Source organism: Capsicum annuum, chromosome 7 (genome assembly GCF_002878395.1).
Source record: "Capsicum annuum cultivar UCD-10X-F1 chromosome 7, UCD10Xv1.1, whole genome shotgun sequence".
Classification (NCBI taxonomy): Eukaryota; Viridiplantae; Streptophyta; class Magnoliopsida; order Solanales; family Solanaceae; genus Capsicum; species Capsicum annuum.
In genome coordinates, this window is record NC_061117.1 from 171,702,569 (window position 1) to 171,774,657 (window position 72,089).

General features: G+C 37.3%; 1 protein-coding gene across 3 annotated transcripts; it reads right to left on the reverse strand.

Annotated features, from left to right (window-relative positions):
* Positions 1-19,999: 19,999 nt before the first annotated feature.
* LOC107856401 (probable plastidic glucose transporter 1) lies at positions 20,000-51,377 on the reverse strand. 3 transcript variants are annotated; one of them, XM_047415294.1, is made up of 12 exons: positions 51,060-51,377; positions 50,723-50,852; positions 42,757-42,957; positions 39,631-39,730; positions 38,795-38,907; positions 23,759-23,852; positions 22,913-23,069; positions 21,417-21,563; positions 21,241-21,314; positions 20,764-20,852; positions 20,569-20,683; positions 20,000-20,441 (listed from the first exon to the last, which is right to left on the reverse strand). In XM_047415294.1, exons 1-12 carry the CDS (start codon positions 51,259-51,261, stop codon positions 20,238-20,240), a joined length of 1,626 nt encoding a protein of 541 aa, XP_047271250.1. In that variant the 5' UTR covers positions 51,262-51,377; the 3' UTR covers positions 20,000-20,237. The 3 variants fall into 3 exon arrangements, with proteins under 3 accessions (XP_047271250.1, XP_047271252.1, XP_047271251.1); XM_047415296.1 differs by having other exon boundaries at positions 50,723-50,937; positions 51,060-51,192; XM_047415295.1 differs by lacking the exon at positions 42,757-42,957.
* Between the last annotated feature and the right edge of the window lie 20,712 nt (positions 51,378-72,089).

The following is a 72,089-nucleotide window of genomic DNA, read 5'->3' on the forward strand; positions in this document are numbered from 1 at the left end:
CTCCATGATCTCATAAACTCAATAGTTGTTAGATATCAGTAGTATTCTGTCAGTCAACGGAATCCAGTAGCTCAGTCCATGTTTATTTCAGTAAATCATGTTCAGTGTCTATTCAGATGAGAGTAGAAATTAGCACCGGGTGAACCTAAGGATGGGAATCACCTGTTATATGAGGGTGTGATTCTTAGAAACAATCCTTGCGTTCCAAAACTATGTAGCCAGCATAAGTTGAGACATCATAGCCTGCTATATGAGGGTATATGAGGTGTCTTAACCTGCTATACGAGGGTTCCCACCGTTCTCACTAGAGTTATTTGTTATATGAGGGTTACTCACATGTACCAGTGGCGCGGTATTGATACCCTTCCAATTGGAGTTACAGATTGGACCCCAACTCAGCCATAATGGTGTATTAGGGGCATGTCGGTTAGATGACTACTTCCCATAATTTTAGTATCAGTATCAGTAAAAGAACTCAGATAGTTCTTCATATTTCAGGACTATTAAATACAATCAACTCAGTTTAGTACGGAACTCAGATAGTTCCATCAAATTCAGGACTGTTAAATACAGTCAACCCAGGATTGTCAGATACAGTGACTCATGTTATCATTTATATCAGTTATCGATATGTCATGTTATTAGTACTCAGGTTCAGTTATCATGTAGTCACGGTATCAGTGTTAGTTATTATGTCTTATGCATGTACTCTCACGCTCATGATAGTTATTCAGTTATTATTATTGTTCATGAATATGAACCCCATGCATTTAGCCTACCTCACATGCCTACCAGTACATTCAGTCGTACTGACGCATTCGCACTATGGCATCCTATACCATAGGTTCAGAGACACGAGCTCTAGAACAACAGTAGATTTCAGCATCAACAGTCAGAGCTAGAAGTGAGTCCTCATATTTTGAGGACATAATTATCTTTCTATTATCTCATTAATTAATTTATTAGTTGGAGTTAGTTGCGGACATGTCCCATCAACTCCTTAATCAGATAGTTCAGTCAGTAGAGGTTTTCCAGACTATCATGTTTCAGACTCCAGTATTTTCAGTTTTGTTTTGGGTGATCTATTACCCCACACAGATGTTATATTATTCAGATTATGTTCAGTTTTGAACCTTATGGCCTTTCAGTTCATGTTTCTGCATTATTAAGTCTATTATGCAGTATACAGGTACAGATATCAGTCATGGGTTAGCTTGTGGTCCTTCAGGGTCATAAGCACCCTGTAGCATTCCGGGTACCAGATTTGGGGCGTTACAAACTTGGTATTAGAGCCTAAGGTTCAATAGAGTCCTAGGAAGTCTAGAAGCCGCATCTAGTAGAGTCTTGTACATGGGTGTGTTGCGCGCCACATTTATGTGCAGGAGGCTATAAGATATTTTAGAAATAGTTTTCCCTCTTTCAGTATTCATGTCGTGCCAGTAAGCATAATCTCAAGTTAGTCTCTCAGTCTAATCCGCTTTTTCTCTTTATTTTTGAACATGCCTCCCAAGAGAAGAACCCAACCTGTCCAAGGAGATCCCTTGACGAACATATTTCTCATGCGGAGTTTAGGACCGTATTCACAACTCTTGCTCAGTCAGTCGCTGCTCAGAATGAACGACTAGTTGTCATTTCAGCCAACCCAGTGGTCAATTTAGCTGCAGCCAGGATTCGGGACTTCACCCGAATGAATCCTCCAACCTTTCTCGGGTCTAAGAAAGATGAAGACCCTCAGGAATTCTTAGATCAGGTGCAGAAGGTGACAGATATCATGGGAGTGACTACTGTTGAAAGTGCTGAGCTAGCTACATATCAGTTGTAGGATGTTTCTCACACTTGGTTTAAGCAGTGGAAGTAATAAAGGGCAGACGATGCAAGGTCAGTTGAGTAGGAAGAGTTTGCTTCTGCGTTCCTTGATAGATTTTCCCCCCTAGAGCTTAGAGAAACTAAGTTGTTAGAATTCATCAACCTCAGGCAGGGCAATATAACAGTGAAAGAGTATTCTCTGAAGATTACTCAATTAGACAGATATGTCTCTCATGTGGTTGTAGATAGCAGGGTAAGGATGAGTAAGTCCGTTTCAGGGGTGAATGGTAGCGTGGTTAATGAGTGTAGATCCGCTATGATGAATAGTGACATGACTTTAGCTAGACTAATGACCTATGCTCAACAGATGAGGAGCAGAAAGTTAGGATGAGGGAGAGGCAGAATAAGAGAGCAAGGTCAGGAAATTTCAACTTTGCTCAGCTGAAATCAGAAGGAGAAAACCATTCTCAGTTTCTTCCTAAGTCATCAGCTCTAGCTCCTTCTATAGTCAGTGCTCTAGTTCCTAAGTTCAGAGAGAGTAACAAAGATAGAGCGCCAGACTCTAAGTCCCGGGGCAGTGTTAGTAGTGCCCGCACCTATCCTCTTTGCCAGACTTGTGGCAAGTACTATCAGGGTATTTACAGATCTGGCTATAGTATTTTTTTTTAATGTGGCAAGCTAGGACACAGAGTTAGAGACTGTCCTCAGCCAGGTCCTCAGGGTCAATAGAATCATTCCTCAGCTCAGTTCGGTCGCCCAAATCAGCAGGGTGCTACCTCTAGTGCTACTAGTGGGCAACGCCTAAATTGTCTCTATGCTCTTCAGTCCTGATAGGATCAGTAAAATTCTCCTGATGTGGTACGTTACAGATTATTCATGTGCATATTTATGCTTTTCTAGATCTAGGAGCTTCTTTTTCTTTCGTTACTCCTTATATAGCAGTTGATTTTGGAATCAGTCCCGAAATTCTAGCAAAGCCTTTTTCAGTATCTACCCCAGTGGGTAAAACTATCATAGCCCAATGGGTATACAGAAACTGTCCGGTTATGATATTTTAGAAAGTCACCTCACCAGACTTAGTCAAATTAGAGATGACTGATTTTGATGTCATTATCGACATGGATTAGCTTCATTCCTTCTATGCCATAGTCAATTGTAGAAATAAAATAGTCTAGTTTCAGTTCCCTAATGAACCTGTCGTAGAGTGGAAGGGTAATGCATCCGCTTTCAGAGGTCAGCTTGTTTCCTACCTTCGGGCAAGAAAGTTGATATCTAACGGATGTGTCTATCATCTTGTTCGAGTTAAGGATTCCAGTTCCGAGACTCCTAGTCTTGAATCAGTTCCAGTTGTGAATAAATATTCAGATGTCTTTCCCAAAGATCTTCCAGGAATTCCTCCCAAAAGGAAAATAGACTTTGGTATTGATCTCCTTCTAGATACTCAGCCTATCTCTATTTCGCCATACAGAATGGAACCAGCAGAACTCAAAGAACTGAAAGAACAGTTGAAGGATCTCTTAGATAAGGGATTTATCAGACCCAACGTTTCTCTGTGGGGCGCACTAGTCTTATTCGTGTGCAAGAAAGATGGTTCTATCAGAATATGCATAGATTATCATCAGTTCAATAAAGTTACGGTCAAGAACAAGTGCCCTCTTCCCAAAATCGATGACTTGTTTAACCAACTTCAGGGTGCCAGTTATTTCTCTAAGATAGATCTCAAATCCGGCTATCATCAGCTCAGAGTCAGGGAATGTGATATTCTGAAAATAGTTTTTTGAACTCGGTATGGTCACTTCAAATTTCTAGTCATGTCCTTTGGTCTTACCAATGCCCCAGCTGCTTTCACGGACTTGATGAATCGGGTGTTCAAGCAGTACTTGGACATGTTCGTCATAGTCTTCATAGATGATATTCTGGTCTATTCCTACAGTGAACGCGATCATACAGACCATCTCAGAACAGTACTTCAGACTCTCAGAGATTATCAGTTATTCATTAAGTTCAATAAGTACGAATTTTGGCTAAGGTCAGTAGCATTCTTTGCTCATATTATTTTTGGGTGATGGCATTAGAGTAGATCCTCAAAAGACCAAAGCAGTAAGAAACTGGCCTTGCCATGTCTCTCCATCAGACATCAGGAGTTTCTTGGGTCTGGCTAGCTATTACAGATGGTTTGTTGAAGAATTTTATTCTATTGCACCCCCTATGTCCAGATTGACTCAGAAGAAAGTCAAATTTTAGTGGTCAGATCCTTGCGAGAAGAGTTTTCAGGAGTTGAAGACTCGACTTACTTCAGCTCCAGTCTTAGCTCTTCCAGATGGTTCAGATGGGTTCGTAGTGTATTGTGATGCATCTAGAGTAGGCTTAGGTTGTGTCCTCATGCAGCATGGTAAGGTCATAGCCTACGCCTCCAGAGAGCTTAAACCTAATAAGAAGAATTATCCTACTCATGATCTCGAGTTAGCAGCCGTAGTTTTTGCCTTACAAATTTGGATACATTATCTCTACAGAGTTCATGTAGATGTCTTCACAGATCATAAGAGCCTTCAGTATGTCTTTTCTCAAAAAGATCTCAATCTTCGTCAGAGAAGTTGGTTAGAGCTCTTGAAAGATTATAATATGAGTGTCTTGTATCATCCGGGCAAGGCCAATGTAGTGGCCGACGCCCTCAATAGATTATCCATGGGTAGTGTTTCTCATGTTGAGGATAGTAAGAAGAAGTTAGCTCAGGAAGTCCATTAGCTTGCCAGACTAGGCGTTCTCTTAGTCGATTCCTCAGAGAATGGTGTATGTGTTCAGAGTAGTTCAGAATCATCTCTAGTTTCTGAGGTAAACAAAAAGCAAGATAGAGATCCCAGCCTTGTTAAGCTAAAAGAGTCAGTCCAGAATAAAAAAATAGAGGTTTTTTCCCAAGGGGGAGATGGTGTTCTGCGTTGTCAGGTCGTCTCTGTATTCCAGGTGTAGATGACTTAAGGCAGCGAATTCTTGCAGAAGCACATAGTGCACTCTACTCTATTCATCCAGGGGCCACTAAGATGTACCGCGACTTGTGGGAGATCTATTGGTGGAGTGGGATAAAGAGAGATATGGCAGAGTTTGTGGCTAAGTGCTCTATATGTCAGTAGGTTAAGATAGAGCATTACAAGCCTAGTGATCCTATGCAGGAGATCATTATTCCTACTTGAAAGTGGGAAGAAGTGAATATGGACTTCGTGATGGGTTTACCTCGAACTCGTTATCAGCATGATTTAGTCTGGGTCATTGTAGACAGAATAACCAAATCAACCCATTTCCTTCCAGTTCATACCTCTTATTCAGCCGAGGATTACACCAAACTCTACATCAGAGAGTTGGTCAGATTGCACGGTGTTCCATTATCCATTATCTGAGAAAGAGGTACCCAGTTCACCTCTTATATTTGGAAAGTATTCCAAAAGGGTCTTGGAACCCGAGTTCATCTTAGTACAACCTTTCATCCTCAGACAGATGGTCAAGCAGAAAGGACCATTCATACTTTAGAAGATATGCTAAGAGCATGTGGAATTGATTTCAAGGGCAGTTGGGATGACCACTTGCCTTTGATCGAGTTTGCATACAATAATAGCTATCATTCCATTATTCAGATGGCTCCATTCAAAGCTCTCTATGGTAGGAGATGTAGATCTCCAATCGATTGGTTTGAAGTTAGTGAGGCCTCAGTCATAGGTTATGACTTGGTATTCGATGCCTTAGAAAAAGTCTAGTTGATTAGAGAAAGACTCCGAGCTGCTCAGAGCCAACAGAAGTCTTATAAAGATATTTGTAGAAAAGATCTCGAGTTCGAGATTGGTGACTATATCTATCTACATATCTCTCCCATGAAGGAAGTGAAGCGCTTCGGCAATAAGGGAAAGCTCAGTCCTTGATATGTCGGTCCCTTCAAGATTCTCAGTCGATTCAGCAAGGTAGCTTATGAGCTCGAATTGTCTTCAAATCTAGCCTCAGTTCATCCAGTTTTCCATGTCTCTTTGCTCAAGAAATGCATAGGTGACCCAGCAGTTGTTGTCCCTATTCATAGCATCGATGTTCAGAATAGCCTCTCTTATGAAGAAATTCTAGTCGAAATCCTAGACTATCAAACTCGTAGACTGAGGAACAAAGAAGTCCCTCTAGCTAAAGTTCTTTGGCGAAATCATTCCGTCGAGGGAGCTACTTGGGAAGTAGAAGCAGACATGCGTGCCAAGTATCTTCACCTCTTCCCCGCCAACTCAGATTAAACTCAAGGTAACAGTTCTCCTTAAGCTTACTCAGTTTCATGCTCAGTGTTCATAAAAAACTTGGTATCAAGTACCATTGCATATTTAGTCAGGTATTCATGTATTAGTTCAGTTATATAACTATGCATCAGACATGCAGTCTCATCATGAGAACCTTGGTTCCTCAGAACACTCAGTTATGCATTCATGAATCAGTTACACATGCATCAGATATGCATATTCAGTATTATATGTTCAGCCTGTTAGTCATGTCAGTCATGAGATCATGTTTCAGTTATTCATATTCAGTTCATGTTCAGCTTATTATTTCCCCTCTCAGTCATTCTCATTCGAGGATGAATGTTCTCAAGGGGAAGATATTGTAATACCCGTATCTTTTTCCTAGCTTGAAATCATCTTAAGGATATTATAACTTACTTTGAAATAAGAATCCACTTTTTGATACACGTGGTATTCTTAAGATTTTCACTTTCTATCACGTGGGAAATTTAATAAGCTTTCCATCAATATAAAATTTGCCTAAATCCGATAATCGGGTAAGAAGTTATGACTATTTCAAGTTCCCATCGTAAAACAGCACCATATTGGTTAGTAGCACACCGCACCATAAGTTAAAATGGCAATTGTCCTTTTCCAGTATCTCAGCGCGATTTTCTCCACGTTGCACCAAAGTTCCAGGTCACAAAAGAAGGGGCAACGCGATGGCTACGCGTCGCGCCATCCCTCAGTTTCTCAATTGTCAAAATCTAGTGACACGGCGCGATAGCACCGCGTCGCGCCAGGGGTACAATTTGGGAAATTTTACTGAAATTAAATGACCCGTCCAAGATTAAAAGGGTCGACTTTCCACCCTATTTAAGCCCTTTAACACGTGATTCAGCCACTTTCACCCAAAATACACTAGCTTCTCTCAGAAACCTCACTAGAACAATCTAGGGCTTTTCATAAAAGATTTAATTTCAGGAAAGTTTCACCGTCAACCTTCATAAAATCATGAACTAAGGTATGAGTTGTGTTCATTCATGGATTCCTTCCATCCATGAAACTCAAGAACCTTGTTTTATCTATAAATCATGGTATTTATGTTGTGGGTTATTTGTAATCATGTTGTTGACGTTGATTGATTTCAAAGTTGGAATCTTTGTGTGTTTAGCATGATATTATGTCAACATGCAAGATAAAATCCATGAATTTAGTTGCTTATGATATGTAATTTGATGAATTCACTTATGCCCTAAGTTGTACATGCAGGGTGGTTGATAAAATGCTTGAAAAAGTAGAAATCATGCTTTATAGATCAAGACATAAGCTAAATGCGACATGCTTGTCATTCTTATATGTTTAAGTGGTTTTCATGCTATCATTGTGAAATGTGTATGTTGTCGGAATGCTTATGATATTAGAATATGAGATTATGATATGATTATCAGCATTCTCGTCCATGTTAGATAGTATAATAACTCTGTACTTCATGAAATCCACAACTTATTAAATTATGTATTGTTGATGTGGGTCTTGTACTCGATAAAGTTATGCTTCATCAGTTTCCTTCTATCGAGTCCTGGGGGTACCTGTACCTGAAACATTAGTTGTGTGCCTAGAGCTATGTCATGTTTTTACGATACTCTCAGTCAAGCTATGATCCTTAGACTTCAGACAATATTATGACTCAGGAAATCTCCATGGTCTCATGAACTCAGTCAGTTGTCAGATATCAGTAGTATTCCATCAGTCAACGAAATCCAGTAGCTCAGTCCATGTTTAGTTCAGTAAATCATATCTAGTGACTATTTAGATGGGAGTAGAAATTAGCACCGAGTGAACCCAAGGATGGGAACTCACCTGTTATATGAGGGTGTGATTCTTAGAAACAATCCTTGCGTTCCAAGACTATGTAGCTAGCATAGGTTGAGACATTATAGCCTGCTATATGAGGGTAGATGAGGTGTCTTAACCTGCTATACGAGGGTTCCCACCGTTCTCACTAGAGTTACCTGTTATATGAGGGTTACTCACATGTTGTCCTTACCAGTGGCACAGTATTGATACCCTTCCAATTGGGGTTACAGATTGGAACCCAACTCAGCCATAATAGCATATTAGGGGCATGTTGGTTAGATGACTACTTCCCACAATTTCAGTATCAGTATCAGTGAAAAAACTTAGATAGTTCTTTAGATTTTAGGACTGTCAGATACAGTCAACTCAGTTTAGTACGGAACTCAGATAGTTTCATCAGATTTAGGACTGTCAAATACAGTCAACCCAGGATTGTCAGATACAGTGACTCATGTTATCAGTTATCAATATGTCACATTATCAGTACTCAGGTTCAGTTATCATGTATTCACGGTATCAGTGTCAGTTATTATGTCTTATGCATGTACTCTCACGCTCATGATAGTTAGTCAGTTATTATTATTGTTCATGCATATGAACCCCATGCATTTAGCCTACCTCACATGCATACCAGTACATTCAGTCGTACTGACGCATTCGCGCTATGGTGTTTTATACCGTAGGTTCTGAGACACAAGCTCTAGAACAACAGTAGATTTTAGTATCAGCAGTGAGTCTTCATCTTTTGAGGACATAATTATCTTTCTAATATCTCATTAATTAGCTTATTAGTTGGAGTTAGTTGGGGACATGTCCCATCAACTTCTTAATCAGATAGTTTAGTCAGTAGAGGCTTTCCAGACTATCATGTTTCAGACTTAAGTATTTTTAATTTTGTTTTGGGTATTCTATTACCCCACATAGATGTTATATTATTCAGATTATGTTCAGTTTTGAACCTTATGGCCTTTCAGTTCATGTTTCAGCATTATTCAATTTATTATGCAGTATACAGGTACAGATATCAATCATGGATTAGCTTGTGGTCCTTCGGGGTCATAAGCACCTTGTAGCATTTTGTGTACCAGATTCGGAAAATTTGATCTTGGTTCTTCTTTCTCATATGTGTCTGACAATTTTGTTGTGGGTTTAGACATGGTGTGTGATTTACTTAACTTTCCAATTCACATATCTGCTTCTGTGGGTGATTCTATTATTGTTGATAGGGTTTACCGTTCCTTTTCTGTAATGTTTATGTGGTATCAAACTTGGGAAGATTTAGTGATTCTTAACATGGTAGATATTGATATAATTTTAGGTATGACTTGGTTGTCTCCGTATCATGATATATAAGACTGTCATGCCAAGACAGTGATTACGGCTATGTCGGGAATGAATAGACTTGAGTGGGAGGGTGATTATAGTCCTACTCCAATGAAACTTATTTCCTTTATGTGTGCATGGAGGTTAATTGGGAGAGGTTGTTTGGCTTTCCTAGCACATCTTTAGGACACTTCTATAGAGGTCCCATCTATGAAGTCAGTTTCTATGGTGTGTGAGTTCCAAGAGGTTTTTCCCGAGGGTTTACCTGGTATGCCACCAAGTTATGACATTGATTTCTGTTTTGATCTAGATCCAGATACTCGTCCTATTTCTATTCTTTCCTATAGAATGACTCCGCTGAGTTAAGAAAGCTAAAAGCTTAGTTGTAGGATTTTCTGAGTAAAGGTTTTATCCATCTGACTGCCTCTCCATGGGGTGCTCCTATCTTGTTTGTGAAGAAGAAGGACGGTAGTCTTCGTATATGTATAGACTATGGGCAGTTGAACAAGTTACATTCCGTAATAAGTATTCTTTTTTTTTTGTATTGATGATTTATTCAACCAGTTGTAGGGTGCATCCGTATTTTCTAAGATTAATTTGAGCTCTGGTATCATCACCTTAAGATTCAGCCTGACGATATTCCTAAGACTGCTTTTCGAACCCGGTATTGGCACTATGAGTTTCCAGTAATCTTGTTTGGTCTGACTAATGCCCCAACTGATTCTTTCGTGATTGTCTTTATTGATGATATTCTGGTTCTAAGAGTAAAAAAAAAGAACATGAGAATCATTTAAGGATTGTTCTGGGTTTGTTAGAAGAGAAAAAACATGATGCAAAATTTTCTAAGTGTGGTTTCTAGTAGGCTTCGATCTACTTTTCTTCATAGATGATGTGTGGTATATGTTGCGTGTAGGTATGGATGTTAGGATTGGTGATGAGTAGGACGACTTGGCCTCGATTGTTGATGTTTGGAGTTTAGATGCGGGCTATAAACCCGTAAAATGGCATGTTTATACCCCTTTCTGAATCCTATTGCATTCCCTCTCTAGTCTAGAGTAGTTGTAGCATGGTTATAATGTAAACCTATGTTTGGGATATGGTTTTAGCATTTGAATCATGATTTGTATATTTTGCCTTTTTAGGCTAGGGCAGTAGCCTTGAAACTGTAAGTTGGGTAGAGTTGACTTGAGTACCCTTGTTTCTAGTCGAAGTTGCTATCTTAGGCTTAAGTAAGGCTTACTTGACATCTAGAAGACAAACTAGATACCTTATCCTAGTTTAGGGCATAGTGTGCCTATTTATGAAAATTGAGGATTAGAAGTGGGATAGTCTGGCCCACTTAGGCCTAAACCTGTATTAAGTCCTGTAACTTAGTTGCCGATGTTAGACATAGATGAGGCTAGTAAACCTTAGAATAAGGTTACTTCAAAACTTGGTAACTTGTATTGATGTTCCCGAATTGTGGCTTTTGAGTTATAGTTATGATACTTCTTGTTGAAGTAATATTGGGCATTTAGAGATGATATTCCTCTTAGATACGTTATGTGACCTATAGAGATGCTATTTCTTATTAGACTTGATGATTGGCCTATAGAGATGATATTTCCTCTTAGATATGTAAATTGGCCTAGAGAGGTGATATTCCTCGTAGTCATGATGTATGACCTATCGATATAAGATATCCTATAAACGATTACATGTCTATCTATATTATGCCTCCTATATGTGAGATGATTAAAGATATGCTAAGGCTTATAAATATGATTATCGATATGAGTTTCGTGTTGGGTTCAAAATCGAGAGGGCATCATGCGGAAGCTTAAAGTTTACAAACTAATATGGTGATAATTCAAATGACACAAAATATATACTAAAAACATATTATTGAATATGGTTTGGCCAATTGGCCTACATATTAAAAAAACTAATATTATTGAAAAACATGAAAACAATGGGGAAGTCTCCCCTAAACAAGACTCTTTTAAGGACTACATTGTGGATGCTATTGTATTATGGTATGAGAAAGGGGTTTTCTATTTATAAATGTCCAAAACCTTTCCTCCAAGAAAGAGGTTATCCAAATATGAAAAAGAATTATATTTTTTTCTTTCAGGAAAAGTAAAAGTAATTATGGTAACTTTTATTTTCCTTCTAAGAAAAAATAAAACTTAAATATAGTAAGAAAATCAGGGCAAAAACCCTAACATTTTGGATATGTATATGGGCCTAAGGCCGTGATTATGATGTTATGACTATTCTGGATAAATTAATGGACCAAGGGTTGTGTTATCATAATGATTGAATATCCGAAGAGTGTTTATCAGTATAAAGGATACTATTATAGTTTATGAATACATATATGTTTGTATACACATCTCTCCGGTATAGGACAGAGGAAGATGCGGTATGTTGCTTACGACTTTATTGATTGGATACTGGTAATGGCTAGCAATCTAATGTATTAGTTAATGAATGTTGCTTAGTTGAAACATGGTAGCTGGCGATGGTTAATATGTGACCTATGGTGAGGTCAGGTCTAGCATAGGTGAAGATTAGTTGGTGTTGATGACTAAGTTCGTGATGTCGATTAGTCGATAAATGAGGAATTGAGTATTAATAAGGTTAGATAATAAGAGATATTGGTAATAAAAAGTGACTAGTTAATAAATTTGAATAGTTGCTAAATGGTTAACTAATGAATAGTTAAGCAAGGATTAGTTGGTAAACGATGGTTATATAATGAATGGTTTCAATTAATAAAAGATGATTAGGTGACAAGTAGTAATGTGTTGTCTAGTAATGATTAACGGATAGAGAATGATTAGTTGATAATAATGAATGGTGGATAAATGGCGGTTTTGGTCTAGTGATGAACTTTGACTAGATACATATTCTATGGTGATATGACTATTTGTTTATGAGTATTTTAGTGTATGTTATTCGGTAATGACTATTATGATGATATGTTTATACCCGACAAGACCGGAGGACACTATTATGATTCCCGTAAGACCAGAGGATACTATTGTGATGATATTAATACCCGGCAAGGCCGGAGGATACTATTGATTATGTGTTGATATCCGACAAGGCCGGAGGTTGATTACGATAATGATGGTCCTGATGAGGACAGTAATAATGAGTTGCGATATAGATTGTGTACTTTGCATTCATTCCTGCATGCGCATCGCCTATCACCAGCTGCACCTAGATTTATCAGTCGGTATAGGATGGTTGCATATATATGGGTGAAGAATATGCCTTGTGTTGTTATATACTGATTGAACCTTCTGAGTCTGGGGTGCTGGGGGTACGCATAGGCTCGACTAGGTATTTGGTTGTCCGTAAGTTGAGGACTAAGTAGATTGCGTCTGTGAAAGTCCATTAGAAGAATAGGAGGCCACTTGGGAGACCAAAGAAGGCATGTGTAACAAGTATCCACATCTTTTTGATGATTTAGGTAATTCATTGTTGTCCCTTCTTGTCTTTTCTTTGTCGTTCGGGGATGAATGGTTGTTTAATTGGTATCTGATGTAATGACCCTCCCGGTCGTTTATGAAATTTTCTCATCTTTCTTATTTTAGCGCTCTCCGTAATTTGTATACATGATTTATGACTTACAGTGGTCAGTAGTATCGATATTCTTGGGTATTCAAAAGTAATTTAAGTCATTAACGGAGTTATAGAGTTTGAAAAAGTTAAACCCGATAATAGTCAACCTTTGATCGAGACGGCCTCGAATTTGTGTTGTAGTATTTTCAATGGGCCCGAAATGTACTTTCTAGTCAATTTACATATTTAGTTTATTTTTATGGGGTTCCAAATAAATTTTGAGGATATATTAAAAGTTTTGAGTATTTTAAATAATTAACTTAATTAGTAACTTAATGGGTCAAACCACAATTTACTTAATTATATGACCAATATAAGAATGATTTTAAGTGGGGAGAGTTTATAATATACACTAACAATAAAAACATAAAGTCAAGAGAAGAGGGGCATCTTGAGGTTTCCCATTGCTTCCACGTAGTATAGTTCAGGTAATGTTAAATTTTGTACAGCAGTATGTATGTGTTGGATTTACATATAGAAAAATGTTATGGATGGAACCTTAGATTCCATTGATAGGTAGTACGGGAAATTGTGCATCTAAGAGTAAATTTTTATGAAAAAAAAGGGAGAAGGACGAGTGGTGGCGCAGTGAAATTAATGGGTTAGTTGTTGTTATTATTTATATTTAAAGCCACTGACAGTGACCAGTGAAGAGGCACTAAACAATGCATGCAAGTTGTCTATTTTTCATTTACTTGGTGGGCAAAAAAAATGATTTAGACTATGATAAGCCTATGTATTAACATTAACCATAGGTGTTTGCTTTATGTTATTTTAAAGACGACGGATACAGTTTAGCATTGCATAATTATTTGTAATTCTTTTTTTTTTTTATAATTCCTTCATATTTGAAAATTAAGAAATTGAGGCTTGGGTCTAGAATTTTCAGAGTAAGATTTTATTAATGGGTTTCATTGAATTCATAATCTTATGGAGATTATATACTTGAACAGATTTGAAATATTCGAAAACTTTATAAAAGGCAAGGTCCTTGCAAATTAGCTTGCATGGATTTGGATTCTTCGGTTGAGGTAGGGTACGGTTTAATTGGAGTTTAGATTCGACTTAATTGTATGCATGCTCCTAAATTAGATACTTGTTGATTGGTATTCGGATATGCTTGTTGATGTTTGGATTGTTGATGCGTGTATAAATGATTATTGAAAATTTACTTGATGGAATTGTCTTAGGACTTTAAGTGTACTTGTAAACTTGGTACATTGTGTTGTATGTTGTGAAGTTGTGTAAATTTGATATTGATAATACTTGTATATGTTGGATCGGGTACCACGCCGGTATGAATATATTTGTCAGATCGGGTACCATGCCGGTACAGATATATTTATGTTGGATCGGGTACCACACCGGTACGGATATATTTATGTTCTTGGATCGGGTACTACGATGGTACGAATATATTTATGTTGGATCAGGTACCACGCCGGTACGGATATGTATATGCTGGATCGGGTACCACGCCGGTACGGATGTGTATATGTTAGATCAGGTACCACGCCGGTACGGATATGTATATGTTGGATTGGGTACCACGTCGGTACGGTACATGAACATAGATTATTTCCTGCAGGACATGACTAGTTGGGTAAAAATAAGTCCCATAACATGTATGTACATATTTGTGTTGATTCTATGGATGTTTATAGTATGGTGATACTCTTGATGGTTATATGGCTTGTTGTGAGCACTGTTTGACCTGTTATTGTTGTATTGTTGATTCATTGAGTATTTGTTATGTGATGATGTCTGTCTACTTGTTATTTGATTTATGTTGTGTACATGTTATTAAGCTGAGTTGACCTATGATACCTACCAGTACATAGTGTTTTGTACTGATACTACCATGTAATCTTTTTTTGTTGAGTGCAGAAATTTTTTCAGAGGCTCAGACACGGGCTCACCTTTAGATGTTGATAGCAGATCTTGATTCAAGGGTGAGCACTCCGTCTCCAGTCTGCCATGGGCCATCTTATTAGCTCTTGTCCATCTTTCGAACAATGAAACATTCTTTTTTTACTTTATTTTTGGATATCTCTTTAGACATGATCTTTGTTAGTAGTTCTTGTACGATAACTTTCAGGTCTTGGAGATTTTAGTAAGTAATTGTTTTACTTCCGCATTAATAATGATTAGTTCTGAATTATTGTTATTATGTTGATTTTATAATAATATCATCTTAATATTAACTAAGTGAATAGGTAATGGTTCGATTTAGATGGTTCTCCCATAGGAAGATTAGTATGGGTACCACTCATGGTCATTTGGGTCGTGACATGTCTTCAACCTCGTTTTACCAAACCATTGGATCTTTGAACCGTAGGATCTGATACCACTTGTTGGGTTCGAAATCGAGAGGGCGTCATGCGAAAGTTATTAGTTGCAACTATCGTTGTGATAATTCATACGGCAAAGAAAAAGATACTAAAAAATATATTATTGATAGAATTTGGTCAAGCGACCTACATATTGAAAACTAATATTGAAAAAACATAAAATCTATGTGTTATGTGTTATGGTACGAGAAGAGAAGATATTCGTTCCAAAACTTTTCTTCTAAGAAATAGGTTAGCCAAATATGGAAAAGTTTTATATTTTTCTTTCAGGAAAAGTAAAAATATTTATGGTTACTTTTATTTTTCTTACAAGAAGAAGTAAACACTTAATTTTGGTAAGAAAATTATGACAAAAACCTAACAATTTTGTTGTCTTATTCTGAATTAGTTGTTATCCCCCATAGAGTTTAATATAAAAATGATTTCATTGATGAGATAAAATAATTTTTGAAATTAAATATATGTGAAATAAAATAATCATGTATTTATCTAAATTCTTTATAATCTCTTATCGTCATAATCAAACCACCCTAATTTAAAATAGAAAAATACAGGATTATGGACCACAGGATTAGCAAATAATTAAAATATTAACCCCAAGAATAAAGAATTTGGAATAACTTGTCTAACCTTTCCACCTTCCATACACCATCAACCAAGACATCGCTTTTTCAAGGTAAATTACAAATAGTATCTGAGTGGAGTTCAACACTTTTGAGTTATGACTAATCCTACTTATAATCTTTCAATATTTTTTAAACCATGTATCAATCATTTAACTCTTCCTTCTCCTTAGATTATTTAATCTTTGATACTGGACCTTTTATAGAGTTACATATTGAGTGAAGTCTTTTCTATTCTCTTTACCTTTTTCAAGGTAAAAAATATAAGTTTGTAATATTCAACTAAAAAATCTAAATTTTCTTTCAGATTTACGGTTCAAATAGTGCTAACATATATTCGCACGTTTCATCCTTCAGCTCTTCATTTCTATGTTGGTAATCAAGTTAAATTAATTAAGTAATTCCTCTTTTGCTTTGGTTCTTTCATTGATCAAGAGCTCTAATGAGATAATAAGAATGATCCAAGGGCGTGACCATTCATCCAGGAAGGACTTTATGCTATAATGATTGATAAAAACCATAAAATATCTCTCATTCAAGCCTTGTAAATGAAATTTTTTTACAATAAAGAATATTTTATTCTTTAGCGAATCTACCGACGAGAATTCAAATTAGTTAATTAAGCAAATTTGGTGGCTCTCCACTATCTTAAAACTCATCCTAGACTAGATAAAATCTAACAAAATCGAGTGATTCACAAGTTCTACACCATGTGTACGTTGTACCTCTCAAACACAAAAGAGTAAGCTTTCACAGGAAAAAATAAAAAAGTACTCCATAATTGTTAGTAATTGGTTCAACATCACTATCAATTTGCTAGGAAGGGGACAATTATATGTACGAGATTTGTATGGAGGAATTATTCTGCTGGACAAATAAATTTGGTAGAAACTGTGACCTTTTACATCATTTAGATTTTAGACGTAATAGTTTACAAAGAGAAAAAAAGGACTTTTAAGATAAAAGAATGGATAGTGTGAAAACTGAGAAGGAAGATAGAAAAAGGGGAAGAAAAAGAAACAAATGTGGATTCGCACTTTTAAATATTCTGGAAGGATAAGCAGATAAGTTTTATATTTGAGCCATGCATGAAGATTTTATCGGAAAAAAACGAGAAAACTGAGGTCAAAAAACTCAATTTTTATTGATTTGATATAACGTATAAATTTTAAAAATCTAGAAAAATTAATTAGATAATTAAAAATTTTGAACTAACCCGACCTATATATGCCCCCTTTAATCCCTATTTGTGAGCACGGAATAAAGCCCAGTTGTCACATTCTCTCAGAGTCACTAGTTGTGACATAATTTTGTACTTTTTCCTTCTCCTCTTCCCCAGTTACGTTGTCGCAATTCATTTGTTGATGAATCTACTGCCAACATGCTACTACCAAATAACACGTCCATTTCATTTTCTCCAAATAGAATTATTCCAATAATCACTTGATCCTCCCATATATAATTTATCCTCTACTTATATTGATTCCAAAACTCAACTTAATTTATGCTCAACGAAATTGAGGGAGGGCCGAGATTCTCACAGGCCGTTACACAAATGAAGATATAGAGAGATTTTCAATTCACATTGTCCATAAACCTCACTTATAAATTCAATTGTACCGTAAAGTTTTAGGAGTAAACAGAAACAAGATATCATATAAACCGAAATACAGCAGAAAAGAGAGAGATTCAAGTTTTTACTAAGCGAGGTATAGCTCATGTAACATCCTAATTCTACTTGGTCGGACTCTTCCCCAACTAACGATGACATCTTGGCTGAATTATTGTCATATATAAATATTGAGGACTCTGTAATTTCAATGTGTTGTAACATAAATGAAAAATATTGCACACCTTCAAAAAGGACTTGCCAAGTATATGACATAAAATTCTTTGTCAGGTAATACATGATACGTATTGACCTTTATAAAGCTCCACCTTCGAATTAAATTCAACAGAATCAATGACGGAGTCGGAAGTTTTACGAAAGGTGTTCGAACTTGGGTGCACTACACTTTGCCTTTACAGTGGCGTGGAACCAGACTTTTTGGTTTAGGGTGTTCATATTTTTCCTTGGACAAAGAACTGTTTAAAAAACTCCGCCACGACTTTTGGTTAAGGGTGTTTATATTTTTCCTTGGGCAAAGAACTGTTTAAAAAATAAAACAATAAAGCACTGCTACACCTGCCAAGATTCGAACCTAGTTTGTTGATGTGGAAATGCACACTCTTAACCACTGGCCTATGCTTCTCTAGCTTGTCAAGGGTGTGCAACAACATGTATATAACTATAAATATCTATATTTAACCTATATACTCAAAAAAAATTTCCGACGAAAGTTGTTCATCTGACCACCCTTTCGGTGGCTGTAGCTCCACCCCGTGCCTTTATCTGAACATCTAAAGTCGAAGAGCTACAGTCCTATTTGTTTCAAGGGCGTTCAAAGCATAATATTTAGTCATATAAAGGCCTTGTTTGGCCATGAAAATTATAATTTTTTGAAGATAGAGTTGAAATTGAAGTTGGAGTTGTGTTTGGCCATATGAATAGAAATTAAAGTTGTTTTTAAAATTTTGTGAGAGAAATATGAGTGAAAAAAATGAAAACAAGTAAAACTTATTTTCACTTTTTGAAACACAATTTCGAAATTGTTGCTGGAATTTTCATGGCCAAACGCATCTTGTTTTTATCTTTTTTACTAAAATAAAATAATTTTTCAAAAAAAAAATAATTTTCATGATCAAACGGCTGCAAAGTATCATTTTACTTATACACATGATGTAATTTTTCGGCGAAGGAGGTTCACCTGACAACCCTCACCACACCGTAAGTTGTAGCTTTGCCCCTGAATAGAATATGGAGGTGCAATGTCTTTATTACATATTCATTTTTGGATTTTCTTTGGGTGGAATATATTGGATGAGATAGTTTAGTTAAGTACTACCAAGTTTCTGTAAAGACGTACTACCAAGTATAGTCATAAGAAACAAGAAGGTACAAATTCTGTATTCAACTAAATAGTAAGACTATCAAGGAGAAGACAAAAAAAAAGTTAAACAAGGACGATAAATGAAGTAACAAACTCTGAAATCAAATCATCTTATTGAGGGAGATATTATTGACCCCACCACCTAAAAGAAATTTCACTGCAAATTCCTTTTTTTTTTAAAAAAAAAAACTTCAATTTTAGTGGTCTTGACATAAGGGGGAAAAATAGTGTACAACTTTTAGACATAATTTGTAATAATAGGGAAAAGGATCAAAGTTAACCTTCAAATTTCATTTAGTGGCTAACTTTATCATTCATTATAGAGAAAATATCCGATTACCCCATGAACTATACCCCAAAAGGCTATGACACACCTCAACTTAAAGGGGTCTTATTACCCCTTGAACAAATTAAAAGTATAATTTTGACACCCTTAATGCCTACGTGGCACATGCATGACACACACGTGTGCCTACATGGACATTTTAGTGTGTTGTGCCATGTATGTGCCACATAGATATTAAGGGTGTCAAAATTACACTTTTAATTAGTTCAGGGATAATAAAACCCCCTTTAAATTGAGGTGTATCATAACCTTTTTGGGTATAATTCAAAAGGATAATTGGGTATTATCTCTTCATCATACTATCTGATCATATTTAACTCAATTGTCAACAGACTTGTCACGTACACCCCACATTTATGAAAGTTTGTTGATAAAATTTTAAATACTAGAACAGCTAAGTCTCAACTTTCAATTCCATCATGAAAATATCTTTAATTTTTTCCTTTTTTCTTCTCTAAACATTGTTAGTCGAGGAAGACATATTTTGCTTGTGAGTGAAAGTTTCCAGTAGTGCATTACTCCAACTTAGAAATAAATGGAAAAGATCGCACCATTTCATCCACTAAAGCTATTTTCCTTTCCCATTCTTACATAAATTATCCCTTCAAGAAATGCTCATTTAGTTCAAATTCACGGTGCTCCTTTTTCTAATCATAAAGCGTAGCTAAGTGATCCAACTAACTTTGGGCCTAGTGCCCTATGGTTTGGCAAATATGGGCCAAAACAATATTAAATGGTGACGTAGGCAGGGCTTCTGGGGCAAATATAATCTCTTTCTTTGAAGCTGAAAATGGTGCACTCAATTTATGGGGAAGCTAACAATAGTGGAAGTGACACTAGACCAGGCACATCAATAATCCCCTAACGGGTGAAGGTTCAATAACAAAGACCCTTTCAGTTTGCAGAACAAACATAATATAAGAATGATATTATAATATCATTTACGATGTTACTTTGACTATTAGTATAAAACGAGATAACATCGCTCACAGAATAGTGTGTAATACACAAAGTTGCTCGGCTTCTTTGTTCCACAAGCCGCTGCAGTTTCTCCAAAATCTCCAATCTTTCTTCAGCATGAGATCAGATTATTCTGAACTACGTTTGCCCTGAAATTTGGGATTGAGGGACATTTCAATCTCTTCAAGAGACCGGCCTTTAGTTTCAACGATAAAGAAGTAAGCAAAGGCTGCTGCCAACAACGAAACAGCACCAAAGCTTCCATAAACTGGAGCAACACCAAATTTCTCAACAAGTTCCAGAAAAAACAGACCCACCAAGAAGTTGAAAACCTGTTCATTTACCATCAACAAGTCCAGATCAATAGAAAAGTATTTCGTTCACACGATCAAAATACTTATACATTGAAGCTAATTGGTTTCAAGCATTAAAATGACAATACATGATCTTGATACATACCCAATGAACGCAGAAACTAAAGCCCATTATCTTCCCCCGAGTTCTGCTGCTGCTGAGCTCTGGTATTATCAGACCAGTTACTGGCCCAGCTCCAACAGCAAAGGTGAATATATACCTAGATCAGAGTGAAACATTAAAGAGAGAACAGGGAAATTCAAGTAGTATCTTTTGAGCATTTTTTGTATGGACGCATACAAGATTGTCCCCAGTATTGATAAGTTGTTGCTTATTTCCCCGTCCATTGGAAAGATGATAGCATATACAATCAGAAACATTGACAAAGCCTGCAAACGACAGATCAATGGAAATGAGTGGACTATTTAAAAAATAACCTCCAAACGTTCTATTTTCTTCTTCCCTTTTCTATGTTATTGCACCAGATGGGGTGACAGGAAGAAATTGGGAACCAAGAAAGATTCCCCTTCAGGGAGATTTATCTTTCAGTCACCTAGCTATTTCACCATGCATAACAAGATTCTTAATCCTTAACATGATACACACTCGATCATACCGAGTGTCTCAAAACATGAGGACAAGCAAGATAAATTCCAAGTCCCTTAAATACTTCTCCTAAAAGAACTTGATGCATATAGATCTAAGAGATATAACAATTGCAATGAACAATTTATGTTAAACTTCTACTTTAGGAGAGAGAAACACTTTTTAACTCACCATCCCAGCGTAGCTTCCAATTAGAAGCCTCTGCCTTCCCTGCTTATCCATCAAGTATAAAGCACATAGTGCACCTGCAACAAGCACATAACAACAACTAAACATCATCTTGGAACGAGGTGCAATTAAGCAGGTGATGCAAAGTGCATCTCAAGTCCTTTGACCCATATACATACCTGCAAAGTTGGTTAGTCCCACATATAAGCTTGCTAAAGCGCTGCTTGAGATTCCAACATCCTTGAAAGTCAAGGATGAAAAGTAGAGAACTCCATTTATACCAGCAAACTGTTGAAGTACAAACAAGGCACCTCCAATGGTAGCAACTGCAGAAAAAGAACAAGTTGAAGCCTAATTGAACGATTGACATTTTTATGTGCATGCTCGTACAACATCCGCACTCAGCAAATTATGGCACATTTTACACCAAGAAGTGTGAGTATCTAGCATGCCATAAAGGAAAAAGCTTTTAAGACAACAGCAGAAAATATTAATCGTGGGCCAGCCAAACATGTAACAACAGCAGCAGCATACCCAACATATTCCCACCAAGTGGGGTATGGGGAGGGTAAGTGTACACAGTCCATACCACTACCACAGAGGTGAGATAGAGAGGTTGCTGCTGATAGGACCCCAGCTCAAGATAGAACAGTCTAGAAAAGAAATATTAATGGAACAAGAAACAATAGGAATTACCACATGCAAAAATAACATAAACAAGACTCACCAAATAACTCGACAAACGATAACACACTCTGAAACAATACTAGTATAATAGCTACTAGCACGGATAACAAAACAAAGTCCTCTCTACTACCAATGACACACTCCTTCCTACTATGCTTCTACCCTAATTCGCGTCCTTCACACCTTCCTATCTAGGGTCATGTCCTCAGTAAGTTGAAGTTGCTCCATGTCATGTCTAATCACCCCCCTCTAATATTTCTTCGGTCTACCTCTACTTCGCCTGAGTCCATCCCTAGCCAACCTCTCACACCTTTGCACTGAGGCATTTGTGCACCTCCTCGTCACATGTCTGAACCATCTCAACCTCGTTTCCCGCATCTTGGCTTCCACCGAACTCACTCCCACCCGATCTCGAATAACCTCATTTCTAATCCTATCTTTCTTAGTACACTCGCACATCCATCGTAGTCGTAATAGAGTAACCAAAGATTTGTAATGGCTTGTCTTGGGAAACAAGCAAAGAACATTACAACTTTCATAAGTTGGGCAAATGATAATCCAATTAAATGCCAAAAGTCATCTTTAAAAATATTCGAAGTGTTCAGCTCTACAAAGTGGAGGCAGCTGTTAAACGTTGGCAGCTAACTCACATTAAGAGCAATCCCACAGAGCTCCAGATATACACTACAGCAGAAGACTCATAACACTATCCCAGAAATGTGCAGTTTTAAATTTACGCATATTTTTCATGATATTCCCCTCAAACGCCCAGCATACAAAACGTAAGAAGCTAAGTGACAATCATCAAAGTCAAATCCATCTACGTTGAATCAAACAAAGAAAGAAATTGAATTGTAATGTATGGGGATTTTAAGCACTTGAATGGATCAAAATAAGCACATGAAATAACTTAATATATGAAATCTAAACAACCACTTTAAACCTAATAAAGGATCATGTATTAACAAACAGACCACCTTCATACAACCTCTAGAGTGTGGTTCCTCTAGGAGTTCCAGCCAACTGCTGTCCAAGTCACCCCCATCATTCTTTATGACAGACGCAAATTCTTTGATAGCTTTATCTACTTCTGATGAACCCCATAAGTTTTCTATGACATTTTTTGCCTCATCGAGTCTCCCAGCCTATGCAGCAGTAGATAGCAACAGGAGTTAGTGTCTATTTGGGATTGCACTTTTTTTTTTAAAAACACTTTTTTTTGAAAAGATGGTGTTTGGTAAACATGCAAAAGTGCTTTTGAAAAAGAAGCAGAAGTAGTTTTTTTGCTTTTGGGAAGAAGCATAATATTTCTGCTTTTCTCAAAAAGCAGAAGCAGAAAATTATTTTTTTCATGACAAAAATATCCCTATCACACACACATCCCTTATTAATTAATTGGCATATCTTTTGATTAAAGTTTGATAATAAGATTTTATACTTCATTATTTAATATTTTTAATGTATGTATGTACATAAATATTGATTAAAATTTATAGCAAGTACATTTTGATTAAATAAAAATAAATTTTTAAAACTATTATAATAGATATTTACAATAAATTTCTCTGTAAAATGATTTTAATAGTAAAAGTCTATTGATACATGTCCTTTTTTGTTATTTGCCTCTCAAAAAAACTTCTTGAAAAAGATTATGCAAACACAATCTGTTTATCAAAAACACTTTACAAATGAACTTACAGAACACAAATTGCTTTTTTTCGGAAGCATTTTTCAGGAAAACTATTTTATAAAGGTGCTTCTAAAATAAGTAGTTTTCTAACAACAATTCCGAACGGACTCTTAATACAAAGATGCCATGAATAAAAATGGTTACCTTGCATAGCCAGCGAGGGCTCTCAACGCAAAATTGCATACCAAGAGCAAGAATAAATCCTGGAACACTAGCAATATAAAGCATTGTCCTCCACCTGCCAATGTTTGGATCAAAGCATCCAACACGTGAAACATGAATTTCTTTTTTTGGGGAGAATGGTAACAGGTACATTAATATAAATGAGAAACAGCACTAAGGCAGTGCAGGCCATATTACAAGAAAACAACATCCCAAATATGTCCATCTAAGTTTACAATGAACCTAGCATGTCTACTAAAGATTCTGCCTCCTCTAAATAGCATGTGAAGCATGAATTTCTATGCTTGTTGCATTATATCTTGCATATCACTGGTAAAAAACCATTAGAAGGACAAGAATCTAAGGGGTTAATTGGTCCAGTCTGATTATGCTTGGTTTGTAACGTAAGGCTTGTATACAGTGAACAAATTTTCATGAGGTGAATAACAATATGTGAACTTTTATGAAACAAGTAATAATTACATGGACTGTTGTAGGGATTCCCTAGTTAAGGACATTTTTGTCTTTAGATACTATAGTCGGCATATTGCTAAATTGATGATACATGTATTCTTTACTCCACATGCAATTCTGTATAAAATAAGAGGTTGAATAGCTTAATAAAGACTCATACTTGCATTGATTTGACATCCTGGCCCTTCTATTCTATGGGGTTTCATTCAAACACCTCAACTTGATTGAAACAAGTCTTTTAACTGTATCTTACTATATCCCAAAATAATCCTAACTGTAAAATAGAAACAGAAAAGAAGAAGAAAAAAATTGAACCCGCTGATATCACAGTGTGTTCTTCAGGAACTTTATCTCCTCACAGTCCCTGAGGTTTAGGATTATTTCCTCTCAGGATAGAACAGATTTATCTTCATTGCTGTAGCAGCACTTCAAACATCAGTGATCAGAGACAACAAATAATAGTTAATACTTACTTCTATTTGAAAGTAATGCCGAAGAAGGAGAGCATTCAGAAATTTTCGTAAGGAAAATTTGACGAAATGGCCAAGTATTTATAGCCAACAGTTTGAGTCAAACGAAGAGGTGCAACTCAAAAGTTGCAACCTTTCTGGTAGTTGTTTGCGAAAAACAACTTAGCGGCTGTTAGTGAAAAACTAACGGGAAAAATAAAATGACCAATAGAAAAACGGGTAGGAAACTATTAATATAAAATATTGAACTATTTGTTGGTCCAAAAAATAATCCATCGATCAGATCATTTCACGGAAGCTGGGCGAGCGATAATGTGAGAGCGTGCCATCTTCCCAACTCGTTAAGCTAAAGTGGAAGTTCTTTGTATTTAAACCCAACAAATGCTTGTTCCTCTTCCAATATGAGACAAAGTTCCTTCACAGGAATCTTTTCAAATATTTCCTTTTCCTCCATTTCCAATTCACACCATACATACAATCCCCCACATGAACGGGAATGACTATACAATGAAAACATGCATGAAAAACTATGTGATTCGCAATTAGCCTTACAATATTCTCCTTGAAGCGGCTAACATTCACACTTACATAGGTGATTCCTAAATGTGCAATCTCATAGATATATTATTTGATACTCCCATATCAAACTTCGAAACCATTACAAAGCCTTAGCGCCTTATCCACATAATGAAACATTGTCTCACTGAGAATGGACCAAAATTTTATTTGACAAAGTTGAACTGTCATGTATAACTTTGAATTTGAATCTTGGGATCTCTAGTCTCCTAGGTAGAGTTACTGTTATGATGACTTGTCCTCGGCCAGAGTCTCATTCCCCTTGATAATCTTATTGCGATTTTTGTGTGTGTGCTGTGAATGGTAATTGGAGGAAAACAAAAATATTTGAAATGATTCCTTATTCAAAGGAATTATCTCATATATTGGAAGAAAAACAACCATTTGTTAAGTTCAAAGACAAAAAACTTACACTCTAGCTTAAAGGGTTAGGAAGATGGCATGCCCTTGCACCATTGCTTGGTTTAGGCATCGATCAAATGCTCTGATTGATTAAACAAATAGTTTAATATTAATATTATTTTGCCCATTTTTGTAGCAATCATTTAGTTTTTCTTCTATTTTATTTTTCGCGAAGATCTATCAAAAACAACCTTTTTACATTCACAAATTAAGGTAAGGTTATGCACACACCACCCTTCTTAGACTCCACATTTGAGATTACACTGGTATGTTACAACAACAACAACAGCATTTTATTTTTCCCGTTAGTTTTTTTGTAAACAACTACTAAAGCCATTTTTTGTAAACACCCACCAGAAAGGTTGCAACTTTTGAGCTTTCCTCTTTATTTAACTCAACTTGTTGGCTTTATATACTTGGCTATTTCCTCAGATATTCCTTACGAGAATTTTTGAATTCTTTCCTTCTTCTTTTGCATCACCAGTCATCACTATTACCATCGGAAACCACCAGCCGCCACCACTACCAACCACTACTATCAATCGGTACCGTTCTTACCACCTCCATCATTAAAACTATATCTACTGTTACCACCACCACCTCAACCACCACTATCGGTCACTACTACCACTGCAATCAATCTCTACTACCGCTACCACCTCAACCACCACTATCGATCACTACTATGTAATACCCTGTGCTTTCAAGGTCACTGTGGAACCTACGACTCATTCCTCAAGTCGTGAAGACTCATCACGAGTCGTATAGTCCAGTCGTGACCAGCTCAGTGGAAAGGCCTAAAGTTTCTGGTCACACGACGACTCGACCCTAGGAGTCGTCACTTAATGTTACGAGTCGTATAAGGAGAGTCGTAAGACCAGCAGGGTAGTTCCTCTAAGTTTCTATCCAGGTTACGAGAGGTTGCTACAAGTCGTAGTGACATGTTACAAGTCGTAGGGTAAGACTCGTATCTAGACCAGTGCATACTATCTTTGTTTCTGCCAAGGTTGTGAGCCACTAGGTCAACTCGTAACCAGATGTTACGAGTCGTGAGATGACTCGTGATGACCGATGTTCAAGTTTCTATAAGTTCAGTTAAAGGGCCTTTTGGTCTTTTCCCCTCTTAAAACTTCCAATCCACGACTTATAACCTAAGAAAAGGCGTTATTTTCCCCTACTTTCAATCGATTAACAACTCTTTCTCCTCCCATCCTCAAGAACATCAAGACTAGGGTTTTCACCCAAAAAGACATCTCTCAAGTCTCCAAGTTCAGGTTCTCTTCATAAGTCAAGTAAATCCCAGTACGTGGGGTTTTGAACAAGGATACTCTTTCATCCTTGTGTTTGAAAAACTTGATCTTTAAAGTTGAATTTACATGTTTTAGTTGGGGTTCATACCCAAGTTCTCATATTTTGAAGCATAACATTATCATGTGGTTGGAGGATTTAAGTGCATATGAGTTTTTGTCTATTCATGCTTTAACTTGCAAGATTTCTATTGTGACTTGAATTTCATTAGTTGACTTGAAATTTTGATAAAAGATTTACAATGTAAGTATTGTGTCTCATACTTTGTCATAAGCTTAATGAAAGATAAGTATGATTTTTCAAGGCTTAAGCATAAGCACTGAGTTTACAAGAAACCTAAGTTTTAAGCTTCAGTTACATGTAATATAGTATGTTTAAAGTTTAGTTTGATCTTTTGATATAATATAAGACATGAAATCCACAAGTATTCCTTCTGATTATGATTAAAGTAAAGAGAAGCATGATTGGTTTTTCAGTCTATAAGCCCTTATGTTATTTTAAGGTGGATTTCTTAAGTATGAGCCTATACATGTAATTTTGGGAGTAGTATTTAGCACCGAGAAAGGAATGTGGATGAGCATATCCTAAATTCCTGGAAACTATGAGCTAAGTTTATGAGACCTCGTCAGCAAGTGTTTACTTTTCCCAATATGGATGAAGTATAGTGATCACTTAAGTTAAGGTTCTATTCCGATGGCAAGGGTAGGACAGCTCTCCCCAACATGGGTAAGACGTTGGACTCCATGATAGCTCATATGGTTTATGTCGGTTAGAAGAATCTCCCACAAGAAAGACTAAAAGTAAAGATAAAGATTAAAAGTAAAGATTTCATAAACTAAGTGTAATGACTCACTAAGCTTATTCAGTATGTTTTGTTATTCATGTTCTATGATCATATAGTTTTCAGTTTTATTCATGCCCAAGGTGAGTCCTTTACACTTATCATGCATGATATGCGAATACATTCAGTTCTTGTTTTACTTATGCATTCGCCCCCATATACTCAGTATATTCCAAAGTACTGACCCACACATATATGTCTATGTGCTACATTGTATTATAATGTAGGTTCTGGTGCTCGTTTCGAGTAGCACGATTGATCACGGGCATCACTTCCTGCATCCCGATATTTGGTGAGTCCTCATAGTCCAAGGACACAACTTATCAGACTCTTAATCACTTATGAACATTACTTTACTTATTTGATTTCAGTTTATATTCAGGTCAGCTAGGGTCTGTCCCAGTGGCACTTTAGTTAGTAGTAGAGGCTTGTCAGACTACGTATCTTTCAGTTTAAAGAGTTTATTTGAGATTTCAAATTTCAAGTTGAGAATAAGATTTTAAGTTGTTTCTTCCCGTATTTATATGTATGAGTTAGTCCACCTTCCATAAGAGTTCCACACCATACAGATATCAAGGGTTCGCTTGGGGCTATTCGTAGCCCTAGGCACTGTGTGACATCCCGGGGCGTTATATACTACCACTGCAATCAATCTTTTCTACCAACCACCTACACAACATCAATCAATACACATTCTTTTACTACCACCATCAACACTGGCAACTACTAACATCAAGCAACTTCACCATCATAACAACCACTACCAACCGTCATCATCACACCAGTAACTATAATACAAACCACCTCCACCATCACCACGAACATTACTAGCCACTAACACCAACCATTACCACCACCATCGCTATAAACCATTTCCATCATCGCTAACTAACATAAATGTTTTAGTTTTTTATTAAATAATGATTTTACTTTATTAAATTTATACATTTTAATATTTTTAGTTAAATTGAATATTTTTATGTTACACAAATAAATATTATGCACATTCAGACGTTGAAAAACAGTCTTAAGCATTCAGATTCAGACGTCTTAATCTTAATGAAAACAAATGAGCAAAAGTTCAGTTAGGAGGATGTTTTGGTTCTACCAGCAGAAACTCCAGAAAATGAACGCTTTGTGTTAATTGAGGTATGGAAGCACTCTAACTTTTTAGCATGATCAAAATTTTAAGATTTGTAGGTACAGATATAGGGATTCGGGAAAAAAAATTCAAAGTTCTAAGAGTAAAGCTATAAGAATATGCCTAGATTATAGAATAAGTCAACTTAAATGAAGAAAAATTTGAAAACATATAAGTTTAAGACATCAACAGAGAGACATTCTAAAAGACTTATACATAAGACAAAGTCAAGTTCAAAAAGACTTGTACACACTTCAAGTCATGTTAAAAAAGACGTATCAAGTCATATCCAAGTTAGTTTTATTCTTCAATACCTTCAACTTCCTCCAAATCCTCAATGTTTTCTTCAAAAACCAACAAGTCTAATTGAGGTTCAACTCAAGTAAACCATTAGAAGTCTCATCAATATCAAAATAATCTCTACCTAGACAATGTGAAATTGAATAGAAATATTAGAACGTTTCAAAGGGAAAAAACTTATTATACAATATATTATACACATACTCAAATTCCAATACTTGTTCGGACCACTAGTATATTTTTCTTTCTTGTGAAAGAGCAATGGTATATTATAACGTACAAGTACCAAATCTTCGTCTCTTGAAGTTGCGAATTTGTTTATGATATTGTGAATCATAAAATAAATGTTCCGATTTCTTTCACAACAAGAGAAAGAAACCTGTTGAAAAGCAATTTGGAGCCCAAATTTTGCATGTGGAGCCGAAACGCCATGAATTGCCCACCAAGAAAGAGGTCTCTTAAACATCATAGCCTCACCCAAATAATTCTTCCACTACAAAATGCTCCATATTTCAAAGGAACTTGTTTCATGTCATTTGGATTTTTAAAATATCTTTGGAAGCATTTTTACTTTATTATTTAGAGAAATCTCACCGTCTTCAAATTCTCGTTTCTCCTTTGAGCCACGTTTTATGATAGTAATTTGGAACTAAAGAATGTGCCATAGAGTGCAACGAGATATTACTTTTGTTCCACCAAGCCACAAGAATTCCTTGAATTGTATCAAAGAAATCTAATGGACCACTAAGGAGATCCTTCCCCTCATGCTCAAAATAATTTTCGTTTTCTCAATCATTATCCCACGTGCCATAAATAAGGTGTAATTTTGGACAATCAAAATCAACCCTTCTAAGTAGGGATACAATTAGTTGCGTAAACTTTAAAAGATGTCAACTTTATCCCACCATTCATCTTCCATTATAAGAGATTAAATTTCACATATTATGGATTCAATTCCCTTCACTCCCTTGTGTTTTAAACTATTATATGTTATGACGACTACTTGTGTTCATAAAGTGAAATCGGTTTTAGAGAAAATGGTGACAGACAATGAATAGAAGCACTATACGAAAGACAAGGGAATTGAAGCCAAAACACATAAAATCAAATCTCTTATAACGGATAATGAATGGTGGGATAATATGGACTTCTTTTAAGTATATGGAACCAATTATATCCATGCTTAGAAGTGCCAATTTTGATTGTCTAAAGTTTAACCTTATTTGCCCCACTTTGTGAGAGTATGCCGGGTATGTTGTTGTATGACATGTGAATATAATGATCAAGAAAGTGAAGAAATTTTTTTTTAAGCATGAGGGAAGGATCTCCTTACCAATTAACTGGATTTGTTTGATACAATTCAAGAAATTCTTGTAGCTAGGTGAAACAAAAGTAATACTCCATTGCATAGTATGACACATTCTTTGGTTCCAAAATACTATCATGAAACATGGCTTAAAGGGTGAAAATGGAATTCAAAGGCAAGCCGAATGAAGATAGTGAGATCTCTCTGAATAAGGTAAAATGCTTCCAAAGATATTTTAAAAATTCAAATGAAATGAAACAAGTTCTTTTGGAATAATGGAGCACTTTGTAGTGGAAGTAATTATTTTGGTGAAGTTATGATGTACGAGGAACCTCTTTCGTGGTGGGCGAATCATGGTGTTTCGGCTCCACCTTTGTAAAATTTGGCTCCCAAATTGCTTACACAACAGGCTTCTTCTTTGTTGTTGTGAAAGAAATTGGAGCACTTATTCTATGATTCACAATATCATAAGCAAATTAGCAACTTCAAGAGCCAAAGACTTGGTATTTGTACATTATAATATACGTTTGCTCTCTCGGAAGAAAATAATTTACAAGTGGCCTGAGCAATTATCGGGATTTGGGTATGTGTACAATTTATTGAATGATAAGTTTTTTTTCCTTTGAAATATCCTAATATTTCTATTCGTTTTCATGTCGTTCTTGATGGAGATTATTTCTTTGATATTGATAAGACTTCTGGTGGTTTACTTGATCTATCGATAGATGAAGATCGCAAGACTTCTAATGGTTTACTTGAGCTATCAATAGATGAACCTCAATTAGAAGCAATGGTCTTTGGAGAAGAATTTGAAGATTTGGAGGAAGTTGAAGATATTGAAGAAGAAAGCTAATTTTAGTATGACCAAACTCTCTATTATGTCCTTTTGAACATGACTTAAAGTGTGTATAAATCTTTTTTTGAACGTGACTTAATTCTATGTTAAGTCTTTTGAACACGTCTAACATGACTTGGAGTGTGTATAAGTCTTTTTGAACACGTCTTTTTGTTGATGTCTTAAACTTGTAAGATTTCAAAATTTACTTTATTTAAGTTGGCTTGTTTTACTCTGCCTCTCTACTTCTGCGGAGGTAGTGGTATGGACTGCGTACATCTTACCCTCCCCAAACCTCACTGTGGAAATACACTGGGACTGTTGTTGTTGCTGTTGCTTGTTTTACTCTCATTTACTTTATAAAGTTAAATTTTGTATCTTGATTACTGAAGAGGCAAAGATGTAGAGAGTTGTGCAACTCTTGAATAAAAGATAAGTTTTTGTATGCTTTATGTCAAATTCTTTTTATTATCTTTGCCATACTTCAATAGGTTTCTAATATTTAATTACTTACTTAAATGTGTAAATTTGGATTGACTTATTTTTAAGTGTTTTTGGCTTTTAAGCATTTTGTTTAGTTTTGGTGGTGTTTGAGAAAGTAAAAAATGCTTTTTCAAGCACTCACTTTTAGGCCAAAAAGTGTAAAAATAAGCCAAAAGTCAAAAGTTGGGCATTCCCAACTCATGATTTTTTAGCTTTTAGCTTATAAGCTACTTTTTAAAAGCCAATCCAAACACCATCAAAATATTGTTCATCTTGAAGAAAGCAGTCTAGCACTCTAATTGCTTGAATGAAAGATCAAATCACATCCAATCTACAAAATACATGCAAATACTTCCACATTATATCTCTCATAAGCTAGGCATATTTTTTTTTTTTGAAACTGATAACTTGTATATTACACTTTAAGATTCACAAATACACAGTAATTTGAGGGCATCCCCTATTTACATCGAAAAAAAACTCACATAACCTGCAGCTATTCTACACCACTAAATGGAGTCTAGTACATCCAGAATTTCTACGGTTTCTATTGAGTAGGATAGTCTACACCAAAAACAAAAAAGCAGAATACAATTCATTTTTATCTGCTGAACTGTACTGCTCCCTATTCTGAAAGCACCTAGAGTTCCTTTCTTTCCAAATTGACCACCATATGCATGCTGGCATAATGCTCCATCTTTTTTTGCCTCTAGTCTCCTCCACTGCTTCTTCCCAGCTTGCCAAGGTTGTTGCAATGTTTCCTGGCATTGTCCAGGTGATCCCTTTGAGCGCCAAAAAAATCCTCCATACTTGACTTGTCACTTTGCAATGGAGAAACCAATGTTTAACTTCTCAGATATTTCTCCACATAGACAACATCTAGGGCACATTATTATTCCTCTTTTCATCAAATTTTCTTGAGTAAGGACAGCTTCTCTAGTCAAAAGCCATACAAAACAAGAAACCTTTAAAGGGGTCTTTGGCTTCCAAATATGTTTCCAAGGCCAATCTTCAATCTGGTGGCTGCTAGTATTCAGATCTTCGTAGGCTATGTTCACCTTGTAGTTCCCGCTGCTATGACTATTCCACCATAGTTTGTTAACTCCTTCTTGTAAGTCTTTTCAAGTCTCCAGGAAGGTGATAAAAAAGGTCACCCTACTCACTTCCCAATCATTTGGCATTCTTCTAAAAGTGATATCCCAACCCTCATTTGACCGTTGGTCTGCCACTGTTCTATGTTGGTAAAGCGCTATGTTGTAGATATGTGGAAACTTCTCTTTTAGGCTCTCAATACCTAGCCAAACATCCGCCCAAAAGTTAGTTTTGTTCCCATCTGCAATTTTTAAGAAGCACTTGGTTTTCAGCAAAAGCCATAGTGTTCTGATCCATAGACTTACTCCATACGGAGTGTTTGTCTCCTTAATCATCCACCTGTCCTCCCCATATTTACCATTGATGGCTCTTCTCTATAGCATTTGGTATTCCTTTGTGTATCTCCAAAGCCATTTAAGTTTTAAAGCCTTGCTTTGCATTTTCAGGTCCCTGATTCCCAGACCTTCCTTCTTTCGGCTTGCTGTTGTAGCCTTCCATTTGACTAGATGAAAACCATTCTTTTCTTTGCTCCCTTGCCACAAAGAAGATTTCCTGATGCTGTCAAGTCTTTTGATAACACTAACTGGTATAGGGAAGAGGGTCATCATGTAGGAAGGTAGGGCATCTTAACACTAAGTTGATGAGTGTGACTCTTCCTCCTAGTGACAAGTATTGAGACTTCCATCTAGATAGTTTCTTCTCACACCTTTCTATAACATCATTCCAAATTTCCTTGGACTTTGATTTTGCCCCTAAAGGCATGCCTAAATACACAGTAGGCAAAACTCCAACTTCACCTCCCAGAATTAATGTTAGGAACTCCATATCAGTAACATTATTTATAGGGTATATAGAACTCTTTCTCCAATTAATGTGAAGCCCCGACACACTTTCAAAAAGTACTAAAATCACCCTCAGATACTTTAATTGGTCAGCATTGGCATCACAAAAAATCAATGTGTCATCCGCATACTGTAGGTGCGTTATTTCCATGCTATTGTTTGCCCTTCTATCCATTTCAAAGCCACTGATCCAACCTAACTGCTTAGCATTTTTCACTATATTGTTCAAACCCTCCATTACCAAAATAAATAGAAAAGGGGATAAGGGATCACCTTGTCTCAATCCTCTTTGAGCTTTAAAAAAACCTATTGGGGATCCATTAATAAGGACCGAAAAACACACTGTTGAAATACACTGCCTAATCCAGTTTATAGATTTACTTCCAAAACCCATCCTCTGAAGGACATCCAGAAGGAAACCCCAATTGACATGATCATACGCCTTTTCTATGTATAGCTTACACAAAATGCCAGATTTATTCTGTTTGATTCTAGAGTCCACCGCTTCATTTGCCACCAAAACTGCATCCATTATTTGTCTCCCCTTGATGAATGTCATTTGTTGAGAGTCTACCAGCTTATCTATCACCTTCTTTGAAAATAGTTTGTAGACACTTTCTATCAGACTGATGGGTCTGAAGTCTCTCAGTTCTTTGACTCCTTTCTTCTTTGGGATAAGAGCTATGAAGGTGACATTATAACTCTTCTCAAAAATCTCACGATCGTGGAAATTCTTGAAGGCTTCCATTATGTCATGCTTCATTATATCCCAGCAATTTAAAATGAAATCCATGGTGAAACCATCAGGCCCAGGGGCCTTGTCTTTTGCGCACCACTTCAAGCATTGTAGGACCTCTTGTTCTTCAAAATTTGATTGCAGATACAATTTGTCTTGCTCTGAGATGGTAGGGCAGTTCGCAAAATTATAGACTGGTCTCCAGCTCTCTGATTCTGTGTATAAGTTTTGATAGAAGCTGATTATTTCCCAGCTGATTTTTGTCTGATCTTCAGTAACTTCCCCTTGGATCATCAATTGATCTGTGTTGTTATATCTCTTGTGGGCATTAGCTATTTTGTGAAAATACTTGGTATTTTTATCTCCTTCTTTTAGCCATTGTGTTCTTGATCTTTGCCTCCAGGATATCTCTTTGTTCTTTACCAGCTCCTCGTACTCCATAAACAAATCAGCTTTCTTTACTTTTTCCTCATCACTCAGAGGTCTGTTTACCAGAATGTTTTCCCATTCCAATAGTTGCGCCAGCGGACTTCTTTTCTGAGCACTAAGGTTCCCTTGATAGCTTTTACTCCACTCTTTCAACTTTGATTTACGAGCTTTGAATTTGCAAGCCAGCCTATAGTCAGGTTTTCCTGAAGTCTGAAAAGAGTTCCACCAACTTCTTATTCTGTCACGGAAACCTTCTGTCCTTAGCCACCACTTCTCCACTTTGAAGTAGGACTTGTTATGTGTCCAAACTCCACACTGCAAAGCTATTGGATTGTGATCTGAAACCATTCTTTGTAGTACAATCTGTTTGATATTGCTGAATTTGCCATCCCATTCCTCTGAAATAAGGATTCTATCAATCCTAGAAGCTGCCAGATGATTATCCCCTTTGAACCATGTGAAACTACCCCCTTCCAGATTAAGATCAATCAATTTCAATTCCTCTATAAGGTCTGAGAATTCCGTAATGAATCTGGACATTCTTTTGCAATTTCTTTTTTTCTGTGGGGTACCTACATGTGTTAAAATCTCCACAAACAGCCCATGCTCCCTCTGTTAGACCCCTAATAGCACTGATTTCATCCCATACTAGCCTTCTTTCAAAACCACAATTTGGGGCATACACCTCTGTTATGTGACATGAGAACTCTTGTAAAATTGCTTCAAACTTACATGTGATAGTGTAAGCACCAACTTCTAGCACGTCTCCTTTCCACGTTCTGCTATCCCATATAAAAACAATTCCGCCCCTAGTACCGCTGGCTTCAAGTTGAGCATGTCTCACCCATATACCTCCCCATACCTGACTTATCATCTCCTTTATCTCTCCCTCGAGTTTGGTTTCTCGGAGACAGATTATATCTGCCCTCCACTCCAAAGCCAAACTCTTCACCAATATTCTTTTATCCCTCCCATTGAGACCCCTAACATTCCATGAGACTAGTTTGAAATTCATGAGTTACCTAGTGACAAACTCTTTCACCTGCTCCTTTTGCTATTATCTTTGAATTTCACATCAAAAGACACTAGGCTTTTAAGTTCCTATGTGCCTTTAAAGCTAGTCCTTTTGTAGTTCAATCACCTGCTCCTTTCTTGCTTGTCTACTACTGTCAATTTGCTTTAACAATTCCATAGCCTCCTCTTTATGCCCCTGGAAGTCCACCCCGATCAATTTACTCAACTTGAGTAGGTTTTGTTGAACCCAAGTAGTCACCTCTCTTTCTTTATCAGGAATCATACCTTGCATTTGCATGCATAGTGGTTCTGCATCTTCTACCACCCAACTAATTTCCTCCGAGATTGCAATTGCATGGTTCCTTGGTTCCTCAACTCGCGCCAGTTTGACTTCCCCCTTATTTCTGCCTTGCATATCTACCAACAGAGAGATTTCTGTGTCGTCTGTTGACTCCATGGCGCCACGATTCCCAACAGCTGCTGCGTACGAGCCTTCCTTCGAAGTTTTTCGGTGGTCAGCATGAGACTCTACCTGGAATTGGTGATCGCAGCTGTCCAGATCCTCTGTTGTTAGAGCAGTAATTCTTTCCTCCATCTTTGAACCGTGGATATTATTAAAAACGAGATGGGCTGCTGGGTCAGGCCCAAGTTTACTTTTTCCTGAAAAGAGGCCTACTAACCTTTCTTTAGTCTTGGCCCTTTGATTCATTAAACCTCCCCCGTGCTTCTCACGTGTGCAAGTATTAAATTGCTCACCAGCTGTCGCTGTGCCCACGTGCCCTAGAGATATTGAAAGTGAAAAATCCGATAGGATTGTACTAGGTTTCTCGGATCTTGAGACGGTCCCCCTTTTAACCAGTGGTTCTACGAACTACGATGTTTTCTTCTCCAGTCTTCTCTTTCCTTCTCACCGTTGCCGGAACTTCACACAAGATCGGGATTTTGAAGATGAAACCATCGCTTTCTATCTCTACTTCCCTAGGCACCTCAGAACCGTCTCCTTTCACTTTAACCCTAGCCCACCTTAGGTGGTTTTTTAGGGTAGTTTCCTCTGTTTCGATCCAGCCCCCCCACATATCTCCGATCGGCTCGAAGGTATTCTGCGACCACAACTTCAGCGGGAGAGCATAAATGCAAATCCATACCCAACTTCTTTTTATATCTGCTGGCCGGCATCCCACAGTAGGCGACCACCATTCAAGTGATAGTTTGGATTTTTTCCAACTCCAGTCCCCATTGATTATGTGCTCTGCTTCCTTTCTTGATGGGAGTTCAAAAAGGAACTGATAATCATTCATGGATAGACATTAAGCCCATGTGAAGTACTACAAACACTGCTCACCCATCTCCTTAGATCGTTCAGACTTGGAGTATCTTGGCTTGTATCCATAAACTTTCCCACTATACATCTGTCTAGAACATCACCTTCTGATATTGATGTTGTTCCAGGTTGAAAAAGTCTCTATTTGCTGGTCTGAGGGGCCAAGATTTTTGACGACTGAGTCGACCATTTGCTGCTTCTTAAGGCTTCCACAAACTACACTTTTTCCTGCAGCTTCCTTGTTGCTGCTGTTTTCTCTTCCTTCTTTGGGACCCCTATAAACCTTGTGATTTTTTCTGCTATAGCTGTCCATCCGGCATTTAATGTTATTTCATGAGTTATTATGACTGATCTGTTTTCCCCCTGAACTGCGATGAAACTGATGTATCTACCATATTCAGTACTTTTAAGGGTACAAAAGAACTCTGTTTTCCATCTCCTGACAGCCATTCTGTGTTCCTTTGATGCTTCATTAAAGACGAAAACTACCCATTTCATGACTTTAAGGCTGAAAGATACCTTTCTCATTAAATTTTTGCTGCACTCGGTCCATTCATACACTTGGAGATGTCAAAAGATTTATAGCCAGCATTGAAGTAAATCTTTTCTTCGCCCATAGTTATTGACTGGAACTACTGATCTGAGGAGAAAAGAAAGGGAGAGACTTAATGCGAGACAAGAAAGAAAGGAAAGGAGAGGGAGGCTACCACAGAAGGTGGTAGCCTGGACTGGGAGAAGGAGAAAGGAGTTTTACCTTTAAACAAATTAAGCTAGGCATATTTTTGTAGCTATACTCTTGGAATTTTGAATTACTTTTTGTAAAATTCCCACATCCGTTATCTGAATTCGTATCCTTGAATCTTAAAATTTAGATCATGTTGATCCAACCTCTAGATCCATGCCCACATCCGAGTCCAAGCAACATAGGTTTACAGGAAATCAGATGCTATAGAGCTCTATAGCAAGATTAGTTTTTCTTGCTCCTCAAACCAAATGACCCTAAAAGCATTAGAAAATAAAATGAAAGAGGGAGGAGTATCAACTAGTTCATTTCTAGACAACAGCAAAGGTTCTGCTCATCCACATAACAAAATCTAGGATGATTAGAAGTTGAAATGTGAAGGTAATATATAGACTTCAAAAACTGAGAAGCACCAAATGCATCAATGAAGAATAGCCAGATCAATCAACATTTATCTATTTCGATGCAACAAGAAGATCTGACCCCCAAGAGTTTAAATTATTTTAGGAAGTCTTAAATTCAACATAAATGATGGATCTAGTTTCCATTAAAGATATAAAGTGCCATCACACTTGCAATTTAGGAGCTCTTGCAACAATGCAACATAGTTGATTCAAATTTCTTCCAACAAAGTTCTGTACACTGCCTGCAGCATGGGTATGTAATGGAAGGTAGTGAGGTAGAAAAGATAATTATGAGTACTCACCAGTGGGGATCATTTTCTGAGGGAATTGCCAGACAAAGTGATGCAATAATACCAATGCATGTACCAATTTGGCATAACGTCCCCAAGGAGCCCCTATATTTCGTTGGAGCAACCTACAACACAAACATTTATGATTATCTGAGAAATAAAATGTCTCTTCAATGTATCTCTGACTGCCTACAGATATCTGAGTGAGCAATAGATATGTCTTATCAAGCAAAAGAATATCCCACAAACACTTCCCAAATCAAAGGGTCATCCTCAAATAGCTTTTCCTCCTTATCAAGCAAAAGAATATCCCACAAACACTTCCCAAATCAAAGGGTCATCCTCAAATAGCTTTTCCTCCTTAGTAAAGGATAGCACATGACAAAAAGAAGTTGAAAACCCACCACTCCACAAAAAGATTTAGGGAAAGTGACCATAAAACTTGCAAACGAAAACTATCATCTGTCTGCTGCAGCGACCTTCCAAGATTTTTTCATGTCTCTAATGGAAGATGTCTAAAGTTCCAATTTTTACCTTAAGAAATTTTGCTCTTTTCTTCTTTCCCAAAAAAAGACTTAAGGTACGACTCATATATAAGCAAATCTCATCCTAGATTAACACAAGCACAAGTTTCCAATCTGGAAAGACAAAAGTAGCCCAAACCACATATTGAGTAGTTTATTCTGATTTTCCCCAAGTCACAACAAGCAGACTCACCTCCCCATGCACCCCGGAAATGAACAGAAAAACCAGATGTTCGCATGGATGCTAAAGTGCTAAAGCAGAACTTTTTATTAAAGTTCCAGAATGAGGCCATGGATACAGAAATTATAAAATAGAGGCATTACCTCAGAAATATAAACTGGAACTAGTACTGTATTAACACCAATTCCAAGGCCAACAAGGAATCTTCCCAAGAGCATTTCTTCAATGGACTGAGCTTGTGCACTGTCAATTGAAGGACGGGCAAAATAAATGACAATTATTAAAATACAAGCAAATTATTCTTCTCCTCTTTCCAGTTGTTAAGCATAGACAACAAGGTTTAAAAATTGAATGAGGATATAACTCTATTTGCAACTTTGAAACATCTTATGTATTAAATAATGAAAAATCTTACCACCTATCAGTTCCATTTCACATGAGAATGAGATAATTATTATTTCGAGACCCAACCTAATTATCTTTTAAAATGCTTTCTATAAATACTCATTGTCAAATTGTCTGATGACCTAACCATTACAATATAAGATGAGGTCTCATGATGATGCGATTTGCATTGAGCTAATTGATCAAACTAGAGAAGCTGTCCACCAAAAGCTTGAATTATGGAAAATCATTCTAGATTGTAAGGGATATTTGTTTTGCAAAACAAGTTACACCGGGGATTACAATATGAAAATTAAATAATAACGGGATTATTTAGAGGATTATATATATATATATGTCTAGTTTATTGGCTTAACAATGGGATAAACTAGGTTTAATATTGAACATGTTTTGGACATAAATTTGGAAAAACGATGATTTTTTATTTTAAGCTTAGCCTTCTTAAGCACTTTGGAAGAAGAGCGTTGAAGAAGAGAACTTTTGACATTTGGTTGTTTCATCCCAGGAGTAGCTATCCTGGGATTGTTATCCCATGTTGAATACAACAACAACAACAAACCCAGTGTATTCCCACATAGTGAGGTCTGAGGAGGGTAAGATGTACGCAGTCCATACCTCTACCTTTAAAGAAGTAGAAAGGCTGTTTTCGATAGACCCCCGGCTCGAGACACGGAATACTAAACAAATTCATAGTAAAGCATGGAACAAGATGGCATAACATAAATACGACACCCACAAGTAATAGTAAACAAAGAAAAGTAAACAGATTCGTAATAAAGCATGAAACAAGGTATCATAACAAGAATAATACCCCCACCAAGTGATGCCCTACACTAGCGACCCAAACTGACCCTAGCCTTCTGCCCTAATTCGCGTCCTCCAGATCTTCCTATCTAGGGTCACGTCCTCAGTGAGCTGTAACTGCTCCATGTCCCGCCAAATCACCTCTCCCCAGTACTTCTTCGACCTATCCCTACCCCGCCTAAAATCATCCAAAGCTAGCCTCTCACACCTACGAACCGGGGCATTCATGCCCCTCCTTATCACGTGTCCGAACCATCTCAATCGGACTTCCCGCATCTTATTCTCCACTGGAGTCACACCAACCTTCTCCCTGATAGTCTCATTCCGAACTCTATCCCCCCTAGTCAGCCCACACATCCAACGCAACATCCGCATTTCTGCCACCGTCATTTCACCAAAACTGTGGTCTAACTAATCCCGAAATTACTTATATCAGAAACAAACCCGAAATTACTTATATCAGAAACAAACCCGAAATTAAATGATCCTACATCTTATCCGGAGATTATTATCCCTTATCTCAAGAACCACACAAACCCAAGGGATTTTAAGAGAAGTGGAAGTAAGACAAAATATATATACTGCAAGTTTAGTCTGCATAAAAAGAGTGAAGTTGAGGTGATCTTAAATGAGGTTATGTAGCCAAAACGCAAATAATTCAGATGTCTAGGCCAGTTGTTCCAGAAGATAGATGAAAATGATACACATTGAATCGAAATCGACTGGTTGAACTAAAGAAGAGGTAAGAGTTGTCAGGGTGTTATGTATGGAAGGGTTCCTACCAAAGTGAAAGATTTTATATTATAGTTATAAAACCAATAATATTATATGGAAGTGAGCGTTGGGCAGGTAAAGTCCAACAACTCCACAAATGAGCATCACAAAAGATGTGCTTGTTGAGATGGATGTGTGTTCAGCTATAAGATTAAAAATGATCACATTCACAATAGATGCAAGTAACGCAAATTGAGGATAAAATGAGAGAAAATCCTTGAGATGGTTTGTACATGTAGTTCGTCAACCAGATGTACCAGTATATAGGTGTGATACGATGGTGAATGAAGGTATTAAAAGGGGATGAGGTTTATGATCTCTTGGAAAAAACCATACAGACTTGAGGAATAGGAAACATAGAAAATAAGATCTATAGAGGCGATACCAATTAGTTGGGGATATGTTTTAGTTGCTCATACCAAAAACATCATACCCAGTGTATTCCCACACAATAGGGTCTTGGGAGGGTAGAGTGTACTCAGTCCACACCACTACCTCAGAAGTGAGGTAGAGAGGATGTTTCCGCTAGACCCTCTGTTTAAGACAAAATACAATCCAGAAAACAATGTAATAGAGTACAAAAGACAATAAGGAGTAACACAATAACAGATAGTAACAGAACAATACTACCACAAAATAGTATTAGAAGCGATTTACCCGAAACAATATATTTCAACAAGAATACAGGAACAAGAAACTACAAGCATCACACTATGACTACTACTAAGAACAACACTCCTACCTACTAGCAAGGCACACTACAACCTCCTATCCTTCTACCCTAATACGCGTTTGGTACACATTCATATCTAAGGTCATGTACTTGGTAAGCTGCACCATACCATATCTTGTCTAATCACCTCTCCCCAATATTTTTCAGTCTACCTCTCCTGAATCCATCCACAGCCAACCTCTCACCCCTACACACTTGGACATCCGTGCATCTCCTCATCACATATCCAAACCATTCAAGATAACTTTTTTATAAAAGATAAGTTACTTTCTCTCAATTCTAAGACCAATTTTAATTAAACTACAATGAAATTTTTAACTCATCACAATTGCTATAGCAGTTGAAGAGAAAATATAGATTGACCACTAATAACCATTAATATTTTTCCTTAAATGGAATATGAATCAATATCCAAAATAAGCCTAAACATTAGCAAGGTTGATCATACTTGGAACTACATATTTCTTTTGGGGTAAAAGGAGCATTTTACATTTTTCAATTGATACAATAAAGATAGATAATAAAGCCAAGATGCATGGTATAAAGGAATTACCTTACAATTGCCCCAAGAATAAGTGGTATTGTGTCAATTTGAATAGTGCGACGACAACCAAGTTTATCAACAACGGAACCACAAGCTATGCTTCCTATGAAAGCACCACCAATAAATATGCTCACCACAAGTCCTTCAAGAAATGAATTTCCCTCAAACCCAAGTTCTTTGGCTATCGACACAATAGGACCATTCATTACTCTACAATATACAACAAAAACTGAAAATTAGTAGCAACAACATACCCAGTGTATTCCCACAAAATGAGGTCTGGGAGGGGGGGAGGAGTAAAGTTTACGCAATCCATATCACTACCTCGGATGAAGTAAAGAGGTTGTTTCCAATAGACCCCCGGCTCAGGACAGATAACAATATAACCAACAAAAAACATAAAAACAAACAATAAAAGGGATATCACACCGCTAGATAGTAAAGGAAACAAGACACCTACAAGGTAATACTATAAAACAGTTATTTGAAATCATAGACATCGCCAAAACACCACGAACAAGAGGCTACAAGAAACTACAGGCACAGATACAAACAAAGCACTCTTCCCTACTATTACGGACCTACTCCTACCTACTAATCCTCTATCCTAATTCGCGTCCTCCACACCTTCCTATCAAGGGTCATGTCCTCTATAAGTTGTAACTATTCTATGTCATGCCTAATCACCTCCCTCCAATATTTCTTCGACCTACCTCTACCCCCAAACCATCCATAGTCAGCCCTCTCATACCTTTATATTGGAGCATCCATGCCCCTCCTCATCACATGCCCGAACCATCGCAACCTCACTTCCCACATCTTGTCCTCCGTCGAAGCCATTTTCACCTTCTCCCAAATATTCTCATTTCTAACCCTATACCTCCTGATAAGTCCACACATCTATCGCAATATCCTAATCTCTGCCACCTTCAACTTTTGAATGTGAGAGTTCTTAACTGGCCAATACTCTGTTCCATACAACATAGACGGTCGGACTGCCACTCTGTAGAACTTACCTTTAAGCTTAAGAGGCACCTTCTTATCACACAAGACTCCTGAAACAAGCCTCCATATCAACCACCCTGCACCAATACGGTGCGTGACATCCTCATCAATCTTACCATTCCCCTGAATCATAGACCCAATATACTCGAAACTCTCTCTCTTCTGAATGACCTGAGAATCCAGTTTCACTACCACGTCAGCCTCAACGACAAACCACTAAACTTACATTTCAAGTATTCCGTCTTGGTCCTGCTTAACCTAAATTCTTTAGACTCAAGGGTCTGTCTCCAAACCTCTAACTTATCATTAATTCCTCCTCGAGTCTCGTCAATCAGTAATCATCGGCAAATAACATACACCAAGGCACCTCTCCTCGAATATGCCCCGTCAAAACATCCATCATCAAGGCAAATAAAAACAAGCTAAGAGTTGAACCTTGATGCAACCCTGTGAAAGCAAGAAAGTGCTCTGAATCTCCTCCTACCGACCTCACACGAGTCTTTGTGTCATCATACATGTCCTGAATCGACCTAATGTACGCCATGAGCACCCCTCTAGCCTCCAAGCACCTCCACAGAATCTCCCTGAAGACTTTGTCATACGTCTTCTCAAGATTAATGAACACCATATGCAAATTCTTCTTTCTCTTACTAAGCTACTCTATTAATCTCCTCACGAGGTGAACGACCTCAGTAGTCGAGATAAACATTTCTCATGTTACTTCAACGACATCTGGCATGAAACTGAACTGATTCTCCAAAATAGTCACGATCCTCCTTAGCCTCAACTCTACCACATTTTCCCAAACCTTCATAGTATGACTCAACAACTTTATACCCCTATAGTTGTTGCAACATACAAATTACTTCAGAAGATTGCGGACTACCATGGAAACAAAATGCTTAAGATTTTAAGATTTAACTCACTATAAGTTGGAATTATCAACAGTCAAAGTTTGATTAGCTAAAATAGAACATTTAAGAGCCCACACCAGATGTTTTCTTGGTGATATTTTAGTGTATGCAAATGTAAACATCATTTTTGAACTTCCTTTCTCCATAAGCAATTCATTCAAATTAGTTCAAGACTAAGCAATAATTTTAAGTGCAAAAGTTTTCTTTTAGTACTTCTCCAATAAGACATAAGAAGAAAAATATTCCCTACCTTTCAATTTATTTGCCCTGCATTTCTTTTTAGTCCGTTTCAAAAAGAATGACATGTAAACATAAACTTAATGCACATCAGGATCTTGAACACAATAATCTCATATTGAGATGTCAGAAAACATACTTGATGCGGAAGACATTATCGCATAGAACAGAAAAGGAAACATTAGTTGCAAAGTTGGTTTCTTCTTCCTTGCCCTAACCTTGCTTTACCACAACCATCAATAATGGAAAAAGGTAGGGAGCATGTGGTAACCCTAATAGGTGGAGTAGGACCAATTTATGGAGCTTAATTTAAATAAGAATTCATCCAATACATTCATCCTAAGTTGCTCGGACTCGAGTGCAGGTGTCCGATACGGGTACGGATCTAGAGGTCGGATCCTTCACGGTTTCAATTTAAAAATTCGGAGATATGGATCTAAAAATAGATACGGGTGCGGGAATTCCGCAAAAAACAATTTAAATATCTAAAAATAGAATTATAAAACATAAATTATGAGATATTACATGGAAAATTTAAGGAGAAAATATTGTTCAAGAAAAAAATCTTGAAAGGAGATAAAAGGTAAAGCAATAACATAGAAATTTCTATATAGAAGGTGTTGGAGTCCCACATCGGTGGGTTAAAGGGTCCTTGGTCTCCTTATATGGTCTTGGGCAATCCTCCCCTCATGAGTTAGCTTTTAAGGTTGAGTTAGGCCCAAGGTCCATTTCTTTATCATACCAGCCCTAGGCGTGCGAGGGGGTGTTGGAGTCCCACATCGGTGGGTTAAAGGGTCCTTGGTCTCTTTATATGGTCTTGGGCAATCCTCTCCTCATGAGCTAGCTTTTGAGGTTGAGTTAGGCCCAAGGTCCATTTCTTTATCATGGTAAAGAATTAAAGAGTTTCCGCTGCCGGCGGGTGGCTATAATCCATATATGCCGCCTGTCTGGCCAATGATTATGTTAGCAAAAGTTGGGTCACTGACTCACTGTGTATCTTTCTAGAGACTATTTTCTCACATCTTTGCATAGCATCATGTATCTGTCCGGTGACTACTTTTTTATATCTATTTTTCTTAGCACCGTACTTCTTTTCGGTGACTATTTTCTCATATCTGATTTGCGTAGCACCGTGCATCTTTCCGGACTACTGTCTCATATCTGAGTAGCATAGTACCATGCATCTTTCTGGTGACTCCTCAGATTTAATTTACATAGTTCCGTACGTCTTTTCGGTGACTCCTCAGATCCCTTTTCAGTAGGGTCGTGCCATCATTCCGACCCTGCCCATATAATTTCTCTTTTCCAGTAGGATCGTGTCGTCATTCCGACCCTACTCATATAATTTCTATTTCTTAATAGGGTCGTGCCATCATTGTTTCCAATGTTGGGCCCCCCGTCTTATATTGTCCACGCTCCAGATGTCCAGCCCTGGGCATGCAGGGGGGGGTGTTGGAGTCCCACATCGGTGGGCTAAATGGTCCTTGGTCTCCTTATATGGTCTTGGGCAATCCTCCCCTCATGAGCTAGCTTTTGAGGTTGAGTTAGGCCCAAGGTCTATTTCTTTATCAGAAGGTATTCCATTTTCTTCGATTTCACCTTAGCTTTTGTTTTGACTAAAGAATTTCTTAAATCTGTTCGGACTTTCCTAGTCGATTTTGGTCAAAATACCCAAAATTGGTTGACCAGATCGGGTACGAATCCCACACACACCCATGTCGTGTCGACAAGGGTGCGGCACCGAAAGTGAAGAGTCTGAGTAACTTAGCATTCATCAAATAACCGATGTACGGACGAGATTTATTCTTTATTAAATAACAGTTTCGGGCTTCCTTAATTGGGCCACAGATAAAATAATAAGTCTTACATTCTCCCACTTGAAGGGGAGCCTTGGAGTAACTGATAAAGTAGCTACCATGTGACCAGGAGGTCACGGGTTCAAGCCTTGGAAACAGCCTCTGGCAGAAATACAAGGTAAAGCTGCGTACGATACACCATTGTGGTGGGGCCCTTCCCCGGACACCGCGCATAGCGGTAGCTTTAGTGCACCGGACTGCCCTTTTTTTATTCTCCCACTTGACCCAATGATCACAGAACATTTATATATAATGACATAAACATTAGTTAGGCATAAAATAAATTTCTTCTATAATTTCCATCATACATACCACAATATGACAAACCACTGATGCGAGTTCTAGCAGTTATACAGAATTTTGTGTCACATACTCTCTTCCATATACGACTACACTAGCAACTTTTCATACTAGGTTCATAAGCTATAAAACATTTAACATTATGGTCTGCAATAATGTCACATTGAGACTTATCATGTAATATCTCAAGACATTTATGTGTACACCGTTATGATTAACCTGAAATTCAATAATTTTTATCATAAACGCATAACTGAGCTCCGAGTGTCAAAACAACATAAACATCAATCATAAGTCCAACCAAAACCCATTCTTCGAACGTGTTCTTTAAATGTCTTTGGTTATAAGCCCTTCGTTAACGGATCTGCAATTGTAAGATTAATTCTAATATTCTTAAGTGATACTCTTTGTTTTTTAACTTCTTCTTTGACAATAAAGTACTTTAATTCCATATGTTTGGCACTTTAGAGTACTTATTGTTCTTGGAGAAGAATACTACTGCAGTATTCTCACAATAAATTTTCAGCGGCCTGGTAATGGTGTCGACAACCCTAAGTTCTAAAATAAAGTTCAACAACCATTGTGCATGAATTATGGCTTCAAAACGTGCCACAAATTCTACTTCCATTGTGGATGTAGCAATGACAGATTGTTTAACACTTTTCCATGATATTGCTCCTTCACTTTTCTATCTAATTGTCTTTCAATCTCATTAACGAACACTTTGAGAGCGTCCGTTGCTTGAGATTTTCTTACAACAAATAGATAACTTCATAACGTGAAAAATAATCGATAAAAATGAAAATATTTTTCTCCACCAAAATGGAACATCAAAGGATCTGCAAATATCAGTATGTATTATTTCAAGAAGTTGGGTGTTTCTTGTGGCACCTTTCTTACTATGCTTGGTTTGCCTTCCCCTAATGCAATTCAAACATATATCAAAAATAGTAAAATTCAGATTCTTGAGTATCTCATTATTTAATAATCTTTTTAATCTTTCCTTGGATAAATGACCTAAATATATGTGCTATAGCCTACAAGTAATCAGAACTTTCATTCAGTGAACTATGTTTGATTCCAACATTTTGATGAATAGCAAGGAATTCAAAAAATTCAGTGAACTACGTTTGATTCCAACATTTTGGTGAATAGCAAGAATGGATTCAAATAAACATTATCGAGTTTCAATTATATAAACCATACACCATAACCATAAAAATAGCATTCTTATATAAATTGAACCATACATGTCCAAACTTAAATCAAATCCAGAAACATCAAGTCTTGACAGAGAAATAAAATTCCTAGAAACTGAAGGAATATAAAGAGTTTGTAATAGATCAAGGTGATGTCTAGTCTCCAAGATCAAACTATAAGTCTCTATGCCTTCAATTGGAGCCTTCATATGGTTTCTCATTAACAAGAAATCCTTAGTTAGATTTGGAGTTCGAATTATAATGAATTCCTACAACATAGTAGATACATGAGTACTTGCACCACCAAGCCCCCAAGCATGATTAGGAACTTTTACTAAATTTGACTAAAAACATACAAAAGTACAAAATGTACCTTTCTTTTCGAACCAAGATTTACATTTATTCTCACATCTGCCTGGAGTTCCTTATGATGATCCTGTGAAACTTTAGCAGGTGTTTTCTTATTCTTGAACTTGTCAGCCTTCACTTAAGTCCTTTACCAGCTCCTTGACCCATGAGGTGAATAAAATGACCACCTTGTTTCTTAAGTCTTGATTCCTCTTGAATAAGCATACTGGACAATTTACTAACATCTCACTTATCTTCAATAGTTTTATCGTTAATTTGAATGACCCACACTCTGGAGGCAATGAATTTAGAATAAACTAAACCAAGAGGTGTCATCCACTTTCATTCAGAAGGCCTGGAGTCTTGCTGCAATATTAGTCATCTCGATGATATAATTTTTCATCTTACGTGACCCATCAAACTTCATACTCGAGTTCAGCCACTAATGTACCAGCGAGAGACTTATCAGAAGAACGAGAATTTTCTTCCAAAAACTTCAAGTATTCGCTAACACTTTTTGCTTGTGGAACACTAATCTTACGCCTCATTGTTTGCACTTAATGGAGGTCTAAATTTGAATGGTTCAAACTTGTCATTAAGTGCATTTGTTTTCATTAATATTTAAGCACTTAATTGATCTAAATGGGTCTTAACCATTAAGATCTAGAACAAAGTCTAAATATCACTAAGCGGTATACTTTTATATGGATAATATTCACCACCACTCTATCTACAACCACGTCACCACCACTTACCACCTCTAGGCTCTACCATTACCACCACCACCACCATTATCAACCACCACTATCATCATGAACCAACAACCACCACCACCATTGCCGCCAACCATTACTATTAGTCACTACCACATCACTTCCATCATTATAATTATATTTGTCACCACCACCATTCGACCTCCATCACCACTATTAACTACTACCACCACTGCAGCCAATTTCTGCTACTAACCAGCTCCACCATCACGACTAGCATAGGTGCCAACTACCACCAACACACCGTTAATCACCACACATTCTTCAGCCACCACCATCACTGTTGTCATCATCATCAGCACCACCACCACCACCACTGTCATCATCAGCGCCACCACTACCAGTACGATGAATCCCTACTACCAACCACCTCCACCATCGCAACTAGAACCGTCGGCAACTACCACACATTCTTGAGTCACCACCGTCAACAATGCCAATTACAAACATTAAACCAATTTCAATATCACAACCACCACAATCATGACAATCACTATAGTACCAACCTCATGTACCATCACAGCTACCACTGCCAACATTACTAGCCACTAACACCAACCATTACCACCGTCACCACTATTACAAACCATCTCCACCATCACAGTAAACATAAATGTTTTTTTTTAAATCAAATAATAATTTAATTTTATTAATTAAACATTTTTCTAATATATAATAAATTTTTATTCGAATTGCATTTTTATATTTACAAATAAATAAATTAAGCACATTCACATGTTGAAAAACAAGCAGTTTTAATCATTCAATGTTCAGATCTTGAGACAACATTTTAACCACTCAGATGCAGACGTCTTAATCTTAATAAAAACAAATGAGGCGTAAGTCATTCGCATAAATATAAAGTTCAACGCATTAGAGCGCTCCCATGCTTTTTGGAAAGACTTTTCATTATCACGACCCAAAAATTGGAGTCATGATGGCACCTACGCTAAACCTCCCTAGCAGGTAAGCCAACCTTCTTCACATATACGAAAACATAAGGTAAATGCATAAGTAATTTATAGGACACACTAGCCGTAAGCGATGGAAAAAGAGTAGAGAGTACGTGGTAATCCTGACGTATGGAGGGAGGATCCAATAACCATTGTATGAAAGAGATCCATTCATTATTAAATATCAGTTATGGGCTTTACTTAATTGAGCCACAAATAAAATAATGTCTTACATGACAACACTTTACTTCCAACTTTCCACGCTTCATAATTAAAACCACAAAATTAAAGTTCATTTTAACACATTTGATATGTCTTCCTTACTTTCTTAAACTCTATATGTCAAATAAAACCAGACAAAAAAATAAAATGGGAGAGTATTATATTTACCCAATGTGATAACCAAATAGAAAATTGGACATTGAAGCCGTCAAAACGTGAGGAAAGGCAGGTAACCACCCCAAATCCACTCCATCATCAACAGCAAAATCTTTTTCTTGTAACAACTCATCTTCATCATCTGGAAAAAACACCAACTTTTTATCAATTCAATAATAAGGCTGTGATGTGACTAGGAGGTGGAAACAGCATCTTGCATAATAAGTCTGCATACAATAAAACGTTGTGGTTCGAGCTTTAGTGCACGGGCTGGCCTTTCTTTTGGTACAATTCAATCTTAAAGAAAGAAACCAAATAGAATATAAGACAGAAGAGTGCATAAGAGTACCTCCAATCTCAGAGTTTACATCTTGGGGTTGCTGTTTGTTGCTATCAGAAACTTTCAGTAACTCTCTGGAAAGTGAAAAAGAAGTTGAAAGGGTAAGAGGGTATTGTTTATTTCTTGGTAAAGAGTGAAAATAGTGATGTTTTGGACTGAATTGGGGTGTGGAGAAGCATTGAGGTGGATGAGTTGCTAGTGCCCGCTGCATTGGATGAAGCTGCTTCTTCTCCAATTGATCGTTTGAAAATGGAAAAAATATCTAGCGGGTTTAGCAAGTGCGCTGGGACCGGGCCTTTGAACAACAAAGATTAGAATCTGTGAACCTGTAATTATTTTAGATTTTGTAGTTGAAAAATGAAAATTTTAATTTTTTATAAATAAGATTTTTGGATATTATTTATCTATCAAATTTGAAATTTCAGGATTGTGATTTAATCTTTTTTATTAAAAAAGAGTAGGACCGGTAATTTAAAACTTCTCATATTAATATGCTTTAGTCGATCATAACAATTAACAAGTTCACTAACATAAGTTGGGGTACAGTGGATGGGGTTGCTCTCCACTCTTAACCAGAGGTCAAATCCTGCAACGCGTGATCCAAATTAATCGGGTTTCAATGCGGACACCGGACACCAATTGAAAAAACGATAAAATAAATAAATTAACAAGTTCTTGAACTATTATTTTTAAAAAATTATTAATCAATACACATTTTATTTAGAGGTACTTGTAATAAGTTTTCAAGTATTATTGTTGTGTACTTTTATGTACTATTGTATACATATTACTTCAAGGAAATTTGACATTGTGTGGTAAGTTGGTCTACTTAATAACATAAAAAAGTGATTCCTACTAAATTCGGTCTGATTTATATTAAATTAAATAACCTACCTTTTTGCAAAATCTGACCCGCTTCAATCAAATACGCCTAATCCATTGGAAACCCGTCATTTCTTTCCTAAAAAAATTATAATCGCGAATTCAAAGTATTTGTACTCTTAACACTGAAATCGTTAAGAAATTTTTCGCTTGAATCAAGTATTTGTGTCCAAACACTGAAATTTTGGAGGTATTTTTTTCATTTACATAGTCTAGGGTTTTAACCTATTCGTTTTTCAAAGGAGTTAGGGTTTTTCAGTTTTTAATTTTTTATTTTTGCTAATGCTTGTTTTATTTTTTTACTCTTTTGTAGTTTGACAATGAATTTTGTGTACATTACGTTAAAGTTTCACCATGAAAAAATTTACAACAAAAACCTCGAATTAAATACACCGAAGGTATTGTTACAAATTGTTTTGATGTAGATGTTGATAAATTCTCTTACTTTGAGTTTGTAGGATACGTTAAAGAAATTGAGTATAATTGTTAAAATTACATGTGATAGGAATATTTTGAGTATTGTACCCCAACGAAAAAATAGAGTTATTATTGAATTATTTGTGTCATATTTAATTGAAGGGGTTGTTATGGTCCACCCCTATCCTTGAATATGTAACCCATGTGGGTGGAGAGTCTAGTGCTTTCTTTGATAAAGAGTCTGCTCAAATATGTGAAGATCGTCAGAATTTAGGATTTGAAGAGGTTGCACAAACTCAAAAATCTATTATTAGTGTTGATGAAAAGTTGGGTGGTGGGGCTTCTACTGATGTTGAAGAGAAGGTTGATGCAGCTTCTACAGATATTGGAGGGGAGGTGGGTGGGATTTCTGTTGGTATTGGAGAAGGTGTGGGTGGGCTTCTACTACTACTACATCAAATGTTTCAATTATTGAATCTGATTGGAAGAGTGCAAGTGAAAATAGTAAAGATTCAGGTTATGGAGATTTGTTTGATGAAATTGATAATGAATATGGCAGTAATGTTCATGGGGAGGTTAGGACTTTGAGGGAAGGTAAGAGGGCTGCCAAACTAAAAAAGAAAGAAAAAGATCCTAGAGCTAAAGGGGTTAATTAGACAAAAAAGGAGTTGATATTGAATATGATGAGTATTTATCCAGGGAAAATAATACTTTAGAGGATAAAATAGGTGGTGATGAGCCATATTTTGATTTAGATAAAGAGGCTAGCTTTAAATTAGACACTGATGTAGATGCTGAAGTTGAAGATGAGGTCCAACAACCTATAAGAAGTGGAAAAAAAAAGAGCAAAAAGACCTAAAAAGGAATTATATTTGATCCTACTTGTAAGTTAGTTATTTAGGAAACTGATTTATGTTTTGGAAATGTTAAGCAATTCAGAGAAGCTGTTACTAGGTATGTAGTTCAAGAACACAGAGAATTGGACAAGTTTGTTAATGAACCAACTAAGGTGAGGATAAAATGTGTAGATGGTTGTCCATGGTTATTGTTTGATATTCATGATTCAAGGACAAGAATTTTTGTTGTTAAAAATTATATTCCAGTGCATAAATGTACTACTACAATAAAAAATAAATTGATCAATTCAAAATATTTAACAGAGCGGTACAAGGACAGAATTATTTATTTCTAAGCCAGGAATTAGAATTTTTCAATTGCAAAAGTTGGTGAAAAAAGACCTGGAAGTATATGTTGGTAGAACTGTAGTAAGAAAAGACAGAAATATTGTCTTGCAAGAAATTATGGGTGATCATGTGGAGGAATTTAAAAGAATATTGAATTATAGTGACGAGCTTTTGAAGACTAATCCAGGAAGCACATGTGTGGCAAGGCTCAGTGAAGAAACTTTTGAAGGTGGAAGAAAAGATTTCAATCATTCAATATTTGTTTTGATGCTTTGAAGAAAGCATTTAAAGCTGGATGTAAAAGATGTATTGGGTTTGATGATTGCTTCTTGAAAGGTATACAAAGGATAATTACTTGTAGCAGTTTGTAAAGATGGGAACAACCAGATACTACCACTGGCCTGAGCAGTGGTTGAAGTTGAAAATAACTTCACTTGGAGATGATTTATTAAGCTTGTAAAGGACGATCTTGAGCGAGGAAGAATTAACAATTATTTTTGATATGTAGAAAGTTATTTTTTTTTCTCTCTTATCTTATTCATTATCTGATTTTGCTTAATTTATTATTTTGTCACCTAATTTTTTAATATTTTTTTGAAGAATCTTAACACTGTTATTCATGAGTTGCTGCCGAATGCAGAATAGAGAATGTGTGCAAGACACATTCTTGCTAACTAGTCCAAAAAACTGGAAAGAAATTGAAAGAAGAAATTATTTTTGGAGATGCACCAAGTCTACATATAAGCAAGAGGTAAAAAAAAATATAGATTATATGGAGTTGTTAGGTGACAAGATAGTAGATGATCACTGTGGTACAACATTGAAAGATGATCTAAGGTCTACTTCAAAACTTTTAGTTGTTGTGATAGTGTTAACAACAACATGGCTGAAAGTTTTAATTCATAGATATTGAGTCCAAGACACAAGACTATTATTACAATGCTTGACAAAATAAGGATCAAATTATGAGAAGAATTAGACAATTGAGGGAGTTCTCTGGTACTTGGATCGATATTTCACCAATGGGTTCAAAAGTATTCAAAGAGAACACGTCAAAATCAATGAAGTGTACATTTGAATGAAATGGTGAATATAGTTTTGAGGTTAAGGACAGTTGACATAATACCTTTATGGTGAATTTGAGTAACAAAATTTGTACTTGTAGATATTGGATGCTAAAGGGTATACCTTATTGTTATGCTATAGATGCACTATATTTTAGAAGATTAAGCTTATTCACTATGTTGCACATTAGTATAGCAAGCAAACTTACCTCAAGACCTATAACTACTTCATTTAATCTGTCACTAGAATGAAAATGTGTCCACAATCAACCAACTTGCCTGTTATACTATCTAGAATTAGAAAACTACCAGGCAGACCTAATAGGGGTAGAAGGAAAGAGTAGTCTGAAAGAAAGATAGGTAAGTTGTCTCAAAAAAGTGTTGAGATAACCTGCAACACTTTTCATGCCAAGATCTATAATAAGAGGGGTTGTCCTTTGAGTGCAAAAGCTACTACTGGTAGAGGAAAAGAGACAAATTCAATAATGTTAAGTGTTGGTTCTTTTACAGCAGCAAGTCACTCTCAACCAAGCACAAGTAGAGAAAGTAAAATACCTAAAGGCTCTACAAAACAGGTAATCATTTACCTTCTTTATTTATTATTGATTCTTATTAAATATTTTTTATTGTATTATAGGTTGTTGTTGCTCCTACTCTAAATATGGTTGGTGTGAACGGAAGATGAAGAGGGTCTGTTGGTGTTATTAGAAGGGGTAGAGGGTCTGTTGGTGTTGCTGGAAGGGGTGGAGGTTCTGTTGTTGCTGCTACATCTAATATTGGTGGTGGTGCCGGTAGGGTAGAGGTATTCATATTGCTAGTGCATCTAATGTTGGTAGTGTTGCTGGTAGGAGTAGTGGGATAATTTTTAAAAGGCCAAGGTTGGTTGGTATGAGAGTGCTACATACACAGAGTGATTTTACAATCCATAATGTAAGTTGAATGATTTCATAGTTTTTCAGTTTTCAAGCAAATGATCAGATGCCTAAGAAAATTTATTCTTATGTTATTGCGGCCTTGAATGCCTTTGAAATCCTCTATAGTGACTGAAAATCTTGGGTATCACAAATCAAGATCAGGTATGAAATGAAAAGGAAAAAAATATTGTGATCCAACAAGGACTTCAAGAAATAAGAGCACAAAAAAGGATGAACATAAGGTCCAAAGCTATATAAATGAATCATATGAGCCAAACATGCTCATCAACTGTCTAGTAGAAGATACAATAGTGATTGGTATGCAGCTGTGGCTGCATTATTTTTATGAATGTTTTGTTCAATTATGAATGAAGTTGTCTTTTTGAAAAATAATTATGCAACTGTGACTGCAATGTAATGTTGTTCTATATTAATTATGCAGTTATGAATGCATTAGCTTAATTTTTTTTCTAAACAATTATGCAGTTGTGACTGCAATGTATTCACAATCTTTGGTATATATGTAGCTGTGACTGCACTATTTTGATATGTAATTTTGACTATACTGTTTTCTTCATATCATTATGCAGCTGTGTCTGCACTTTGGTGAATAAAATATCTACCAATTTCATGCAACTAAGTTTGAATTATTGAATCATGTTTGGCAGTCCAATAAGAACAACAACATCCCATTGTAATCCCAAAGAAAACGCTACACTAAGATATTATCCCACAAGATTTACCCAATTTCAAATACAATGCAAAGACAAAAAAATTACATTACACTAAAAATAAGTCAAGAATAATTACAAAAGATCAAATTCATTTCAAAATAAAGGATGATACACACCATTATACCAACTAACAACATCAAATCTTAAGATAACTTTATTGAGTCTTTCTTTACGTAGATCATTCCAAACCAATAGCTAATAGCTATAACAACAACACAACAACAAAACACAATGAAAAAGAGTGCATTATCCTTAGTCCATCCTTTAGCCATGTTACCTCTCCACTTCTTCTCTCTTTCTTTCATTTTCTCAATTTGTTCTTCCAACTTTTTCAACTTTATATCTACACAATTATTATCTTCTTGGATACTCTAGACTTATCAACTTATTCAAAAATTTCCGCAATCAATTTTCCAACTTTATTGAATGATTTAGACATTACATTGACACGATTCCACTAAATTCTCAAGCTCGCCTAATTTTTTAATTAATTTAGGAATTATAAATTTAGATCTCGAATCGATATTTTTTTTATCTCTCCAACACCAAAATCACAAGATCTTGTACCCTTTAATTATTATTAAGGAAGAAATCAGGATTCAATTGAATCAGTTGGGATAGTAAAATCAGGAAATGAGAGAAAATATGATCTTTACCCTATAGTAATTACATGGCCCATATCTTCTACCCGGATTCCTCGAAGTTCAAGATATATTCAAAGGCAACACAAATCCATGATTGCATCGAACCTGTTGGTTCAAATCAAAATCGTCCTACTACATACAAAGCTTACTCAAGTTAATTGATCTCATGATATGCTATAAAGAATTCATTCCAAAAAAATCATAAAATAAAAAAAACTTGGCAAGAAATTGTAATTTTTTTAAGAGAAGATATGAATTATACCTTATAATGAAGTAGAGGTCTTGATTTTTTTTTTATGCAATTTCAAGTCTTGAGTTGATTGAAGATGAGGGTTTTGTTGATCTAACGGCTCTCTCTCTTTCTCCCTACCCTCTCTCTCTCTAACAGCTCTCTCTCTTTCTCCCTACCCTCTCTCTCTCGCTTACCCCGGTCCCCGGCCCCCATCGCCGTCGTCGACCGTCGGCGCCGACCCGACCCGACCTCCGGTCCCGACATCCGTTCCCCAGCGCCGACCGCCGGCGCTGCTCTAACGGCTCTCTCTCTCTCTAACGGATCTCTCTCTCTCTCTCTCTTTCTTCCTTACCCCTCTCCCTCTCTCTCGCTCGGTCCCCGGTCTCCGTCGCCGTCGCCGACTTTCGGCGCCGACCCGACCCGACCGCCGGCCCCGACCTCCGGTCCCCGGTGCCGACCCCCGTTGCCGCTCCCCGCCACCCCGACCTCCGGTCCCCGGCTCCGGTTCCAAGCCGTTCCCCCTCCCCCGCTGTTCATACCCCCACCCTTTGCTGTCCATACCCCCCCCTCCAGCGGGGTACACCAGCCCTCCCCCCACCTCGGCCTCCAGCCAGCCGCCGCCCGGTCTCCAGCCCCCAACTCGGTCTCCAACAGCCGAAGCTTGGTCTTCAGCCGCAGCTCTATCTCAGCACCGGAATCCCCCGAAAGCCGGTCAACACTGGGATTGGTTTCCGGCTTGGTCTACAAGCGTAATCCGGTGACTTCTAACCTTTGTTATTTCGTTATTTCATATTTTATTTTATTTCATTATTTCATATTTCATTCTTCGTATTATGCTAGTAGTAGCCCCTGTACCTTGACTTGCGTGGGATTTGTGGATATTGTCTGTTATCTGTTGTTGCTATTGTTGTGGTCGTTTCTTACACTGCTTTGGACTGGGTTATCGGCTGGGAATCTGTATTTGGGGCTGTGGGTGTTGAGTCCAGTGGTGTTTGCCCCCTAATTGAGTATAGTTTTGTTTCGAGAGTATTTCTTTGAATTTGTGTGAGCCTTGTATTTCTTGCTGCTGTCTTGATACTACTATCGTGTATATCTTTATATTTTCTTATAATTTCGTGTAGTTGTGGATGTGGGCGGTAATGGATGGATAGGGTGGTCATGTTCGAGGGGGTTGGGGCGTGGGGCCGTGGTGGGGGCGGGGGATGAAGAGAGGGCGGGAGGGGGAGGGAGGCCAAGGTTTGGTCGCGGGGGAGGGGGTAATGGGGGGGTAGTGAGGGGTAGAGAAGGGCGTATGGATAGTGACGGTAGGCTGAGGGTTGGGTCTTGGAATATAGAGACCCTTCAGGGTAAGTCCATAGAGCTTGTGAAGATTCTTAGGAAGAGGGGAATCAACATTGCGTGTGTCCAAGAGACCAAGTGGGTAGGGTCTAAGGCTAGGGATGTGGATGGTTACAAGCTGTGGTACTCTGAGAGTGAGAGGCGTAGGAATGGAGTTGGCATCTTAGTAGATGAAGAGCTTAGAGGTCAGGTAGTAGAGGTGAAGAGGATCAACGATAGGTTGATGACTATTAAGTTGGTCATGCGGGGGTTTACCCTGAACGTGTGTAGTGCGTATGCGCCGCAAGTGGGATCGGAGGGGGAGGAGAAGATGTGGTTTTGGGAGGCTTTGGAGGAGGTGGTGAGAGGCATGCCTAGTTCGGAGAAGATTGTTTAGCAGGGGATTTCAACGGGCACATCGGGGTGTTACCGGGAGGCTTTGGTGATGTGCACGGTGGTTTTGGTTTTGGGGACAGAAATGAAGAGGGGGATACCCTATTGGAGTTTGCGAGGTCCTTTGGGCTGGTGGTGGTGAACTCGGGATCCCGAAGAAGGACGAGCACCTGATCACCTTTCGAAGCGCGATAGCCAGGACCCAGATTGACTTTTTGTTGCTTAGGAAAGGGGATAGGGCGTTGTGTAAGGACTGTAAAGTCATCCCGAGTGAGAATCTTTCAACCCAGCATAGGCTCTTGGTTATGGATTTGGGTATAAAGAAGAATAGAAAGAGGAGGAGTAAGGAGTGTAGACCTAGAATTAAGTGGGGCGGCCTGACGCTAGTGAATGTGTGGGAGATAGGGGAGAGGTTGGCAGGAATGGGGGTGTGGGAGTGTAGGGGGGACGTGGATAGTATATGGGACAGGGCGGCAAAGTGCATCAGGGAGAATGCAAGTGAGGTGTTGGGTGTTTCTAGGGGCCGGGCCGGGCACCATCGGGGGGATTGGTGGTGGAATGAAGAGGTGGAGAAGTAAGTGGGGACCAAGAAAGGGGCGTATGCTAAGTTGGTGGAGAGTAAGGACGAAGAGAAGAAGCGGGTAAACAGGAAAGAGTACAAGCTAGCGACGAAAGAGGCTAAGTCAGCAGTCACGGCAGCTAAGACAGCCGCTTTTGAGAGCTTGTATGCAGGGTTACAGGGGAAAGGAGGGGAGAAAAAGTTGTTTAGACTCGCTAAGGCTAGGGAGAGGAAGGGTCGTGACCTCGATCAGGTGAGGTGCATTAAGGGGGAGGACGGTAGAGTGTTGGTGGAGGACGGCCATATTAAGAATAGATGGCAGTCGTACTTTCATAGGCTCTTGAATGACGAAGGGGATAGAGCTATTGTGTTAGGGGAACTGGAACACTCAGAGGAGTGTCGGGATTTTAGCTATTGTAGACGTTTTAAGGTAGAAGAGGTTAGACAGGCTGTTCGCAGGATGCGAAAGGGTAGGGCGACGGGGCCGGATGAGATACCGGTGGAGTTTTGGAAGTTCGTTGGAGAGGCTGGTGTAAGGTGGTTGACTGGATTGTTTAATGAAATCTTCAGGACGGCAAAAATGCCCGAGGCTTGGAGGTGGAGTACCATGATCCCTCTCTATAAGAATAAGGGGGACATTCAGAGTTGTAATAACTATAGGGGGATTAAGTTATTGAGTCACTCTATGAAGATCTGGGAGAGAGTGGTCGAGGTGAGGCTGAGACGGATAGTGTCTATTTCGGGAAACCAGTTTGGATTTATGCCCGGCCGCTCGACGACGGAGGCAATCCACCTGGTACGGAGGTTGGTGGAGCAGTATAGGGAAAGGAAGAAGGATCTGCACATGGTGTTTATCGACCTGGAGAAGGCTTACGACAAAGTCCCCAGGGAGGTGCTTTGGAGATGCTTGGAGGTGAGTGGAGTACCGCTGGCATATATCAGAGCAATTAAGGATATGTATGATGGGGCGAAAACCCAGGTGAGGACGGGAGGAGACTCAGAGCATTTCACTGTCCTGACAGGATTGCATCAGGGATCTACTCTTAGTCCCTTTTTGTTTGCGTTAGTGATGGATGTGTTGACGCGACGTATTCAAGGAGAGGTGCCGTGGTGTATGCTTTTTGCAGATGATGTAGTTCTGATAGATGAGACTCGAGGGGGTGTGAATGACAAATTAGAGGTGTGGAGGCAACCTCTTGAGTTTAAAGGGTTCAGGGTGAGCAGAAGCAAGACAGAGTATGTGGAATGCAAGTTTAATGACGTGAGGCGGGAGAATGAGGTAGTAGTGAAGCTGGAAGCACAGGAGGTATGTAAGAGGGATAATTTTAAGTATCTTGGGTTCGTGATCCAGAGTAACGGTGAGATTGACGAGGATGTCTCGCACCGTATTAGGGCGGGATGGATGAAGTGGAAGCTCGCGTCGGGGGTGCTGTGTGATAAGAAGGTGCCGCCCAAGCTTAAAGGCAAATTCTACAGGGTGGTAGTCCATCCGGCCTTGTTGTATGGAGCGGAGTGTTGGCCAGTTAAGAACTCCCACATCCAAAAAATGAAAGTGGCAGAAATGCGGATGTTGCGCTGGATGTGTGGGCTGACTAGAGGGGATAGAGTTCGGAATGAGACTATCCGGGAGAAGGTTGGTGTGACTTTAGTGGAGTGCAAGATGCGGGAAGCCCGATTGAGATGGTTCGGACACGTGAAGAGAAGGGGCATGGATGCCCCGGTCCGTAGGTGTGAGAGGCTAGCGTTGGATAGTTTTGGGCGGGGTAGGGGTAGGTCGAAGAAGTACTGGGGTGAGGTGATTAGGCGGGACATGGAGCAGTTACAGCTCACCGAGGACATGACCCTAGATAGGAAGGTCTGGAGGACGCGAATTAGGGCAGAGGACTAGGGCCAGTTTGGGTCACTAGTGTAGGGAATTACTTGGTGGGGGTTTTATTCCTGTTATGATTCCGTGTTCCGTGTTCCATGTTTTATTACGAATCTGTGTGTTTTCCTCTGCTTTCCTCTATTTTATATTACTTATGGGTGCCGTATTTATGTTATGTTATGTAATCTGCTTCTGTGCTTTACTATGTGTTTGTGTGGTATCTCGTGCCTTGAGCCGGGGGTCTATCGGAAACAGCCTTTCTACTTCTTTAGAGGTAGAGGTATGGACTGCGTACATCTTACCCCCCAGACCCCACTAGGTGGGAATACACTGGGTTTGTTGTTGTTGTTGAGTTGATTGAAGATGAGAAAAAAATTAGGGTTCTTAAAGGATTTGGGGCTTTATAATATAATATGATCGTTGCCTTTGATTTTCTTCATTTCTCTATAATTTTGTGTTAAATTTAGACGTCAACGCGCTTTGATTTAATGGGGCAACACGCGCAATGGTTGGATGCACAAGGGGGTGAAAATAATTCACTTTAAAGTTTTTAAGGGAGAATATAAATGCCCGTTTAGTTTAAGTGCTAAAGTAAGTTGTCGTGACAAGTTTAGGGGGATTTTAATCCATTTTCTCTTATTTTACCATCCACTTTAAATTAATTTATGGTATGTAATGTATAGATATTGTATTGACTTAATTCATCGACAAATCTCTAAACTTATTTGGAGATTTCACTTGAGTACATCAACTCACGCTTGTACCTATTGAACACTTATACTATTCAAAATATGTATCTATTAAATACTTTTTGCTGACATGACTATTTTACATCCTTGAATGGCCCCATTCGAGAACAATTGCTGCTGACAAAATTATCAACGACTGATACTCCTTATTTCTATTCAACAACATATGAATAGTTCCTTGAGGTTGATTAAGAGATTGTTGAATTTTTGCCTTGAAATAGGAATAAATGAAAGAAAAGGGGTTGAATTTGGTACAATCTGATCCATTATCAGAAAGCAATTCTGATTTCGACGGATCATTCCTTTTTTTTGATATACGAAATAAGGGATTTCACTAAGTTAATTCTTAGAAAATGTCGAATCAAACCATTTGTGCTTATTTCAACAAAAGAAGCACGGACTTCTTCGCCAGAGGAACTTTTTTTTGTTTTGGTTTTAATTGAATACTAAACAAGTCCGAACTAATTGAATACTTGTGTCAGAAATTCTTCGAATCGATTTGCCATTACCATAAAAGATATAATTGACAATTTGAAGTTGTACATTATCCCTTTCCTGCAATGGATCCGATGGAAAAAGGATTGCTAAAAATTTATATCGTCCGTTATTTCATATGTGACGACAAATCGAACTAAAACAAAAACATTTTCTTACTAGGTGTAATCCATTGGACATAGACCCAATTTTCACTTTTTTGGATTCCTTGAAATTTCTTTTTCCTGCTCCTGATTGTATCAAAACGCTGGTATGTCTGAATATCTTATCTGTCTCTTCGAAAAAATGGATATCTCCAAAAAAAATGTGTTTTATATATTTTAGAAGCACGTAAGCTAAAAGATTTATTCAGAGTGCCAATGAAAAAGTGATATGTCAACAAAATAAAAAGCCAAACATGAAAATATATTTATTAAAAAATAAAGATCCCCTTTACTATCTTCACCAACTCCTACCACTATGAAAAATAAAAATTTCACGTCGTTACCTTTGCCAAAAAACTACCAAAAAAACAAAGTTCACCAATCAAAGCAGAAAAAATTATAAACATTGACTGACAATTTCCATTATGGTTATCGAAGAGTTCATTAAATAGAGAGAACAAATTGGGTCAAAATAAGTTTCGGTGAAACACCATTTTTTTCGACACAATTAATTTGAATCTGAAGTTATTCTTGATGGATGAATTAACGCGTGAGGTTGCAACGGTTCTGGAAATTTTCTACCACCATATCTTTCTCTCCCTTCTCCATCTTTCTACCAAATCAAATCGAGTATAAATCAAATTCTAATTTAAAAACAAAAGAAAAGAAAAAGTAGAAAAAATGAGAAGAAATTTAAAATGGAGAAAAAGATGAGGTAAGAGAGGAGAAGAAGGTAAAGAAGGCTAGACGGAGAGGGGTTGGGGGTGAGGGTCGATTTTTTTTCTTTCAATTTTTTTGATTAGTAAGTAGTAGTTATAAAATGGTTGAGGTGAAGAAGACAATGAGGGTGAAGACGACCATGGACTAACATTTTTTTAAATTTTAAAATAACTTTTTTATGTTACTACATAAAACTTTTTAAAATAATTTTTTAGACTCACATGACACGTGTCATTATTTAATTCATCAAATTGTCATGTCATCGCGAGTGTATGACACATGCTTAATACTCTTAGTTGATTGTCCAAAAAATATTTAAGTGATTTAAATTAAGAGGGGTAGAGGTGTTCAATAGGTACATGCGTGAGTTGAGATGATTAAGTGAAATCTCTGAACACGTTTAGGAAACTATCGATGACTTAAGCCTATTGTATTAATAGTCATGTAATGTATACTTAATGTATATGTAATGTATCGATATTGTATAAATGTATATGTAATGTATCCAGATAGTGTAATGATTTATACGCATGTATCGATATTGTATAAATGATAGATAAATGTGGATCGATACTGTTTAAATATGTATAAATATTATATAAATAGTGATGTAATGTATATACAATGCATTGATATTACATAAATAATGTATAAACAACTAACAAATACACTTATAAATTGTATAGATCACCATGCAATAAAATAAAATAAAAAAACACTTCATTTGTCACCATGATTTTCCATCCATCTAGAAAGAAAGGAGATGTTGGATCTTCACAATAATCTATTAGTATGTGTATGATATATTTAACTTTATCTACACGGTCAAAGGATCTTGCTTCTAAATATGGTGGCACAACTTGAAAAACAAAATAATACACACATGGTTTCTACATAATTATTTTATCACATTTGAGGATTTTACAGATAATAAAATTTATCTCCAACATTTTCTTTCAAACCTGTCATCAGGAATAGCTTAAAAAGCAACATATACACGTATGTATGACTATTAAGAAAGTTGATTTGGAAGTTCTTTCACTCCTGACCAACTCAAAATTTTCTCTAAACAGTCTTAAATTTTAGACATGAGTTTTTCTCGATGTTTCGATTTTTTTGATATATAATTCACTTAAAACAATTTATATTTGTGGTACGTCAAATTTTACTTCTTGAAGAAGCTTTAATGATTGATGATGATGATGATGATAATGAGAAGAATGGCTATATGACTTGTAATTAATTTTGCCGAAAGGCTATTTTAAGCAATAACCTTGACCAAAAGGATATTTTAGGTAAAAATAGATAAGTGAACTATTTTTTGTGTAGTAAATTTACCTCAAGACTTTTTGCATAACTATCCCTAAAAAGACTATACAAGAAATTGAGCTCAATAGTTTATATATAGCCACATTCTAGGCTTAGAAATTTTGTATCTCAGGATTGAAAAAAACTTCCGCTAATACAAACCCACGAGTCGTGGTTTCTATCGTTAAAATCAGGCTCAGATTCAGTATTGTACTTGTATATAACTCACGACTTCCTCCCACGAGTCGTGGGTCCACTTGTAGGAATCAGGGTTTGCCTTTCAACTTTTGAACTCAACTCACAAGTCCCACTCATGAGTTGTGAGTCCCGCTCACGAGTCGTGGATCAACTTGTAGGTCACCGACTTGTCTTCTCTTAGCAGATTTCTACCCTTTTTAGCTTTTCATTGAAACCTGTTTTCCTGCTCAATCAACACTAAAACACATCATATGCAACAAAAATACCTAAGTTCTTGCATAATTTCATTATTTTAAGTATAAAAATGCCATGCATCCATGACACATCAACACCCTCAACTTAGAATGTTTGCATGTCCTTAGAAAAATAAAACATAATGAACACCTACTATCTGTAACTAAAAAAAACCAAAGGTACCTACATCAGTCAATTCATTTAGCTTAACACGAACTTTCAACCCCTCCTCCCTTGCACAACTTTTACAAACCATTGTGTATTACATGCAACACAATATCATTATACAAAAGGAATTGAGTGATGCGATCAGATTGTCAACAAACAACCAAACATGTATTCAAATGACATTACCCGAACAAATATGCAGCTAATAATGCAACCCATATACTTTCATAGAAAAAAAGTCCCATACACTCAAAGTATAAAAATAAATATCATAGGCTTGCCCTTATTTTTCATGCCTTAGTTTTTTGGACAATTAGATTAAGATCACTATAGAACTTTTCTCGACTTGTAATGTAGGCTTGGGGTACAGGTATGATACATATGGGTAATAGTGACTCAACCCTTCATGACACTACACTTATGTTTTTTGCTCCATTATTCAATCATGCTCATTTTATCCTCTGTTATTTATTTTTAGATTGGGTGTGGTTTTGCTTCATACTTTCTATTTGTTTTTTCTTTTCTTTTTCTCTTTTTTTCTATTTCTTACCACACCCAACCTTACCTTCTTTTCTTTTCTCAACTTCTTCTTCATACTCGTATCTAACTATGCACCCCTATGATAGCCAGTATCAACTTAGAGGACTTGTGTAAGTTGAGTTACACAATGTCCAAGGAGAGACCAGGACCAAAATAGGTTCATTATAATTAAAACGAAAAGGTGAATGGGTTAATATAAGAAATTAGGTCACTTTAGGCTCAAATTCGGGATCAAAGGATACATATTTTCATTTGGTTGATCGTTTAGGTTAAAAGTAGACTTATTCAAGAATAACTTATGGTCTTGTCCCAACCAACTATCCTATAACCTAGGCAAGACTAACCTGGCAAGTTCTGGATCGCATATACAAAGTGAACTAAGTAAGCACCTCAAACTCACATAGTGCAGGGTTACATCATCAACTACTACCTATTCGGTTCATGCAATGGTAGGCTATGGTTATTATATCCCTAATACTAATGTCATAACAAGATCCAACAACAGTCACAATCTCATATCTTTGTAACACATAGTTTATAACAAAAAATAAGATGAGTATCATTTATTCATCATAAAAACAAAAATTTGACTGTACCAAGGTTCCTTATTTTTCTTTTGATCAAACATAACAAAAAAAACACAAAAACGACAAACAAAACACAATATCCGAGATATGTCGATTGTACTATAATGGCACACTTTGGGGAAAATAGACACGATAATAAAAAATTTGAGTGGTGGTACACTCCCACCCCAACTAAAAGTTGATGCACAGTTGCATAACTAAGAAAATAAGTAAACCATAAGAGTGGAGACATACCTGTGATGCTCTAGGCACCGAATGTGGATGCACCCCCAGCCGGTCATTAGGAGGCACATCAGGCTCAATGCCAGGAGGTGGTGGTGGCTGACCATAGGAGGCTACTAACTTTTGTTATTCGCGCTCACTTTGGTCAATATGAAACTGAGTAAGTAACTTCCCAACTGCCTCTTCATATCCAGTGGGCTCTCATGCTCTCTTACCCCTAGTAGTCGGGGGCTTATAAATATCATCAAATAAATTAAATATCAAGGGTGGTGGTGTAGACAATGGTTGTGATATAGGTGTTATAATTGGAGGGATGATAAGAGTGTAGCTCAATGCACGAACATCAAACCTCAATGCGGCTATCTCTTCCCTCAAACTCAATAAATTAAGAACCCAAGCCTCGCCAAGTCTCTCTCTCATCTAGATCTCAAAGTTGTCGATCATCCCATGCAACACTCTAATAAACTTCTCCATCACAGTCATTATTTAGGCCTCAATCTGTGCCTTAAATATCTCAAAAGTAGTACGTACATACGACCTGATCTAAGTTAGAAACTTGACTAACCAGGTGTCTATATGAGTTTGGCGCTAAGCTAGCTTTGTCTTCCTATCCACCAACCACTGTATAAACTCCTAAGATACTATAATCATACCCAAAGTAGGCGAGTGAGGGGACACTGTAGATGTAGAAGGTAGAACTGAAGTTCTCGTGACCCCATCACTACCTGCAAGAGTTGAACCCCCTTTATGTTGACTACCTGTCTCATGTTCACCACCCAGTGCCAGCCTATCGACTTACTCAGTCGACTCTAAAGGCCTCTCAAATAAGGCTGTACCAAATGAGGTAAAAGGTTGTGCCTTCTTCTGTGCAATTGGGTTGGTGTCATCTCTAATCAACCCGACATCAGCTATCAAGGTCACCTAAGCTAGATTATCAATACCTGGTAATTCTACAACTCCCACCACATCACGTAACCTTTGAATCTAATACAGGAATGGTATAGTGTAATCTTATCTCAAATGTATCGAACGAAGTTTATTTCATATCTAGCTATTATACTGGCTGCAAGAATAGCTGATCCACTATAAGTGAATTATCAGCTCTTATCGGATACAACCAATTTCAAACTATAGACCACCAAAACTTCCTTGTAAAATATAGGATAGACTTCTTAGTATCAATCTTTCCCTCGACCCAAGTGGCATCAACACCGTGCTCAGTAATTTGACAAGCAACCCAACTCAATAAATCTTGCCTCTATTCTGAATCCTTCATCTTTATCTGGTTCTTCATAGTCCCCATCCTATAACCAAACCCAATCATAGTCGCTAGCATCTCGTTTATATTCCCAAATAAAAATATCTAAATCATCTGCTTGGATATATCAATCCAAGTACCTCTCACCAAAGTATGGGACAATGGATTTTAGTCTCGATATCTCTGTCTCATGGGTGTAATCAGATCTGATGATGCATCATATGAAGCATAAAACTTATGATCTAACTCTGGACTATAAGATCCCGAAGGCTCACCCATCCATCCAAGTCTATATCCATTGAATGTGGCCTTAGTATCAGATATCCCTACCAAGTCAGTTGTCCTGATGTGGGATTCCTCAAATATGTTTTGTCAAAACCCTCCCCACTCAGTCAACTCAACATCTTAATCATAAATTTCCTTCATTTCCTAGACACACCACCTCTAATTTTTTGGCGCTCCAAGTATAGTGGAGGTATGTGAAAAACCATGTACCTCTGCACTTGAAGCCGATGTAGTAGCATTATCACCTGACTCTGAAGACTCTTCTCTCTCTTTATACTGGGAAAAGCTGTAACTCTCTCACTACTACCTAACTCAACTGATTCCACCCCCTCATCAAACTGGAGAGCAGTTATATCATCCTCACTGTCACCGAACTTAGATGTTTTCTCACCCTCATCAGACTGGGTAGAATCAGAAAAATAAGGTGATGATCTTCAAACATTCTTTATCCAGGGCTTTTCTCATGCAATAGAGGCCTGTGGCCTAGACTGGGCCTAATCTGTGGTGCTATTTGAAGAGCAGGTTGAGATACAGGTTGTATGGTAGGCTTGACTAAGGGTTCCCTCTAAGTATAATTCTTTGTCTGGCGAGGTATCAATGTGTCATTATCTGTTAAGTATTATTCCATGGACCCACTCCTCTCAAAAGACTTATCTTGGAGTCTAGATTATGGGTCTTGGGCTCGGGCTCTTTTGCTGGTGTCTCCCTTCTTCTGTGTTCACTTTGGCAGCATGGTACCTATATAGAAAAGTGTTAGTACTCAAACTACATCACTGGATAAACATTGAAAAATAATTAAAACAACCAGGTCCTATTCCTGGGTTCAATCCATGACTCGATGACTAGGTTTACGACTTATAAACTATGCTCGTGAACTGAGGATTCAGTTTATGAGTCAAATCCACGACTCACGAACTGAGTTCATGAGTTGTGACCTCAACTCTTGATAGTCAGACCAAACTTCTTAGATTCAAAATCTTAGGTCTAATTCCCATGAGTCCAATCCAAGACTCATGAATGTAATTCACGGGTCATGGATTGGATTTGTGAGTTCAAACCTGTGAATCAACACTATTGCTTAGATTTTTTTATTCCAATTGACATAATTTTTCACCTAATTAGTTCAAATTCAATCAAACATCACAATTTCACCCATTTAATTTATATTGGTTTAATTTTGTAAAACAAGTACTCATGAATTTTTACCCTTACTTTGGGAGATGAAACAAGTACTCATGAATGATTGGGAATCCGATCAAATTGGGGAACAAGTACCCCAATTTTTAACCTTATTTTAGGAAAAAAATACTCAAATTTGATCAATCAACTAAGAATTCACTGTGAAGATCAAGTAGTCATGTTTAAATAGAGTGAACATACCCGTGCACAGAGGAAAATTTGAATAAAAACAATTTAATTTCTCAATTGGGAGCCTTTTCATATAGAATTAGGTTTATGGGTGGTTTGATTATAGTGAAGATAAAGTAGGGTTTGTTTTGAATGGTAAAGAAGGGAAATATATATAGTGGAAGTGTTTGAGTTTAAATGGGAATCGAGTCTATGGTTTATTTTAAAGAAAATCTGTGAAATTTTAAGTTGAGGGTTGGGTCGCGTGGGCCTCCATTATTGAAATAAAAATTCAACATGATTTACTTACCTTGGACCATAAAAATTGACCTATGAGTTGTAGGTACAACTCAAGACGCGTGGGTTGGGCTCGTTAGTTAGGTTTTGCAACCCAACTTTGCGTCTGATTTCCATGACTCGACTCACGAGTTGTAGGTATGACTCACGACCCGTGGGTTGAAGTCGTGGGTTATGTTTTGAGAGCAGAGAATCCACTCTGATTCTCATGAGTCTATTCTACTATTCATAAGCTAGAGTCATGACTCGTAGACTCTACTCGTGAGTATACTTACTTGAAATTGTCTGATATTTCCATTTTTTGTTTAGTCAATGATTCCCGCATGCTTCCTTCCCTGAGAAAAAACAAAAAAATTTAACACTAAAATCATGGGTTGCCTCCCACGTAGCACTTAATTTAATGTCATAGCACAACATGGCTATGTTGGATACTCAGACTTCACCGACTAGCCCATGGGTTACCTCTCATGAAATGCCTGATTTAATATTGCGGCATAACTCAGCTCCCTTGACTACTCAGACTTTATCAAGGCTTACATTTCAATATACTTTAATCGCTTTTGGATTTCTCATGTAGTGCTTAACACATTGTTCATTCACATTGAATGGGACATCCCAATTTCGTTATATCTCTATTGCACCATGTGGAAATACCCCCACCATGTTGAATAGTCTAGACGATCTTGACTTCAACTTGCCAGGAAACAAGTAAAGTATCAAATTATACAAAATAACCAAATCACCAGGTTGAAATTTTCTTTGTTTAATTTTTCTATCATGGTACAATCTAATCTTTTCCTTGTACAAGGCTGAACTCTCATAGGCATAGAGGCGGAACTCATCTATCTCATTTATCTTCTCCAACCGTAAGTGTATTGCATCACTCCACTCAAAATTCTATTTTTCAATTCCTATAGTACTTTATGCTTAAGTTCTACTAGCAAGTGACATGGTTTGTCATGCACAAGATGATATGGAGATTCACCAATAAGAGTCTTGTATGCTGTCTAGTAGGCCAATAATACATCGTCTAGTTTTCTAGACCAATCAACCTTATTTCCATTCACAGTCTTTGCCAAAATAGACTTTATCTCCTGATTATAGACATCAAATTGCCCACTTGTTTGAAAAAACAACTGCGAAAGTGAGACTCATCATCAATAATGATTGCTGCAGAGTTCCAAATATGGAGAAAATATTCTTCTTCAAGAATATTATGACACTCTTACCTTTATTGTTTGGAAGTGTAATTTATTACACCTACTTTGAACATAGTCGACAACCACCAAGATATACTTATCTCATATGACTCACAAATGGGCCCATAAATCAATACCCCAAACATCATACAACTTAAGCTCAAGGATGGGTATCATAAAAAACTCATGCTTTTGTGAATGTTGCCCTGTCTTTGGCATTTATCACAAGCCCTAGAATAATCATGTGGATCCTTATAGATAGTAGGCTAATAGTAACCACATTGCAAGATTTTTTGCGCTGTGCGAGTACTTTCATGATGACCCTTAATTGGGGATGAACGACATGCCTCCAAAATACTTATCATTTCAATCTCGAGAATACATCTATGAATTACACCATTAGAACACACCCAAAATAAGTACTACTCATCCTAAAAGAAATTTCTCACCTTATGCATAAATCTCTTGTGCTGCTAAAACAACATATCTTCTGGGATGAGATCACTCGCCAAAATAGAAAAGTCTGCAAATAAAGGGATTAAGTCTTGTGATTCTTCCAAGCCTTTCTCATCTAAAAAATACCATTAATTTCAAGATCATCCCCTAGTTTTAGCATTACCTCCTCCTCTATGTGTGATAAATGGTCAGCAACTTGGTTTTTGATACCCTTTCAATCCTTAACCTCAAAATCAAATTCTGTAAAAGAAGTACCTATAGAATTAACGTAGACTTTAAATTTTATTTTTCCATAAGGTACCTAATAGGATAATGATAAGTGCGCACAATGACTTTGGCTCCAATCAAGTGGGACCAAATTTTTTTAAAAGTGAACACTACTACAAACAACTCTTGTTCAGTCATTGTGGAGTTTTTTTGTGCAAGATTCAGTGGTTTGCTGGCATAGTAGATGACCTAGGACTACTCTTAATGTCACACCATTAGCAGTGAATTACCTTGGATTTGGCCTAGGACTATTCCTAGTGTCACACCATTAGCAAAATAAATTACTTCAAATGACGAAGTCCAATCATGGGACACAATAATGGGAGCTAAAATCAACCTTTATTTTAGACACTTAAAAG

Bases quoted from the DNA above. Each gene is read 5' to 3' on its own strand.
- LOC107856401 (XM_047415294.1), bottom strand. From the start codon at position 51,261: ATGCAGCGGGCACTAGCAACTCATCCACCTCAATGCTTCTCCACACCC. The intron at 42,958-50,722 runs GTAAATATAATA...TGTATATTGTAG, and splicing joins CTATTTGGTTATCACATTGG to AGTAATGAATGGTCCTATTG. The intron at 21,564-22,912 runs GTTGTATGAAGG...CTTTTTCTGCAG, and splicing joins AGAGGAACCACACTCTAGAG to TTGCTACCATTGGAGGTGCC.